Genomic DNA, 72,089 nt, shown 5'->3' on the forward strand with positions numbered 1-72,089 from the left:
AAACACTTTGCCTTGAGCCTTAAGTATAGCAGTTTTTTTTTATAGATATATCTAGTGGGACTGGCACCACAATTCTGGATTTTCATCTACCATATTTTTCTGCAAATATTTCTGCATACTGAAAAGATATTTCCTTTAAAAGGATCAAGTATAATGATCTGTGAGTGTAAGGACAAATATTTAGAAGTCTGAACAACATGACTACCTAAACATAACCTGAATAAGGAAAACACCACTAGACATGCTAATATTGAAATAAGAAAATTCATGTTGCCTCACCACAAACAAAATCTACAGCAATTAAGGAGTACTGAGATGTGGAGAAATCGTCTTCTCTGATGAAAAGCATATTAATTGGTTAGCCAATACCAAACTTTCATTCTTGAAAAAATATGTATGTGTATGTACGTACAACTAAGCAGGTTGTATTTTATGCCATTAGGAATATATGTAGATGATGTATTTATATATGTATATGTATATGACGTATATATCTATATGACATACATGTAAAGAAATAGAGACTGTAACTGTGAAAGCATGTAAAGGATCTATATGGGAATGTATGGGAGTAGAAAATGGAAGGCATAATTGATACGATTATATTATAGTTTCAAATATATAAAAGAAAGAATACTAACAAGGTATTTACAAGTTTTACACATTTTAAACAAAACAGGATTATAATACTCACCCATTTATCTTTTTTCCTCATTTGTTTTCTCATTCTACTTTTAGTATACTATTATTACATATGCATATATGTGCACAAGTAGATGACTACAACTGCTGAAATTGCTTATCTCTTCTACATAACACACCTGTATGTAATGTATATTTACAGAATGGCACATATAAAAACATCTTTGTATGTTGATATAAATTCCACTAATGAAACCAAGGCATTTAAAAAATAAATCTTTTCACAAGATTTTTTGTTTGGTTTTAATTTTATTTAGATTTGTTTATATATTATATATGAGTTCACTGTAGGTGTCTTCTGACCCACCAGAAAAAGGCATCAGATCTCATTACAGATGGTTGTGAGCCACAATATGGTTGCTGGGATTAGAACTCATGACCTCTGGAAGAGCAGTCAGTACTCTTAACCACTGAGCCATATCTCCGGGCCTTTAATTTTGTTTAATCTTTATTTTCTTTACACTTTAGATTTTACACACACACTTGGTCCACCCTCTAACTGTTGTCCATCCCATACCTCCTCCCAACCTCCTGTCTTCACAAGGATGTCCCCACCCCTCAGCTTCCACCCCATCAGACCTCAAAACACCCTGGGGCCTCCAGTCTCTTGAGGGTTAGGTGCATCTTCTCTGACTAAACCCAGACCCAGCGCTTCTCTTCTGTATGTGTTGTGAGGTCTCATAGCAACTCGTGTCTGCTGCTTGGTTGGTAGTCCAGTGTCTGAGAGATCTCAGAGGTCTAGGTTAATTGAGACTATTGGTCTTCCTACAGGTTCACCCTCCTCCTCAGCTTCTCCCAGCTTTTCTGTAATTCATCCACAGGGGTCAGTAGCTTCTGTCCATTGCTTGGGTACAAATATTTACACTTGACTTTTTCAGCTTCTCTTTGGATCTTTTGAAGGGCAGTCATGATAGGTCCCTTTTTGTGAGGACTTCATAGCCTTAGTAACAGTGTCAGGCCTTGGGTCTTCCCCTTGAGCTGAATGCCAATTTGAGCCTGTCAGTGGACCTCCTTTTCCTCAGGCTCCTCTCCATTTCAGTCCCTGCAGTTCATGCATGTCCCTTTGGGTCTGAGTTACCTCACTTAGGATGCTATTTCCTAGATCCATTTTTTTGTTTTTGTTATAGGTCAAATTCTATTGTAGACTCAAAATTAAAGTTCTGCATCTTAATGAGAATCTTTAAAAGTTAAGGATAATAAACACTATTTTTACAGATATTTTATTTACCAACTTTTTTATAAATATGTTGTGCTTCTCAATGTTGTATTTTTAATTTGTCAATATTTTAGTGATGTAAAACATTTTAAATTTCAGAATGTGTGAAAATGATTTCTTGCCATTAGAAAGATGGGACCTTTAATGCAAACCTAGCTCCACAGGAAAAAAAAACCCAGATATTTATGATTAATATTTAGAGGGTATTTAGATAAACAGTTAGAAAATCAATCCCACTTCAGGCTTATCTTGGATTCCTCAAATGTTTTATATCAAGGAACTAACTTTCATAGGGTCTCAAGGGTCTACTGGATATTTCTCCTTAGCAGCTTTATTTTTCTAATATATATCACATGATCATAATAGATAAGTTTGTAGATTAAAGTGAACAAATGAAAAAACAGGCTATGACTTTTAAAAAGGCAAGGATAGGATATATAAGTTTGAATGGAGAAAGGGAATTAGAGACGATTTAATTATATAATAATTTTTAAACACAAAGAAACCATTCTTTTAAAGACTTCAAAATCTAACCCAATTTTTTTGTTGATACTAATAGATAAACATGCAAGCAGTGGTGCTGCTCAAAGAGATGGAGAGAACAAACACTAGATTCAGCTGTTTGGATGACAGCTGGGAGAAAAGAAAAACACAGGTCAGTGTTACTAGAATACGCATAGATGTTAAGTTTCTACCAACTAAACAAATGCCTGGGTCCCTGGCCGATTGACATCTTGTCACTCCTGCAACTGATTTCTATGGACCAGACTGTTTGGGACTTAGTTCCTAGTACTTAAGTCTTTAGGGTGCTGATGTGTTCATCCCATGTTATCAAAACGAGTCTGCACAAGCTTCCCAAGACTTGGGTATAAACATGTTCATGTGTGTGTGTGTGTGTGTGTGTGTGTGTGTGTGTGTGTGTGTGTAGTGTAAATATCTGGTTTCTTTGGAGATTCAGCTGTGTCATGTGATATATTTCTGAAGACTGCCAAAAATGGATGTTTTGCTGAAGCAGACAATGGGTAGATCTTTTATTGACAATATACACATGATTTTTTTTTTCTGACAAAAGGGCATGTGGTGTTTTCCAAGAGAAGATGCTTGAGAGGACATGTGATATTTAGAAAGGGTGTAAGTGTTACCAAACAGACAGCAGACAATGTGATAACATTGGTTTGCCTTGCCACTCTTTACTGGTCTTTTTGGGTTTTCCTGATGCTGGTCTTCATAGACAATGCTGTGGCATTGTTTCATCTTGTCTTCTTTGCTAATCATAGCTTGTAGTGACCTATTAGAGAAAAGTACCCCAAAGAACTTCTTGTGATATTTTGGTGGTTTCTGGTTACTTTCATAAACTCCGGCCTATTGGAAGAGCCTCACGATTTCTTTTGGATGAAATGCTTTTGCTAATTAGTGAATGGTATTTGAGACTGGATGAAGTAACTGCTGCTGATTCACATGATCTTACCTGCCGAAATCTTGACAATAAATATTGGATTCGATCCCAAGAACTATTTCTAAATAGGTCCAGAACCTCCTTTGCCATATTAACCTTTCTTTTCCACTACCTCTGATGGGTGGTGGCCTGGAAGGGAGGTTAAACCATTTAACAACTCTTATTAAAGCAAGATCCAAAAAACTAAAGCCCAAATATGCGTGTGTTCTTAACGGTGTTCAACAATGAATAGCACAGGACAATCTGTGGTAGTTGGTTTTGTCCTTCCACTTACAAGGTTCTCAATCAAATTCTGGTTGTCAGAATTGGCTGAAAGTGCCATTTGTATTTGTGACTGTTACTTCTCTCTTTCTAGGTCTTTCAAAACACTGGTTGGCTAGTTCAACTGAGCTCTTTTGGCTCAAAACTCTTATGCAATCTGACAGATTCACAGTGACTTCTGCAGGTTTCACACGGAATTGCTCTGCTCAGAGAAACTGCCTCTAAACTTCAGAAACTGAACTGAACTGAACTGAGTTCAACCAATTGTACCAACTGAACTTAACTCTCCTTTCTCTCTCTTTCTCTCTCTCTCTCTCTCTCTCTCTCTCTCTCTCTCTCTCTGCTATTAAATAGTCTCTCTTTCCTGTCTGTTCTCATGAGAGTTGGGCCTGTCTTGTCTCTGACTTATTCTGTCAAGTTTTTCTCTGATTTGTCACTTTGTTTGCCTCTCAATTAAACTTCATTGTTTGGGATTAAAGATGTGTACTAAAAACAGGACTGCATTCTTGTTTCTCTATATTTTCAAAATTCAAAAAATTCTACTAATTTTCCTAGCAGGATAATGATAAAAATTAAAAAAAACACCAAAGCAGTGATAAGTATCTGACAGACATTATAATAATTATTAATACTGAGTAATGTTTGCATTTAGATGTTCATAGATCATTGAAGTAATTATCCCAAATTGAAGGTGGCGAGATGGCTTGGTAAATAAGTATTTCATATTCTGAAAAAGAATTTATTCCTATGTGTTGTATTCTGGTCTTACAGGCATACTGTGTTGCCACACACACACACACACACACACACACACACACACACACACACGCACACTAACTAACTAACTAACTCAATATTCATTTCAAAATCACAATTTGTGTAGAGTTTAATTTAACTCGATATATAACACTGTAGCTTTTGAGAAAACAAATAAGAGGAATGTTTCAATTACATACTCAGATATTGTTGCCTTGGTGATAGACTCACACACTGGGAATACAAGCATAGATCCTTAAAGCAATTATTCCTCAGAAGGGATTAATTTGTCATTATCTCCAAAGTAACGATTATCATAGGATTCAGTATCATTTCACACTTGCTACAGTGTTTCTACAGTGGTCCTGAAAGTATGTTTTTTTTTATTAATTTCAGTATGTATGGAGAGTAGTGATACAAGTTCATGCTTGCATCCACCCATATAGGCATGTATAGAAGTCAGAGGCTAACATCAAGATGTCTTTCCCTGGTGACCTGACCTAAATTTTGAGATATGAAATCTTATTGAACATGAAGCACCTTGTTTTTGCTTGGCTGGTTGGCTAGAAAGTTAGAGTCCAGGAACAGCATCCCTAGATTACAGGCACACTGTATCCAGCTGTTATATGGATTTTGGTGATCCAAACTCATGTTCTGATGCTTACATAGTCAGGCCACTTACCTAGTCCCCACTGTACAACTCCCAAGTCCCTAAAGTGATTATTATTAATATAGTACTTTATATCCTTATACTTGTAAAAATTAACATTTTGGAAATGATATCATGGTCCTTGATGGGCTGGTAATCACCATATAATCTAGTTTTAACTGAGTTGTAACAATCCTCCTGCCTCAACTTCTTAGGTCGGGCATTTACTTTTAAGATTAGGTCTAACTGTACAAATAATCTGAATTGAACTTGCCATCTTCATAACTCTGATTCCTATTACATCACAATCTCCAGCTGGTAACATTTTAATTCAGTGATAAATATGAAAAGCGTATTGGTATTTTAAATTTGCTCTGTATATTTTTAAATCATTCTTTCTTTTCCTTAGGGATACTGTCTCTTTAGGTTTCTTATAAAGAGGCTATTTTACTCTTTAAGTAACAGGGACCTGGTATTATTAGCTAATTTCCAGGAGATGATTTTAGCTTTAATAATTGCTATGAAAGTGTGAGATTAAATTAGTTTTGCATACATGTCTTATCTCATGATTTCTTTGGTATTTTAAAAATGGTTAAATGAATTCCTTGTTATCTAAGGCATGAGCTGAGGTGCTTAGAGATGTGGTTGAAAGTAAATATCTCTTTGAGTTTTAAACTTCACATCTTAATTGTGTGCTATTATTTAATCTGAAAATTCTTTTAATTTTCCTGTCCAAAAGATTAAATATTGTTTCAATGAGTATAATTGCTTTTTATATAATTGTTCACATACTCAAGAAAAAGTGATGATAATATGTTCGATTAATGGTAAGTGAAATAATGACATTAATTTTCTTTAAAACATTTAAGAATAATTTATTTATAACAAAAATAACATAAAAGGACAACATCAAGTTCAGGAGGGAGAAGTTGAGGGACACTAAGGTGACATAGAAGGAGGCAGTGGTGAATAAATGTGATCAATGTAGATTGCATAAATGCATGCGATTTCCATAGAATACAACATACTATTTAAAAAATTAAAAAAATATATAATGAAACTTAATATAAATGACTAAATCATAAACTTTGCTTTTCTTCATTGTATAAAATATAACTTCTAATCAACGATATATTTATAAAATAAAAGTTATAAAGTCTGATTCAGGTACTTATATTTGAATTTCTAGGTTTTGAACCTGAAACCACACTGGAAAATTGTAGAGAAAATTGTAATCCTCCTGTTGGCTAATTAGTGAAAAACTAGTCATGTTAGAAGTCATTCAAACATGAAAAGTTAGAAGTTACTTTTCCCAAGAGCATCAAATATACATGTTTTAGTACATTATTTTAAAAAAGGTCCTTTGAAAATATTGATTGTGATCAATGTATTTTGAGCAAGCATAACTTTTTGAAAATTTCTAATTGCCAAATTCAGTTGTTGAAAAACAAATATCTTTTTCTTATGTTTGAAAATAGTGGGATACCCACATTTGACTACAGACAGGCTAAGTTTTTTGACTGAGAAAGAAAATGGATATATTAGGAAAAAGAAAAGTACCAAATGAAAACAAGATCCAGGAATGAGGTAATGAATTAAATCTTTGAAACTCTATTTTGGATGTAGATTCCCTGTAATTTCTTCAAGACACAAGTAAGATTCCTGGTCTCTGGATCTTGTGATTTTTTCCCCTATTTTGGGAAATCCCCTGAGCCTTACCTATAAGGGTTGTCTTGTCTGTGTAGTCATTGGGGGCTGGACATTGCTAGGTCAGTTGTACTCAATTGTGACCAGTTGTGGTTTTCTGTGATGGCCTCAATCCACTGCAAATAGAAGCTTCTGTGATGAAAGCTCTACTCATCTGTGTATATAATGATAACATTTACATGCAGTTAATAATTATGAAAGTTAGCTGTACTAGATTCTCCTCTAAGATCCAGGACATCCTGGGTAACTGACTAGGTTTCCAGTACCAGGCATACTTTCCTTCTTGTTGAGTAGACTGTAGGCCCAATTACAGAACTGTTGGTTGCTGCTAAGACATGAAACCCACTATTTCCTTTTTAGGAGTTTATTTCGGGTCTGGTCATTATTGATAGGTCAGATTCATAAGCCTCAATGTTTATAGGATACAGATTGCATCTCCACTACTTGGCAGTTTTCAAAACTAATAAAAGAAATGGCTACCATGACTTTTAAAGTAAATTAGAGAGGAATAAAAAAGTTGGAAATAATATTAAAAAATTTAAATCCTAAGAAAAACTTCTGTAGTCACAAAGCAATAATAGAACTTCCTAAAACAGAAAATGATTTTGAATGATAAAATATAATAAAAGAGCTGTAATATAATTTAACTAAACATTTTAATTTCAAAAAGTCAATGTAGAATATTTTGAATTCCCCTAATTTTTATTATCCTCAAATTTACTTGAAAAAATTTAGTAATTTTAGAAAATAATAATGAAAATTTAATCAAGATATTTTTATCTGAAACCATGACTAGATATATCAGTCAGTTATCTTACAGATATTTCTTTCTAGTATAAAAATATGTGAGCTAACAACACAAGATTTGATCTTTTTCTTTGATATATATAATGTTGACAAGACTTATACTAATTATGTAATCAAACTATAGATTAAATCTACTGGGAGAATGTTTTACTTTTAAGTGTTATCAATTTTGTAGGATATCAGATTTGTGGATGACTTAAGCACATGAAAGTTTTAGACATTAACAAAACATACAGTTTCTAAAAAGTCCCCTGGAATTCCACTTGTGAGAATTGCACATTTATTCATGTTTTTACACTATATTACCTAATTAAGATCATTTCTAAAAGTATTTAAAGAATAATTTAGCTTTAAATAATGCGATTGTATTTTAGCGTTTACTAAAGGTTATATTATATAACCGATATCTGATGCTGACATTCATTTTATTTTTGTAAATATTTAATAATCTCTCTCAATTGTTTTATATTTACTTATTATTTATTTTGCATTTAAACTTAATTTCTGATTTTATTACTCTACAAAGTTGTCTGTACGTCACAGAAAAGCTATAAGAGGTAACAAGACATATACTTCAGCATGAAAATTAAATGTTACTAATAAAACTAAAGATTTCAATTTATTATACTGACATAATTACCCTTAGGTTAAAAGACTACTATAATATTAATGGAATTTTTATTCCAAATGCAAAGATATTTAATAATTTACAGTTTATACTTGGTTTCAATTAAGTCAAATTTTAAATTGAAAGTTCTCAAGTTAATTAAAAAAAAGAAAAAAAAAAGAAAGTAAAAATTCCTTAGCTCTTACAAGTTGCTCACATCAGTTTCCAATGGTGATTTGAATTCTCTATTACCTTTGAATTCAGACCGGAGAACTATATTATTGTTATATAGTCACAACCATATCTCTAATATCCATGGATAATGTATTTGAAAGGGCTATGCTAAAGAATATGGATCTTGTAAGTTTTTTGTTTACTGGATATACATATACTAATGTGGAGGTATATATATATATATATATATATATATATATATATATATATATATATATATATATATATATATAATCTTTTTGTTCTTAGAACTTGACAAGGAGAAATGAAGAACCATACAAGACAGATAGAATTTATTCTTCTTGGACTGACAGACAATCCTCAGTTACAGATTGTGATTTTTGTATCTCTTTTGCTAAATTACTTTCTGAGTATGATAGGGAACTTAACTATCATTGCCCTCACTCTGCTAGATCCCCTTCTCAAGACACCAATGTATTTTTTCCTCCGTAATTTCTCTTTCTTGGAAATTTTATTTACAACAACCTGCATCCCCAGATTTTTAATCACCACTGTAACCCAGGAAAAGACAATTTCCTATAATGGCTGTATTTGTCAATTATTCTTTTACATATTCTTGGGAGGCACAGAGTTTTTTCTTTTGGCTACCATGTCCTATGACCACTATATTGCCATTTGCAAACCCTTGCACTATGCATCTATAATGAGCAGTAAAGTTTGTCATCAGCTTGTCCTAGGTTCTTGGGTAACTGGATTCCTGGTTATTTTCACCCCACTGATTATTGGCCTTGATTTAGATTTCTGTGCTTCAAATGTCATTGACCACTTCCTTTGTGATGTTTCTCCTGTCCTACAACTGTCTTGCTCAGACACAAATTTACTAGAAGTGACTGCTTTCATCTTAGCTCTCATGACACTCATTGTCACATTAGTAATAGTCATCCTTTCTTATCCTCACATTGTCAAGACAATTACAAAATTCCCTTCTGTTCAGCAAAAGAAAAAGGGCTTTCCCACTTGTTCTTCTCACATGATTGTTGTTTCCCTCACTTATGGGAGTTGCATATTTATCTATATAAAACCTTCAGCAAATGAAAGAGTGACTTTGAGCAAAGGAATAGCTGTGTTCAACATTTCAGTTGCCCCTTTGTTGAACCCATTCATTTATACACTGAGGAATAAACAAGTAAAACAAGCCTTTGGAGCCATGTTTAGAAAAATATTTTCTGCTTCACAAAGGTAATAAAACTTACATGATTTGCCTAAAGCAGAAAAGAAATTTTAATAATGAATATCTACAATTAGTTATTTGTGTAATTTCAACTTGCCCAGTATTAGAAACTAATCTGTAGGGTTGGGGATTTAGCTCAGTGGTAGAGCGCTTGCCTATCCAATGCAAGGCCCTGGGTTTGGTCCTCAGCTCCAAAAGAAAGCCTAGAAATAGAAACTAATCCATCATGTGCATTTTTATTTTAATTTTCTTTTACACAAGATCAAAATGTCTTTCTATTGTTGAAATACATAATCTAAAGTAGCTTTGATATACAAACATATAGACATAAATATAATAGGCACAAATAATTAAAGAACTGTTGCTTAAAGAAACATACAGTTATATTCTTTAAAGGCCTTTGATAATTATAATTTTGTAATTATACAGGCTTAACTCTTAAAAATACTTTCATGGATTAATTCATAAAGTGATATTTTGAACAAGTTAAGAAAGCACAATTTCTGTTAATCAAAACACATAGTTCATTTATGTAATAGTTTCTCCTTGCATTGATAAAGTTTAAATTATATAGATAATAAAATATTATTTAGTACATAGAAAGTTGACTGTATATTGGAGTTTTTAGATTTGACACTAATGCTGATTGCATTTCTTTGATCACCAACTGCTAACCTGGATTGCAAGTGAATCTCATGAATCTCACAACCAGAAAGGCCTACAATTTCAGGGCATATGCAGGCTTGTGGCATAGCGGCTAATGTTTCAGACTAGTAAAGGTTCTTGCCTTACCTTGTCTCAGTGTTATATGGGATAGCTCTAGAAACAGTTTTCCATACTGATATGAAAATAGCTGTGATGTCCAAGACAAGGGGAGAGACTACAGATTGCCCTGGCTGCCTAGGCTAATGCTAAGTTGGATTAAACCAATGTTTAATAGCTGTAACAAGAACATTTATGATTCAATAATATAATAAAATCTAAAGAACCCAAATCAGAATATTTGGATAGTATAAAAAATACAAAAATATTATTTTGAGAAGTATAATGAGAGTTAAAGATTTGAATAAATAATCCATGCAAAACAGTGATATTAGAAAGATAAGTTTCAAGTTTGTTATTTGAGAAAATGATTCAAATGATTGTGATCAAGTGATATACTTGAGGGAGACAGTAAGCAGGAGAGTAGAAAGTCTCAGGCTAGTGCCTTGATTTTGGTAGACAGATATATTTGCATATGTATCAAAATGATGAATTCACTTGTATTTTAAGTCATATTACATAGGAGAAGAGATTTGTTTGAAGAATATTTATTGCCTTGTTATGATGTGACTAAATTTCCCTGTTTCTAAATTTTATCTGTCTTCCTGATGAAGATTAGAATGTCAGATGTTTATGCATTGACACATGATAAAAGTTTGTTACTTATTTATCTGAAAGTCATTGCTACAGACTATAACATGGCATTATGAGTTATTAGCAGTGGATAAATTAAATAAATATAGAAAATTGCAATACTTTGGTTTTAGATGAGAAATATTAAATCTATAAGCTAGGAAGAAATACAGAAACAATAATAGTATATGTACGTATTTGTGTATGTTTGTGCATGTGTTTGTAGTATTGCTCATGTATGTGTCATGTGCATTGTGTGTGTTTGGGTTTGTGTGTGTTTGTGCATGTATATATCTCTGGGTCTGTTGTTGTGCATTATATGTGTATGTTTGTCTGTGTATTCATGTGTATGCCTCTGTGTGTGTAGTTTGTGTATATGCCTGTCTATATGTGTTTTCGTCTGTGTGCTGATACTTGCATATATGTCTATGTATGTGAGTGTCTGTGTGGCTATTTGTGACTGTGTCTCTCATGTGTGTGGCTGTCTGTATGTATCTGTGTGGGTCTGTGTATCAGTATCTATATGTACATGTCTATGTGTGTGTCTATATGTGTCTTCTACATGTATGTGTGTGCTTTTCTGTATGTGTCAGTGTGTGTTCATATATATATATATATATATATATATATATGCACTTTAAAATAGAGGCAAGACTACTTCATCAGAAAAGAAGATATCACATAATAATAGAGCAAACAATTCACTGGACCTTATCAACATCATAAATGATTAATTCAATCTGTAAAACAAATAACCTTTTATTTTTAAAACATGCTATATGCTATTACACTGAGAGCTTAGACAGATACTACAACCTTTTAAAACATGGTTAACTTTTGCCATGGTTTAATAAAAACATTTGGTAAACCATGTAGACTCTTCCAAATATTTGGTTCTGAAGGAATGGGTAATCATCTGTCCTCAATCTAATGTAAAGTGAACTAATCATGAACATAAATAAGGAATAAAAGAAAGAATAGACAACTAAAAGAATAGGGGAAGAAGTAAGAAGTCTAATAATTACAAAAGTCAAAAGAAAAGTGACTTTTGCAGTGCCGTGTTTCTGGACAAGTATAGAACAGTGAAGCCCTGGGTAGATCTTTGTATTAAGTTTTCCCCGTGATGTATGAAAATGTGATCACAGGATCCATATTACCCTTATTAAAGTCATGTCAGAGCTTAAAGATGTTTGTTTGCTTAATCTCCAGATGAGGGATCAAACCTTTGCTTTCCCTATGGTTTGATTTACCTTTGTAACTACCACAGTGAACACTGGTGTGTGTGTGTATGTGTGTAGGGTTGAGGTCAGTTATTTTATTATTTTTATTTGAGATGCTTCCTATCACAGAGACAGATTTTGAGATATGCTTGGATATTTAAAAAAAATTGTCTTTTCCCCATAAGGTGATGCTACACACTGTGGGAGATATTTTGATATATTGTTTAGAAAAGACTGCAATGAATTCATCTATTAATAAATGATTTGAATATAGCAATCTGAACAAGACTAAGAAAAACAATAGCATTCAGTTTTTATATGAAGCCATTCAGCTTCTTGTTGCAGTTGTGCTGAAAATGTGTCTTCAAACAAGTGAAAACCATAGCTACTTAAATATTTTATGTGACTTATTTCATTATGTTTTATATATTTGTTATTGTTAGAGTATGATGGCTAGTGATGAAATATTATTAAACATGGCTCTTGAGACAAGCAAAAGGCTATTCTTTACCAACACAACTTTGTTAGAATTTGGGCTAGTTAGATGGCTCACTAGGCAAAAATGCTTTGTTTTGAAACATGATTATCTGCGTTTGGTATCAGAATCACATTTAAAGCTGGAAGGAAAGAATGGACTCCACAAATCCATCTGCAGCCTTCCCTTGCATTCCACACTGTTGCAACCAACATTCTGTACTAACAATAATAAGTAAAATTCTAAATAATTATATGTATTTGATGTCTTTTTGCAATGGAAGTGATTTTATCTTCATAATATTTTATTCTTTTAGGTATGTGTACAGGAATTTTAATCCAGCAGCATGGCTACTCTGGCAAGGGATCCCATTCAAAGAACTTGTTAGTCTGTGTGATCTGGCTTAAATTTCATACCATTAGCCTCCGTGGCCAGAATACAGACATGCCATTAGAACACAAATTTAATCTAAACCAATATAGATAAACTTAGTAGAACAAAACAGCCATGTTTGAAAGTCATGTCTAATTGAGGGACAAACATGTCAAAGATTTGACAGAATGAGTCAGAGACAAGAAATGTCCAACTCGCATGAGAACAGACAGGAAAGAGAAGCTACTTAAAAGCACAACTGAGGAAAGAGTTGAGGGTTGATAAAGATCTTTTCCCAATAGGATGGTTGCTGTTTTATCCTATCGACAGTGTCCTTTACCTTACAGAAGCTTTGCAATTTTATGAGGTCCCCTTTGTCTATTGTTGGTTTTAGAGAATAAGCCACTGTTGGTCTTTTCAGGAAAATTTCCCCTGTGCCCACATGTTTCTGGCACGTCCTCACTTTCTCTTCTATTACTTTTAGTATATCTGGCTTTATGTGGAAGACCTTGATCCATTTGGACTTGAACTTTGTACAAGGAGATAAGAATGGATCTATCCATCCATCTATCTATCTATCTATCTATCTATCTATCTATCTATCTATCTATCTATCTACCAAAACTAGACAAGATTGCATACTGACAGGAGCCAGATATAGATATTTTCTGAGAGGCACAGCCAGAGCATGTCAAATACAGAGGTGAATCCTAGCAGCAACCCATTGAATTGAGAACGGGATTCCCATTGGAGGAATTAGAGAAGGGATTGAAAGAGCTGAAGGGGCTTGCAAATTCATAAGAACAACAATGCCAACCAACAAGAGCTCCCAGGGACTGAACCACTACCCAAAGACATGGACTGATCCAGGGCTCCAGCTGCATATGTAGCAAAGGATGGCCTTGTTAGGCACCAACGGAAGGAGAAGCCCTTGGTCATGCCAAGGCTGAAACCACCTAGTGTAGGGGAATTTTGAGGGGAGGTGAAGGAAGTGGATGGAAGAAGAAGGGGAGGGGAATGGGAGAGGGAGCTTATGTCCTGGAAACCAGGAAAAGAAATAGCTTTGAAATGTAAATAAAAATATCCAATAAAAGAAAAAAAATGAAGGTTTAAGCTTAAAAAGAAAAAGAAACCAGAAAATAAATGGATCGATTTGCATTCTTCTACATGCTGACTGTCAGTTGAACCAGCACTCTTTGTTGAAAATGCTGTCTTTTTTTCACTAGATGGTTTAAGCTCCTTTGTCAAAAGTGACCATAGGTGTGTGGGTTCATTTCTGGATCTTCAACTGTATTCCAATGATCTACCTGCCTGTCTCAGTACCAATACAATACAGTTTTTTTATCACTATTGCTCTGTAATATAGCTTGAAGTAATGGATGGTAATTTTCCCAGTCGAGGATATATTTTGCTATCCCATGATTATTGTTATTCCAAATAAATTTGAGAATTGCTCTTTCTGCACCAGTGGAAGGGGAAGCCCTGGGTCCTGCTAAGACTGAACCCCCAGTGAACTAGACTATGGGGGGAGGGCGGCAATGGGGGGAGGGTTGGGAGGGGGACACCCATAAGGAAGGGGAGGGGGGAGGGGGATGTTTGCCCGGAAACCGGGAAAGGGAATAACACTTGAAATGTATATAAGAAATATACTAATGGTATGATGAAATGAGTAGGAATTTTGATGGGGATTCCATACATCCAATATATACAAAGAACTCAGGAGGTTGTACTCGGAGACTCAAATAACCCTATTAAAAATGGGGGACACAAAGATGATACATGGACTGACCGAGGGCTACAACTGCATATGTAGCAGAGAATTGCCTTGTTGGGCACTAGTGGAAGGGGAAGCCCTTGGTTCTGCCGATGTTGTATCCCCAGTGTAGGGGAATGTCAGGCGGGGTGGTAAGGGAGTGGATGGGGGAACACCCTTATGAAGAAGGGGAGGGAATAGGAGGCTTATTCACAGGAATCTAGGAAAGGAGGCTTATGCACAGGAATCTATTTGAAATGTAAATAAAGAAACATCCAATTAAAAAAATGGAGGACAGAGCTCAAAAATGAATTGTTGACTAAAGAATATCGAATGGCTGTGAAGCACCTAAAGAAATACTAAACATCCTTAGTCATCTGGGAAATGCAAAGCAAAACGACCCTGAGATTCCACTTCATATCAGTCAGAATGGCTAAGACCAAAAACTCAGGTGACAGCAGGTGCTGGCAATGATATGGAGAAGGAGGAACACTCCTCCATTTTTCGTGGGATTGAAACCTAATACAACCACTCTAGAAATCAGTTTGGAGGTTCCCCAAAATTGGACATAGTATTGCCTGAGGATTCAGCTATACTACTCCTGGGCATATACCCAAAAGATGCTCCAACATACAACAAAGACACATGCTCCACTGTGTTCATAGTAGACTTATTTATAATAGCCAGAAGCTGGAAAGAACCGAGATGTCCTTCAACAGAGGAATGGATACAGAAAATGTGGTACAGTTATACAATGGAGTACTACACAGCTTTAGAAAAAATGACTTCTTGAAATTCTTAGGCAAATGCATGGAACTAAAGAATAACCAGTTTGAGGTAACCCAATCACAAAATTACGAAAGAATACACATGATATGCACTCACTGATAAGTGGATATTAGCCCAAGAGCTCAGAATGGACAAGATACAATTCACAGACAACATGAAGCTCAAAAGAAGGAAGAACAAAGTTTGGATGCTTCAATCCATCTTAGAATGGGGAACACAATACTCACTAGAGGAAGTACAGAGACAAAGTGTGCTACAGAAACTGATGGAAAGGCCATCCAGAGATGGCCCCACCTGGGGATCCATCACAAATACAATCACCAAACCCTGACACTATTGCAGATACCAAGAAGTACATGCTGACCGGAGCCTGGTGTAGCTGTCTATTGAGAAGTTCTGCCAAGCCTGACAAATACAGAGGCTGATGTTTGCAGCCAACAATTAGACTGAGAACAGGGTCTCCAGTGGAGGTTTGCAACCCCATAGGAAGAAAAACAACATCAACTTACCAGACCCTCCAGAGCTTCCAGGGACTAAACCACCAGCCAAATAGTATACGTGGAGTGACCCATGGCTCCAGCTGCATATGTAGCAGAGGATGGCCTTATTGGGGCATTTCTGGGAGGAGAAGCCCTTGGTCTTCTGAAGGCTTGATGCCCCAATACAGGGGAATGCCAGGGCAGGGAGGCGGGAGGGAGTAGATGGGTGTGTGGGTGGGGGAGCACCCTTATAGAAGCAGGGGGAGGGGGCAAGGAGAGAAATGGATGGCTCAAGCTCTGTATGTCCAATTGCTAGGAGTCTTAGGTCAGGTCATCCTCACAAATTTTTAGTAGTTTCCATTGCCCTAAGTTCTTATATCATTCCAGAGACACCCTTATTACAGTTGAATCTCTCAGTACTCACTACCTTCCTTCCCACCCATCAAATTCCTCCTATTCCTATTCCTACTCTTCCCCCATCCAATCTCCTTCCACCACCCTCCAAAAGTATATTCTATCTCTCTTACTCAGTGAGATTCAACTATAATTCATTGGTGCTCCTTTTAAGTTACCTTTTGGGCCATTTCCTATAATAATTAAAGATTTCCAGTGGAGGCATTTGGACACCAACCCAGCCACAAACCCTTCACCCTACAATTTGTTCTGCCCAGATGCACATGAGTAAAGTTGGAACAGAAATTGAGGAAATGACAACAAATGACTAGTCTAGCTTGAGACTCATGCCATGAGAGGGAGCCTATGTCTGACACTTCAATGATATTCTGCTACACTTGCAGGCGGGAGCCTTGCATAACCATTATCAGAGAGGTGTTGCCCAGTGACAGATGAAAACAAATGGTAGAGACCCACAGATAAATATTAGGCAGAGCTTAAGAGGTCCGTGGAAGAAGAGAAGGAAGAATTATAAGAACCAGATGGGTAAAGTATACCACAGAAAGCCAAAAGATTCAGCTGCATAGAGGCCCAAAGAGACTGAACCAACAACCAGGGAGCAAGCATGGGACTAATCTATGTCCTTTGACTATAAGTAACAGTTGTACAGTTTCGCCTTCACATGAGACTCCTAACAGTAGGAAGAGGTGTTGTCTCTGACTCAAGAAAAAGCAGAAAGCTGTGAGTCTTATTTCCCACATAGAAAGGTGTTGAGTATCAGAAAATTGTGTATGCACCATTGGGAATTTTAAAATGATACACATCTTACAAAAAATATTCTGACTGTTCCTCAGAAAACATAAAATCAGAGCTAACTAAGGTAGTCAGGGTCGATCAAGCAGGTAAGGGTATTTGACACCAAGCCTGACAACCGGATCCTACAGTATGGAAGGACAGAATTGACTCTAGTTGTTTGCAGACCCAGTACCAGTGTCCTGTGGAGTATGACACATACTCTTTCAAATATACATATGAATTAGTAAATAACTCTGAAAATCATTTAAAAGATAGAGGTATCAATGATGCACTAATCACATCACCACACAATAATGTTATGTATTCAAAATTCACATGAGTCAAGACATACCTGTATGCACATTACATCATCTTTCACAAGAATCAAAATGGTCAAACAAATTTAATGTTCATTGAGAAGTTAGTGGATAAAAATGTGTCACTTATATAGGCTTGGATATTATTCAGCATAAAACAATAAGGAAATATTCCCATACAACATGCCATAGATGAACTTGGAAGACACTATACAAACTCAATGATACTCTGCATTTCCACCACCATACAATAATGAAAATATTCAAACTTGGAGAATGGAATGATGTCATTGGATATGGATGAAGACTTGGAATGTGGAGCTGATTTTGAAAATTTATATTTTCTTTTATGACAGGTACATAACTTATAGGGAGATACTGTATAAACCTTTGTTTATAGTTGACACCACTATGTTGTGCTTTTATTTGTGTGAGGAGAGTGGATTTATTGCAGTTTACTAACTAAACATTTTTAAAAAACACATAAAAAACTAAATGGAGAGAAGACACTTTTTAATGGTAGTTGTTCATTACCTTAACTATGCTAATGGTTGAATGTATGGTACATGCAAAAGATAATATGGCTTTATGTTTTTTTTTTGTTTTGCCTTTAATTTTTTTTTATTTTATTTATTTTTTTTTATTAACTTGAGTATTTCTTATATACATTTCAAGTGTTATTCCCTTTCCCGGTTTCCGGGCAAAATCCCCCTCCCCCCTCCCCTTCCTTATGGGTGTTCCCCTCCCAACCCTCCCCCCATTGCCGCCCTCCCCCCATAGTCTAGTTCACTGGGGGTTCAGTCTTAGCAGGACCCAGGGCTTCCCCTTCCACTGGTGCTCTTACTAGGATATTCATTGCTACCTATGGGGTCAGAGTCCAGGGTCAGTCCATATATAGTCTTTAGGTAGTGGCTTAGTCCCTGGAAGCTCTGGATGCTTGACATTGTTGTACTTTTGGGGTCTCGAGCCCCTTCAAGCTCTTCCAGTTCTTTCTCTGATTCCTTCAACGGGGGACCTATTCTCAGCTCAGTGGTTTGCTGCTGGCATTCGCCTCTGTATTTGCTGTATTCTGGCTGTGTCTCTCAGGAGCGATCTACATCCGGCTCCTGTCGGTCTGCACTTCTTTGCTTCATCCATCTTGTCCAATTGGGTGGCTGTATATGTATGGGCCACCTGTGGGGCAGGCTCTGAATGGGTGTTCCTTCAGTCTCTGTTTTAATCTTTGCCTCTCCCTTCCCAGCCAAGGTTATTCTTTTTCCTCATTTAAAGAAGGAGTGAAGCATTCACATTTTGATCATCCGTCTTGAGTTTCGTTTGTTCTAGGGATCTAGGGTAATTCAAGCATTTGGGCTAATAGCCACTTATCAATGAGTGCATACCATGTATGTCTTTCTGTGATTGGGTTAGCTCACTCAGGATGATATTTTCCAGTTCCAACCATTTGCCTACGAATTTCATAGACTCGTTGTTTTTGATAGCTGAGTAATATTCCATTGTGTAGATGTACCACATTTTCTGTATCCATTCCTCTGTGGAAGGGCATCTCGGTTCTTTCCATTTTCTGGCTATTATAAATAAGGCTGCGATGAACATAGTGGAGCACGTGTCTCTTTTATATGTTGAGGCATCTTTTGGGTATATGCCCAAGAGAGGTATAGCTGGATCCTCAGGCAGTTCAATGTCCAATTTTCTGAGGAACCTCCAGACTGATTTCCAGAGTGGTTTTACCAGTCTGCAATCCCACCAACAATGGAGGAGTGTTCCTCTTTCTCCACATCCTCGCCAGCATCTGCTGTCACCTGAGTTTTTGATCTTAGCCATTCTCACTGGTGTGAGGTGAAATCTCAGGGTTGTTTTGATTTGCATTTCCCTTATGACTAAAGATGTTGAACATTTCTTTAGGTGTTTCTCAGCCATTCGGCATTCCTCAGCTGTGAATTCTTTGTTTAGCTCTGAACCCCATTTTTTAATAGGGTTATTTGTTTCCCTGCAGTCTAACTTCTTGAGTTCTTTGTATATTTTGGATATAAGTCCTCTATCTGTTGTAGGATTGGTAAAGATCTTTTCCCAATCTGTTGGTTGCCGTTTTGTTCTAACCACCGTGTCCTTTGCCTTACAGAAGCTTTGCAGTTTTATGAGATCCCATTTGTCGATTCTTGATCTTAGAGCATAAGCCATTGGTGTTTTGTTCAGAAAAATTTTTCCAGTGCCCATGTGTTCCAGATGCTTCCCTAGTTTTTCTTCTATTAGTTTGAGTGTGTCTGGTTTGATGTGGAGGTCCTTGATCCACTTGGATTTAAGCTTTGTACAGGGTGATAAGCATGGATCGATCTGCATTCTTCTACATGTTGCCCTCCAGTTGAACCAGCACCATTTGCTGAAAATGCTATCTTTTTTCCATTGGATGGTTTTGGCTCCTTTGTCAAAAATCAAGTGACCATAGGTGTGTGGGTTCATTTCTGGGTCTTCAATTCTATTCCGTTGGTCTATCTGTCTGTCTCTGTACCAATACCATGCAGTTTTTATCACTATTGCTCTGTAATACTGCTTGAGTTCAGGGATAGTGATTCCCCCTGAAGTCCTTTTATTGTTGAGGATAGCTTTAGCTATCCTGGGTTTTTTGTTATTCCAGATGTATTTGCAAATTGTTCTGTCTAACTCTTTGAAGAATTGGATTGGTATTTTGATGGGGATTGCATTGAATCTGTAGATTGCTTTTGGTAAAATGGCCATTTTTACTATATTAATCCTGCCAATCCATGAGCATGGGAGATCTTTCCATCTTCTGAGGTCTTCTTCAATTTCTTTCCTCAGTGTCTTGAAGTTCTTATTGTACAGATCTTTTACTTGCTTGGTTAAAGTCACACCGAGGTACTTTATATTATTTGGGTCTATTATGAAGGGTGTCGTTTCCCTAATTTCTTTCTCGGCTTGTTTCTCTTTTGTATAGAGGAAGGCAACTGATTTATTTGAGTCAATTTTATACCCAGCCACTTTGCTGAAGTTGTTTATCAGCTTTAGTAGTTCTCTGGTGGAACTTTTGGGATCACTTAAATATACTATCATGTCATCTGCAAATAGTGATATTTTGACTTCTTCTTTTCCGATCTGTATCCCCTTGATCTCCTTTTGTTGTCTGATTGCTCTGGCTAGAACTTCAAGAACTATATTGAATAAGTAGGGAGAGAGTGGGCAGCCTTGTCTAGTCCCTGATTTTAGTGGGATTGTTTCGAGTTTCTCTCCATTTAGTTTAATGTTAGCAACTGGTTTGCTGTATATGGCTTTTACTATGTTTAGGTATGGGCCTTGAATTCCTATTCTTTCCAGGACTTTTATCATGAAGGGGTGTTGAATTTTGTCAAATGCTTTCTCAGCATCTAATGAAATGATCATGTGGTTTTGTTCTTTCAGTTTGTTTATATGATGGATCACGTTGATGGTTTTCCGTATATTAAATCATCCCTGCATGCCTGGGATGAAGCCTACTTGATCATGGTGGATGATTGTTTTGATGTGCTCTTGAATTCGGTTTGCCAGAATTTTATTGAGTATTTTTGCGTCGATATTCATAAGGGAAATTGGTCTGAAGTTCTCTTTCTTTGTTGTTTCTTTGTGTGGTTTAGGTATAAGAGTAATTGTGGCTTCGTAGAAGGAATTCGGTAGTGCTCCATCTGTTTCAATTTTGTGGAATAGTTTGGGTAATATTGGTATGAGGTCTTCTATGAAGGTTTGATAGAATTCTGCACTAAACCCGTCTGGACCTGGGCTCTTTTTGGTTGGAAGACCTTTAATGACTGCTTCTATTTCCTTAGGAGTTATGGGGTTGTTTAACTGGTTTATCTGTTCCTGATTTAACTTCGATACCTGGTATCTGTCTAGGAAATTGTCCATTTCCTGAAGATTTTCAAATTTTGTTGAATATAGGTTTTTATAGTAAGATCTGATGATTTTTTGAATTTCCTCTGAATCTGTAGTTATGTCTCCCTTTTCATTTCTAATTTTGTTAATTTGGACGCACTCTCTGTGTCCTCTCGTTAGTCTGGCTAAGGGTTTATCTATCTTGTTGATTTTCTCAAAGAACCAACTTTTGGTTCTGTTGATTCTTTCTATGGTCCTTTTTGTTTCTACTTGGTTGATTTCAGCTCTGAGTTTGATTATTTCCTGCCTTCTACTCCTCCTTGGTGTATTTGCTTCTTTTTGTTCTAGAGCTTTTAGGTGTGCTGTCAAGCTGCTGACATATGCTCTTTCCTGTTTCTTTCTGCAGGCACTCAGCGCTATGAGTTTTCCTCTTAGCACAGCTTTCATTGTGTCCCATAAGTTTGGGTATGTTGTATCTTCATTTTCATTAAATTCTAAAAAGTTTTTAATTTCTTTCTTTATTTCTTCCTTGACCAGGTTATCATTGAGTAGAGCATTGTTCAATTTCCACGTATATGTGGGCATTCTTCCCTTATTGTTATTGAAGACCAGTTTTAGGCCGTGGTGGTCCGATAGCATGCATGGGATTATCTCTATCTTTCTGTACCTGTTGAGGCCCGTTTTTTGACCAATTATATGGTCAATTTTGGAGAAAGTACCATGAGGAGCTGAGAAGAAGGTATATCCTTTTGCTTTAGGATAGAATGTTCTATAAATATCCGTTAAGTCCATTTGGCTCATGACTTCTCTTAGTCTGTCGACATCACTGTTTAATTTCTGTTTCCATGATCTGTCCATTGATGAGAGTGTGGTGTTGAAGTCTCCCACTATTATTGTGTGAGGTGCAATGTGTGTTTTGAGCTTTAGTAAGGTTTCTTTTACGTATGTAGGTGCCTTTGTATTTGGGGCATAGATATTTAGGATTGAGAGTTCATCTTGGTGGATTTTTCCTTTGATGAATATGAAGTGTCCTTCCTTATCTTTTTTGATGACTTTTAGGTGGAAATTGATTTTATTTGATATTAGAATGGCTACTCCAGCTTGCTTCTTCTGACCATTTGCTTGGAAAGTTGTTTTCCAGCCCTTCACTCTGAGGTAGTGTCTGTCTTTGTCTCTGAGGTGTGTTTCCTGTAGGCAGCAGAATGCAGGGTCCTCATTGTGTATCCAGTTTGTTAATCTATGTCTTTTTATTGGGGAGTTGAGGCCATTGATATTGAGAGATATTAAGGAATAGTGATTATTGCTTCCCTTTATATTCATATTTGGATGTGAGGTTATGTTTGTGTGCTTTCATTCTCTTTGTTTTGTTGCCAAGATGATTAGTTTCTTGCTTCTTCTAGGGTATAGCTTGCCTCCTTATGTTGGGCTTTACCATTTATTATCCTTTGTAGTGCTGGATTTGTAGAAAGATATTGTGTAAATTTGGTTTTGTCATGGAATATCTTGGTTTCTCCATCAATGTTAATTGAGAGTTTTGCTGGATACAGTAACCTGGGCTGGCATTTGTGTTCTCTTAGGGTCTGTATGACATCAGTCCAGGATCTTCTGGCCTTCATAGTTTCTGGCGAGAAGTCTGGTGTGATTCTGATAGGTCTCCCTTTATATGTTACTTGACCTTTTTCCCTTACTGCTTTTAATATTCTTTCTTTATTTTGTGCGTTTGGTGTTTTGACAATTATGTGACGGGAGGTGTTTCTTTTCTGGTCCAATCTATTTGGAGTTCTGTAGGCTTCTTGTATGTCTATGGGTATCTCTTTTTTTAGGTTAGGGAAGTTTTCTTCTATGATTTTGTTGAAGATATTTACTGGTCCTTTGAGCTGGGAGTCTTCACTCTCTTCTATACCTATTATCCTTAGGTTTGATCTTCTCATTGAGTCCTGGATTTCCTGTATGTGTTGGACCAGTAGCTTTTTCCGCTTTACATTATCTTTGACAGTTGAGTCAATGATTTCTATGGAATCTTCTGCTCCTGAGATTCTCTCTTCCATCTCTTGAATTCTGTTGGTGAGGCTTGTATGTACAGCTCCTTGTCTCTTCTTTTGGTTTTCTATATCCAGGGTTGTTTCCATGTGTTCTTTCTTGATTGCTTCTATTTCCATTTTTAATTCCTTCAACTGTTTGATTGTGTTTTCCTGGAATTCTTTCAGGGATTTTTGCGATTCCTCTCTGTAGGCTTTTACTTGTTTATTAATGTTTTCCTGTGCTTCCCTAAGTGTGTTCATGTCTTTCTTGAAGTCCTCCAGCATCATGATCAAATATGATTTTGTAACTAGATCTTGCTTTTCTGGTGTGTTTGGATATTCCATGTTTGTTTTGGTGGGAGAATTGGGCTCCGATGATGGCATGTAGTCTTGGTTTCTGTTGCTTGGGTTCCTGCGCTTGCCTCTCGCCATCAGATTATCTCTAGTGTTACTTTGTTCTGCTATTTCTGACAGTGGCTAGACTGTCCTATAAGCCTGTGTGACAGGAGTGCTGTAGACCTGTTTTCCTCTCTTTCAGTCAGTTATGGGGACAGAGTGTTCTGCTTTCTGGCGTGTAGTTTTTCCTCTCTACAGGTCTTCAGCTTTTCCTGTGGGCCTGTGTCTTGAGTTCACCAGGCAGCTTTCTTGCAGCAGAAAATTTGGTCTTACCTGTGGTCCCGAGGCTCAGGTTCGCTCGTGGGGTGCTGCCCACAGGCTCTCTGCAGCGGCAGCAACCAGGAAGACCTGTGCCGCCCCTTCCGGGAGCTTCAGTGCACCAGGGTTCCAGATGGTCTTTGGCTTTTTCCTCTGGCGTCCGAGATGTGTGTGCAGGGAGCAGTCACTTCTGGTTTCCCAGGCTTGTCTGCCTCTCTGAAGGTTTAGCTCTTCCTCCCACGGGATTTGGGTGCAGAGAACTGTTTATCCGGTTTGTTTCTTTCAGGTTCCGGCGGTGTCTCAGGCACAGGGGTCCTGCCGCTCCTGGGCCCTTCCCCACGGGAGCCCAGAGGCCTTATACAGTTTCCTCTTGGGCCAGGGATGTGGGCAGGGGTGAGCAGAGTTGGTGGTCTCTTCCGCTCTGCAGCCTCAGGAGTGCCCACCTGACCAGGTGGTTGGGTCTCTCTCTCACCGGGTCTGGGAGCAGAGAGCTGCTGCGGGCCGGGATCCGCGGGTGTGTGACTTCCGGTGGCTTTATGTTTTAACTATGTGCAATTTTTAATATATCAATTATGTTTCAATGCAGATGATAAAGGTAGAGAACTTTAAAAGTGAAAACACTGCAGTCCTTATAGAAGATATTATTGTACAAAACCCAGGACGGAGCCCCCAGTGAAGACATGGTCAATACTCTTCCACACCTAAGGCTCAGAGTCCTTTGTAAAAGAGTGGATAGAAAGACAGTAGGAGCCAAAGGATAAGGTACTTTGCTGTGAGATTAACAAAGATGATACCTGTAGAGAGAATTTTTTATGCATTGTGTGGAGGCATCGCCTGTCAATAAAAAACCTAATGCCAATGGAGGGAAGCTGGAATAGAATGTAGGAGACTGAGCAGATAGCCAGAATGAGAAAGAGCAAGAGTGAGGGTGAGAGAGAGAGACAGACAGAGAGACAGAGACAGAGAGACAGAGACAGAGAGAGACAGAGACAGAGAGACAGAGACAGAGAACAAGAGAGAGGGGAGTGGTAATTGATTCTGAGACAGAGTCATGCATGGGAGATTTGCCCAGACTCTGAGGAAATTAGATACATGGAGGTAACAAACCAAAGCTTATGGTTCAGTCATTTATTAATAAATGATTAGTCTCAGAGTCATTATTCTAGGAGTATAATCATATAATAACCTTAAGGTAAAATTAAAACAATGGAAAACAAAAAGCAAGAGAAGCTGCAAGAACAATGACTAACATAACATGTCCTGGGCACAGAAGAATCCCCTCTCACCTACTAAGCTAGGCAAGATTTCTTAGAACTTCTGTGCCTTTCCTATGTTTTCAATTGGTCAGATTGTATTTTTCTTCTGTGTGACAATGTTTATTTACAAACTCTCTCTCTCTCTCTCTCTCTCTCTCTCTCTCTCTCTCTCTCTCTTTCTCTCTCTCTCATGGCTACGGAGGACAGGGTTTCTCTTTTTGTAGCCCTGGTGTCCTGGAACTCACTTTATAGATCAGGCTGATTCACTTGCCTCTGCCTCCCAACTTATGGCAGTAAAGGTGTGGTCCACTGTCAAATTCTAATATTTTATGTACTACTGAGCACCTGTATTCACACCTCTCCTCTGGGGTGTCAGCATGTTGCCTATATGCCCCTCAGCATAGGTAAAATGCAAGGGCAATATAATATAGGTGTCCAGGTAGGTGTTTCTCCAGGTAAGAAACAGCAGGGGCTGGGAAAGAAGCTGTGTTTCTCAAACCCCTGTACACCTAGATACGGCTAGAAACTGTGAAGAGTTGAGAACAGTGCTTCCCATCCTCCTGTATGCCTAGTCACTGCTGGGGGATCAGAGGAGTTTGGAACAGGAGTCCTGGACACTATGAGCCTGGGATAGGGGGAATCCAGCTGGAGTGACAGGAATTTATAGGGGCTTCTATGGGAGGCTGAGGTGTGGCTCTAAATTATAAATGCCATCCCCTTTCTCCTGTGGCAATCCTTGGTGGACACAGTCCTTGCTTGTCCAAACTGCTCTATTCATGGTGGATGGGAATGTATACATCTTACTCAGGCTGAATAAGAGATTAAATACCTTTTTCATGAAGCGATGCCTATGAAGGGATCACATTGACTAAGCCCATGTGGCCTATTTAGATACCTCATTAACATGGAGAACTTTAAGTTCTGTGTAACATGACTGGTTGTCATGTTCTTAGTGGAGTGTTGTGGTTACATGTTCCAGAAGAGGGTCCTGGTTCAAAGCTAGTTTGAATTCCTGTTGTTCTCAATTATGAGATTTACCATTATGAACTTGCTACTACTACCTTACCAGTTCTGTTTGGTGACATGGTCCACTCCGCCAGCCCCACTACCATATACAAACCTTTAAAAAGTAGACTAGGACACCTGAAATGAAGACAATAGATTTAGGAGGCACACAGTACAGATATTAAAATTAATAAATCACTCCCTTTGGTAAGGGAGATTTCTAGAGAGGTTTTCTTCAGAGACGTTGGGTTCTCCCAAAATTTAAGATTTTTTAAATAAATATATGTTATTGCCCATTTATTTCAGTAATAACTGTAATTAGAACATTTTGACAAGCATAAAATCATTCTTTTTCCAATATATTTTAACTGAAGCAGAATCACATCCCTTTCACTTCTCTTTCTTTCCCGAGGAAATAACGACTAAAGAGTTATTCTTAATACTGTATTATATTTTTGTTGTTTAAGCTACTATAAAAATAAAATCACAATAAATATGAAAATATTCTAAAGACAATAACTTGCAAAGTAAACATTTTCTGTTAATTTGCTATCATCAACATAAACAATCTATTTTGAATCTTTAAGTGGGTTTTAATAAGTTTTATGTTGTTTTTTGTTCAGTAAAAAAGTTTGTATCTCCCTTTTCCTTTTAATAATTTGTTTTGTATTTCTTTATTGAGAACACCATATTTTAATGTACTGTTCATATGTATTGGTATTTCTCATATTGTACTCCTTAATTGGCACAGCTATGTCCATTGGAAGCAGCAAGAGTCATGAAGCCAGCACAGCTACTTGACACAGTTTCAGTAAACCTGAGCAGATTGCTCCAATCCCTGTTCTTCATTCTCTAATTTTTGGATTTTGGTGTTCACATGTTGTATTTTGGGGGTGGGGATTTCTGCAAAATGACTTTTTAAAGTCTTTTCCTTAGAAAGTCTTGATTTTTTTTTAGGAAAATCTTAAAATTGACTTAATATGACCAATATGTGGAGTCTTCCTTTTTCTCTGGAAATCATTAAACAGAGAAAAGTACATAGGTAGATGAGGGCATAACTCCAGTTATCGTCCCCTGTGCAAACTCAAACAGTGTAATTGGTACAGGGCAAGCAGGGACAACTGAGAAATGCTGACAAGCCAGGTAACTGATTCAAGGTCCTATATTTTTATAGGTTTAGAATTCTCTGAAAATGTAGTTCAAAGATAAGGGATTTTACTGGGTACACCCAAGGAGGAATAAATCTTAGTAAATAAGATTGACTAAAATAAAACTTTTGTACTTTATTGTACAGATGGTGAAACATATTAATAAAGCTAGGTATTAGTTTTCTATTGGTAAAAAACTGGTTCAGATAATTTTGTTTCTCTAAAGTGCTTTGAATACACAAACATTGCCAGCCTAAAATCAGAGTGCCATATAATAAATGTATTTCCTTGTTTCATTTGTAGGCTAAATCAGATCAGCATTTTGAGGCAAGCTTTCTTCTCACGAGATCCTTAAATGCTTGTTTCACCTGTTGGTTCCTTAAAGTGTAGATAAAAGGATTGAGCATGGGGGCAACAGAGGTGTTGAGCATAGCCACCCCCTTTGTCAAAGCGACTCCAGCCTTGGCAGATGTTTTCACATACATGAAGATGCAGCTTCCATAGGATATGGAGACAACAATCATGTGTGAGGAGCAGGTTGCAAAGGCCTTTTCCCTTTGTTTGGCTGAGGGAAATTTCAGAATAGTTCTGAGAATACAGGTGTAAGAGAGAATTATCAGCATCAGTGTGGTCATAAGTGTGATCAAAGCTAATATAAAGCTCATGAGCTCCAAAGTACTTGTGTCTGTGCAGGATATTTGCAGCAAAGGGGCAGAGTCACATGTGAAGTGGTCAATAATGTTGGAGTCACAGAAATCTAACTCTAAGCCCATGGCCAGTGGAGGAAAAATTACCAAGAAACCAGCCAGCCAAGAGCTGATGATGAGCTGGTGGCAGATCTTGTTACTGATGATGGTTGTATAGTGCAGGGGCTTGCAAATTGCCACATAGCGATCATAGGACATGGATGCCAGAAGGAAAAACTCTGTTGAGCCAAGGAAGATAAAGAAAAATAGTTGGGCAACACATGCATTATAGGAGATTGATTTGTCTTTAGTTAGGATGCTGACCAAAAACCTAGGGTTACAGACAGAAGTAAATGAAATTTCTAGGAAGGAGAAATTCCTGAGGAAGAAATACATGGGAGTCTTCAGGTGGGAATCGAGCAGAGTGAGTGTAATGATGGTTAAATTTCCAGTAATGCTCAGCATATATGTGAGAAACAGAAAAAAGAAAATCACAACCTGAAGCTCAGGATCGTCTGTCAGACCCAGAAGGATGAAGTATGTCACTGAAGTTCTGTTCCTCATCTCTGACGGTTTGTCTATAGCAAATCTAATTGATAAATTCAACACAGAAAACATGGAAACACAAACATGAGTCACAACAAGTGAAGCATCTCTCTCTCTCTCTCTCTCTCTCTCTCTCTCTCTCTCTCTGTGTGTGTGTGTGTGTGTGTGTGTGTCTGTGTGTCTCTGCCACCTTATCTCTCTGTCCCCCCTCTTTCTGCATCTTATATTGTCTGCATCTGATCATATCTCTGAAGATACATTTTCCATATTTAAAGGAAGAATACTGTATGTTGTTGTTCTGCAACTATTACTTTGATATTCTATTAAATTTACAAATTGAATATACATTCTTTTAATACTTCATTATCGACATTATACTTTTCTTATGTCATCTTTTCTATAAAACAAAATGCTTGTTTTACTTTGTGAAAATCAGTGGTCAAGTTAATTATATAAAGGAATAGTCTACACATCAAAGTAAAAAAGTAAACAATGTACTTTCTATTAGTATTTTTTAAACAAAATAATAAATGTCATTATATCTTTCTATTTTAAACAATTAAATAATATTCCTCTTTTTAAAAAGACTCCGCTACAAATTTTGCCTTTTTGCCTTATAGAGACCTTGATTCTTGATCTCAGAAATAAAACTCCCAGTACTTTTAGCCAATATGTATATAATTGCTGAACAAAGTTTTGAAGTTAAGTTAATCATCAAAGAGCAAGAACATAATTTATTTTACATCATGTATGCATAATTCATAATGACAACTGAAATATACTGATATTTTCATTTTCCCTTCATACAGATATTAAAAAGGTATATCAGTAACTCAATCATGATCAGTCTAAACAATAGATGCTCAGATGGTAAGGAAATGTGCCACATTCTCCACATTGAATAGCTAATAACTTTCACTACAGAAGCTACATATAGAATTGCATAAGATAATTGTAAATAAAGCTGCAATATTGTTTATGAAAAACTTGAAAATATTTACCAATTTAAAGTATCAAGAATGCAATAATAGGCTAAGATCTCTTAAAGCAAATTCATGCCATGTCCATGTAGCACAAAGTGAATGGTGTGTTCATTTCTCTCTTACCACAAACCTGTGCATTTCTTCAGAGGACCCCAGATATTTCATCTCTAATAATGCAGTTAAACATCTTCTTTATATGTTTCTGCATCTAACATCTAGGAATCTGACACATTCCTTACGATATCTTGACAAGACATCTCTAGATGAGGGATTCATTCCTATAAAATTATTCAAACAATTCTAATATTTCCCAAAAGAATGTTTGTATTAAGATTCCCTGGGGACAGCAATTATACTGTTTGCAACACACAACTTCAAAAATGTTCTACAAAACATGAAAATACATAATGACCTCTGGGATAAATGATAATAGGGCACTAGTATATACAAGTAGAATATTGTTTCTAGCAATCATATTTAATTGGTTGATTATGTGACCTACATGCCAAGAGATGGCACAAATTATCTGTAAGTAATTAGCTAGACAATTTTGAAGGGATGAGATCTAACAAAAAATATAGTTTTCTTCTCACATTGTTTTTCATAGGAGAATGTTGAGATAGACTATGCACCACTTTGAGTTACTCCATAGTCTCTAAAAGAGTAGTGCGTTTCTAGGCTGTGCCTACTGAAAGATTTCAAAAGCAGCCTGTGCCTCCGTTTTAAGGGTGTAAGAATATTGAATCATAGGGAAACAGAATATGTGTTATCCCCAACACAAGGAAAATCAGTTAAAACATGGAAGTAAAGTTACAGTAGAGGTCTAAGGGGAAAATGGAGCTGACCTTGAACCTGCTATACAGCCAATGATTGGCTTGGCTTAATATATATATATATATATATATATATATATATATATATATATATATATATATATATTAGAGCTGGGGACCAAACCCAGGGCCTTGAGCTTCCTAGGCAAGTGCTCTACCACTGAGCTAAATCCCCAACCCCTGGCTTAAAATTCTAATCCTCTTACCTACTCCATCCAAAACCTACAATTATAGGCATCACTACTGTGTCATGTTCAATATATTTTCCCACAATTTTGACATAGTTATTTTTTACATATGTATTAACTGAAGGTGTGGTTCTATTTTTAATTGAGAATTTCTGGTGGATAATGTGTTTTAAGATATTTTCGATCTTTTTTATCTGATATTTTAAAACAGAATATGATATATCATGTTAATAAGTTCCCTCAAAATCAGATATCTTTGTGTTTTTTTTTCTTTTCTTTTCTTGGATAATTTCTTTTCTGATATGTCAAATGCTATCCCTTTTCCTGGTTTTCCCTATGGAAGCCCCTATCACATTTCCCCTCTCCCTCTATGGAGTGCTCCCCCACCTATCTACTTCCTTTCTCCAATGTCCTTGTCTTAGCATTCTACTACAATGGGAAATAGAGCCTTCACAGGACAAAGGGCCTCTCATCCCATTAATGTCCAACAATGCCATTCTATATTACATATGTGGCTGGAGCCCTTGGTGCTCCTTGGTTGGTGGTTTTATCCCTAGGAACTTTGAGGTGTTTGGTTGATTGATATTGTTGTTCTTCCTATGGGGTTGCAAACCTCTTCAGCTCCTTCTCTCCCTTCTCTAACTCTTCCATTGGGGACCCCGTTTTCAGTCTAGTGGTTGGCTGCAAACATTGGCCTCTGTATTTGTGAGGTTCTGGCCGAGCCTCTCAGGTGATAGCTTGTATTAGGCTCCTGTGATCATGCACTTTTTCTTCCTTTTTTTTCTCCATCTTGGGTATTTCTTATTTACATTTCAATTGTTATTCCCATTCCCGGTTTCCAGGCCAACATCCCCCTAACCTCTCCCCCTCCCCTTCTAAGTGTCTGGGTTCAGTGACTGAATATGAGATGGATTTCAAGGTGCAACAGTCTCTAAATCAACTTTCTTTCTGTCTCTGCTCCACACTTTGTCTTGGTAATTCCTTCTGAGAGTATTGTGTTCCCCATTTTAAGAAGGACTGAAACATTTGCACTTTGGCCTTCCTTCTTCTTGAACTTCATGTGGTCTGTGAATTGTATCTTGGCTATTCTGAGCTTTTGGGCTAATATCCACTTATCAGTGAGTGCATACCATGTGTGTTCTTTTATGCTTTTGTGATTGGCTCAATTTATCCAGGATATTTTCTAATTTCATCCATTTGCCTATGTATTCCATGAAGTCATTGTTTTTGATAGCTGAGTAGTACTCCATCGTGTAAATGTGCCACATTTTCTATATCCATTCCTCTGTTGAAAGACATATGGGTTCTTCCAGCTTTGGGCTATTATAGATAAGGTTTCTATGAACCTTATTTATAATAAGGCAGAGGTACCTGGAAGAGAATGGGGGCAGGAGACACAAAGAAGGACACCAAGACAAGAGTCTGATTAAGGCGACAATTTTATTTTTTCTCAAGGTTGAATTTATACCATAACATGGGTAACAGAGAGAGGGGGGGAATGGGAAACATTTACATAGGTCAAGGACACAGTATTCGTGTGGTCAGCTGATGTCAACAGGATGTTGGTTTTTCAGAAAGGTTACAGATCATCACATTGTGTATCTTGACATCAGATGTATTTCTCAGCAAGGTCAGCATTATTCTTCCTATCCACCTCATTTGTATTAGTCTTCTGCATCTGACTGGCATTTTCCATGAACCCAGTCATACTTAATTTTCACCATAATAATAACATCAATAATGGACGACTTCAAGGGCATCGCTGCCAACATCTCCCCCTTCCTTTTAGACAAATGAAAAGGTGACCAAATGACCATGCTGTCCTGGAATGAGCCCCTTGAGCGTCTGTCTTAGGTTAGAGTGATATTTTCACATGGCCAAGAGAATCTTGTGGTCAGGGTCTGTCATGGGATAAAGCAGCAGCTAATGGCGGCCCTTCTGTCTTATGCCCTTTATTTTCATGAATATATCACTCTCTTACCAGTCATTGACTGTCCAGCTCAGTATGCAGGGGTGATGATTTGTTCTTGTTTCAGCAAAGACATCAGGACAGCAGCCAGAAAAGAATGTTGGCCTCATTTGGCTGAAGGACAAAATTGTCCTTGCCTGGGCTGGGAGGAGATGTGTAGGTGAGCTTGGCCCTCACCAAAGGCATCCTCCACAGTTAGCCTATGATAATATACCTACATAGGTTTTATTTTTGGCCATATTATCTACCTGTTGTTTAATAAAGCTGGTTAAACAATTAAATGTACAAGTGCCAAAAGTATAAGCAAAAGAAGGTCTATTAGGGGGCCCAACAGAGACCAATTTTGATACCAGTTCTCAGCCTTTTCTCTTTCTCATTTTCTCTTTTTTAAGCCTTCTTTGACTTTTTTATGCTGTCTTTAACCATATTCTAAGGCACAGGGAGTATTCAAGCAGGGCCTTTCTCTTACAAATCAGAATTCACTGTGATTGCTCAAAGTTGGAAAACTAAAGGTAAAAACCAATCAGAAATAAGTACACTTGTTAGCATGTATGGTTTACATAAAGGGGGGGGGCAGACAATTGTTCTTTTCGATTATCCTCTGACTCTTAAAGACAGTGTGAGACAAAATTAAAATAGTCAGATGACACTGCTGCAAATGTTTAACCGTGAATTGTAAATATTTACAATTTTTAACTCATATTAAACATCTTAAACAATTTGAAGAAACCTCACCATTAAATTATAACCATCAGGAAAAAAAATAAAGACATTAGTAGGTATCCCATGCTTGTTATGTCAGAAATAAGCAAACCCCAACTCAGTACAGTATAGGATCAATAACTGAAAGTTAAATGATATGTTAATACATAGAAGGAAAAATAATATGTTGACTGCCAATGTTGACATTCACAAAATAATTCCAATAGACAATTCTATTTGCAGCAATCATAATTGCATTATCCAAAAAGCCAAACCCTACAAAAGGTATGGCCTTGTGGAAGAACACATATCTCAGCTGTCCTGGAGTGGATGGTAGAGCTTCTAATTTTTCTTGTGCGATGGCAATGGACTTGAAGTGGTGCAGTTCTTTGAGCAAGCAGTTCCTCTCGGTGGAGTGCAAGCTGTACTGTACCCTGTACTGTGTTTAGCGCCTCCATGGGCTCTTTCTTGGGGTGAGTGTCCAGAAACTGGACAGTAGAAATGTACAGCCTATTTTAACAATTTTATGGTAAATATAATCCCTGAATCAGCACCTGATTGAAACATTCTAAGACCCTAAGTTTATCCACATGTCCAATCCTTGTTTCATCTCACAGAGGTAAATTTAATATTTAGGGGGATACATCATTCCATTGGTTTTGAATTAGAACCTTCACAACAGGAATCTGGGACATGCATATTAGTAGGGTGGGAGATATTATAAGTCAAACAATGCAGTGTATTAGGTGATAACATTCTCAAGAACAGAGGAAAAGGGCCAGGCAAGAAAGCTAAGGGGTGGCTGTGTGAGAGCTGGTGGAACAACCAGATCAGGTGACAAATAGCATTCAGTCACACAGCTAAATGAGGAAGCTTTCTTATGACAAAAAGGTCACTGCAAAAACGAATGAAAGCTTTGTGCCTATGAAACTGAAAGGCGAGCAGAAGGACAGCTGGAGTCTGTTACCAGCTATCTCTCTGATCTTTAGAGTTTGCTAACACTGGAGTACTGATCTTTAATAGAAATATAGCCCTCCCCTGGAATTAGAACCCTCTGAATTCCAGGACTTCAGTATCAGTTCTTCACCAACCTATCTCACTGGCTTAGAGGACCATGGAAAAGAAAACATTGATCCTTACCTTGGCCACAGCTTCCAGTTGCAGTAGGCTGAAGAGCCCGTGCCAAGAGTTTCTCCTCTCATCATCCTAGAGTAAAGCCTGTTCTGTCTGGCAAAACAATCCCTCACAGCCTGCTGCAGACTCTTTCTGAAACTACTTTAGGGGCTCCCCACCCCCCAACCTGGGGCATTTTGACCACAGGGGCAGGAACTGACCACTGCAGGGATAGGATAAGAGGCACTTTCTATATCAATGATGACTAATGGGAAAGGTGACTTAATGTTGCAGATGAATTCCTCTCTTGGAATAGGACCAGCAGATAAGGCAGGCTCCCTTAAAGAACTTCTCTTAATGAATGTTCTCCTTTTGTGAGCAAGTGTTGAAGGACTGGCCCCTGAAGGCAGCAACAGGGTTTTTTTTTTTTTCAGGGCCAAAAGTCTCATAATAGTCTTTAAAATAATCACTAACTCTTAACTCTCCACTAACTTTTTGCTGTTAAAGCTTCAGCCCCAGCCGGGGCTCATCACCTTGAAACTTCTCTTGTGATGGCTCAGCCTGAGCTGCGCTGCTGCCTGCGCACAGCCTGCAGCTTGCTTGCTAGCAGCCCTGCTTGCCTGCCACCCTTAGCCCCATACTTCCTAACTCTGTGCTGTTCCTTCCTTAGAAGCTGTGAATGTCTATGCAACAGGGAGATCCTTTCTTCAAGATCCAATCAAAGCTTTCAGGTTCCTGTTTATGCCTAGTTCAGACAGGGTCACTCGCTAACCTGGAGTCCTTCATACACAAGTGTGTTGAACTGTTCTCAGCAGCTAGACTGGACAAGGGAAGCAAAGGGAGGGGCATCTCTCCTTAGGGAGGAGGCTCAAAAGAGAAAGAAAAAACTCCCTGGCAGAAAACAATTTCTCTCAAGCAAACCACTTCCAACTTAAGCACCAAGAGAACCAAGTAAACCTGACAAACAAAACAAACAGTTCCATGATTTCAAATACAGTCACCAATCCATGATTTCAAACACAGTCATCAGTCCAAGTCCAAAATAAAACAAGAGTCAAAAAGACACTCAACAATACCACAAAAAAAAAACAAACTAAACAAAAAGACCAAGACAAGGCATCCTATAAGCGATTTCTACAGATGCCTGATACCTTCAGTACCTGGCCCAAGCTGCAGCTTAATCTTAGCTGCCTCTGGGATGAGGAGGACCATCTGATCCTACCTCCCAGTGGGATTCTAGAGTGTCCTCTAGATTCCTTTCTCTCCTAGAGCATCCTTTAGGGCCTGTGGCCTGTGACAACTAGTACGTCCATCTTTCACATCCGTAAGCCCCTCACAGGACCCATAGTGACCTCTGAGGGGACTCTAACCCCTCTCCAGGGGGGGAACTCAAATCCCCTTCTGAAGGGACTTGAACCTCTCAGACAGCAGACACAGACAACACAAGGCAACATGAAACAAAGACGAGACAACATGACACAGAGACAAAATAGAAAGTAACACAGAACACAAAACACAGATTTGCTCGAGCTTACCTTTGATCTCTTTGCCAATTGTGGTCTGGGGGAACATAGTTCCCACCTCATGCACCAAAATGTTGTAAGACCCCATAGTAGCCTTAACTCAGGAGCACAACCCACGGAGTACAGATTGACAAAGTGACTGCTGCAATAGCATGAGGGTATAAGATTTTTAATCCATGTATGTGGGGTTGCTCATCCATGCAGGGAGAGGCAACCTCAAACCCAAAAAGCACACAACTTTTATTCATTACAGAGGGCAGACTTCAGCAACAAGGTTAGCCGATCCATTAAACAATCACTAACTTTGCACTATCTTTTGTATCAATTGTACTCTCCTGGGGGAACTATGGACAAATATTTCCTACAAAGTATAAGAATTTCTTTAAATCTTTTTTCTTAACCCTATTCTTCGCATCCTGAGTGACTCCCTGAGTCTTGTCATAAAAGGTGACTGTAGAATGCTTGTTCCATCACTCACCACTGAGATCTGCGTCGTCCGGGGAGAAACACACACTAAGACTCTGAACCAAGGTCGGGCAGTCCATGGTTGCCAGAAGCGGGGGAGCAAAGGCTCCGAGGGGGGAGCAAAGGCTCTGACAAACAAGGAAGACAGGCCTGCCTATTCACGGGGAATGATGTTCTCCTCCAGGAGACCTCCAAACAGCCACACGCTAGGCGCCATTTGTCAACGACAGGGGCTGAGGGTACTTGGAAGAGAAGGGGGACAAAAGACACGAAGAAGGACGCCAAGACAAGAGTCTGATTAAGGCAACAATTTTATTTTATCCCAAGGCTGAAATTATACCATAACATGGATAACAGAGACGGGGGGGAAGTGGGAAACATTTACACAGGCCAAGGATACAGTATTTGTGTGGTCAGCTGATGTCAACAGGATGTTGGTTTTCCAGAAAGGTTACGGGTCATCACATTGGGTATCTTGACATCAGATGTATTTCTCAGCAAGGTCAGCATTATTCATCCTTATTCACCACCAGATTTGTATTAGTCTTCTGCAGCTGGCTGGGGATTTTCCATGAACTTAGTCATACTTAATTTTCACCATAATAATAACATAAATAATGGAGGGCTTCAATGTCATCACTCCCAACACATAGTGGAGCATGTATCCTTGTTATATCTGGGAGCATCTTTTGGGTATATGTCTAGGAGTGGTATAGCTGGGTCCTTTGGTAGTACTAGGTCCAATTTTCTGAAAAACTAACAGACTGATTTCCAGAGTGGTTGTATCAGGTTGCAATCTGACCAAGAATGAAGGAGTGTTCCTCTTCCTCTATACCATCGCCAGCATCTGCTGCCACCTGAGTTTTTGATCTTAGTCATTACGACTGGTGTGAAGGGGAATCTCACGGTTGTTTTGCTTTTCATTTCCTAGATGGCTAACAATGTTGAACATTTTTTTAGGTGCTTCACAGCCATTTGATATTACTCAGTTGAGAAATCTTTGTTTAGAACTGTACCCCATTTTAATAGGGTTATTTGAGTGTCCGGATTCTAACTTCCTGAGTTCTTTGTTTATATTGGATATTAACCCTCTATTGGATGAAAGATTGGTAAAGATCTTTTTCAAATCTATTTGTTTCCATTTTGTCTTATGGATAGTGTTCTTTTTCTTATGGAAGCTTTGCAATTTTATGAGGTTCCATTTGTCTATTGTTGATCTTGGAAATTAGGTTGTTGGTGTTTTGTTCAGGAAAATTTCCCCTGTGCCCATGTGTTGAAGACTCTTTTTCATGTTTTCTTGTATTAATTTCAGTGTAAGTGGTTTTGATTCACTTTGACTTGAGCTTTGTATAAGGAGATAAGAATGGTTAGACTTTCATTCTTCTACATCCATACCTTCAGTTGAAAAAGAATAATTTGTTTTAAATACTATCATTTTTTTTCCATTGGATGGTTTTAGTTCCTTTGTAAAAGATCAAATGACCATAGGTGTGTGAGTTCATTTCTGGGTCTTCAATTCTATTCCATTGAACTATAATACTCTCTGTACCAATACCAATATCATACAATTTTTAATCATGATTGCTATGTAATACAACTTGAATTAGGGTGATTCCACCAGAGGTTCTTTTATTGTTGAGAATAGTTTTCGTTACCTTTGGCTTTTTGCTATTTTGAATGAAACTGCAAATGCTCCTTCTAATTCTATGAAGAATTGAGTTGGAATTTTGATGGGGATTGCATTAAATAGGTAGATTGCTTTTCGAAAGTTGGCCGTTTTTCCTATATTGTCCCTGCCAATTCATAACCATGGGAGATATTTCTATCTTTGGAGATCTTTGATTAATTTTTTCAGAGACTTGATTTCTTGTCATATATATCTTTCACTTCCTTGCTAGAGTCACACCAAGGTAATTTATATTATTTGTGACTAATTGTGAAAGGTGTTGTTTCCCTAATTCTTTCTCAACATGTTTATCCTCTGAGTAGAGTAATGATTTCTTTGAGTTTATTTTATATCTATCCACTTGGCTGAAGGTATTTATTAGGTTTAGAAATTCTCCATTGGAACTTTTGGTGTCACTTAAGTATAGTATCATATCATCTACAAATGGTGACATTTTGACATCTTCCTTTCTAATTTGTATCCCTTTCATCTGCCTTTGTTTTCTGATTACTCTGGCTAGGACTTAGAATACTATATTGAATAAGTAAGGAGAGAGTATTCAGCCTTGTCTAGTCCCTGATTTTAGTCAAATTTCTTTAAGTTTCTCTGCATGTGTTTTGATGTTTGCTACTGGTTTGCTGTATATTGCTTTCCCTATGTTTCTGAATGGGCTTTAAATTTCTGATCTTTCCAAGACTTTTATCATGAAGGGGTGTTGAATTTTGACAAATGCATCTAATTAAATGCTCATGTGGTTTATTTCTTTGAATTTGCTTATGCAGCAGATTACATTGATGCATTTCCATATATTGAACAATCACTGCATTCCTGGGATGATGCCTACTTGATCATGGTGAATGATTATTTTGATGTATTTTTAGATTCTGTTTGTGTGATTTTTATTGAGTATTTTTGCATCTATATTTAAAAGGGAAATTTGTGTGAAATTCTCTTTTCTCATTGCATCTTTGTGTGGTTTAGTATGAATGTAATTGTGACTTTATAAAATGAATTGGATAGTTTGCCTTCTGTTTCTATTTTGTGGAATAGTTTGAAGAGTATTGGTATTAGGTCTTCTACGAATGTCTGGCAGAATTCTTCACTAAATCTATCTGGTCCTGTGCTTTGTTAATTGGCTGCTATTTCTTTAGTGCTTATGGGACTGTTTAGATGGACTGTTTAAATATACCAATTTAACTTTGATACCTTGTATCTGTCTAGAAAATTGTTCATTTCATCCAGAGTTTTCCAGTTCTGTTGACTATAGATTTTTGTAGTAGGATCTGATGATTTTTTTTAAAATTTCCTCAATTTCTGTTGTAATGTCTCCATGTTCATTTCTGAATGTGTTAATTTGGGTACTGTCTCTGTGCCCTTCTTTTTTATCTTGACATAACCTACTTTCCTTTTTATACTATTAAGACATGTTTTAGATTTTTTTAAACAGGGACCCTGTGTATGTGTTATGTAGGCTGTAAAATATTGCTAAGTGAACCATTTTTCACAATCATTTACTCACGAGTTAAAGAATATGTATCTAAATTTTAAAATCAGACAGTAAAACCCTGTGAATAACCTGCCTGCTTAGCGCACAGAAGCACCTGTGAAAACTTTGAATGTTTCATTTTATAGTTAATATACATACTCATGTTATTATTTTTTATTATAATTATCCGTAAAAGTTAATTTTATTCATCTAATGTTAAATAAGCTCACCTCTTCTATTTCTTTCTAAACTCTGGCTGGCTGATTTAATTCAGCTCTTCTGGTTCAAAACTCCTCTCCAAGGTGACCGATTCAAATGGGCTTCTCTCTTGACTTTTGACTGAATTGCTCTGCATGGCCTCAAACTAACTCTTTTCATCTGATCTAATCTTCTGTTCTGTCTCTTTCTCTGCTTTGTTATGTCTTTTTTTTAATACTTTTTTTCTTTTCTTTTTTTTTTATTAACTTGAGTATTTCTTATATACATTTTGAGTGTTATTCCCTTTCCCGGTATCCGGGCAAACATCCCCCTCCCCCCTCCCCTTCCTTATGGGTGTTCCCCTCCCAACCCTCCCCCCATTGCCGCCCTCCCCCCACCAGTCTAGTTCACTGGGGGTTCAGTCTTAGTAGGACGCAGGGCTTCTCCTTCCACTGGTGCTCTTAATAGTACATTCATTGCTACCTATGAGGTCAGAGTCCAGGGTCAGTCCATGTATAGTCTTCAGGTAGTGGCTTAGTCCCTGGAAGCTCTGGTTGCTTGGCATTGTTGTACATATGGGGTCTCGAGCCCCTTCAAGCTCTTCCAGTTCTTTCTCTGATTCCTTCAACGGGGGTCCTATTCTCAGTTCAGTGGTTTGCTGCTGGCATTCGCCTCTGTATTTGCTGTATTCTGGCTGTGTCTCTCAGGAGCGATCTACATCTGGCTCCTGTCGGTCTGCACTTCTTTGCTTCATCTATCTTGTCTAATTGGGTGGCTGTATATGTATGGGCCACATGTGGGGCAGGCTCTGAATGGGTGTTCCTTCAGTCTCTGTTTTAATCTTTGCCTCTCTCTTCCCTGCCAAGGGTATTCTTGTTCCCCTTTTAAAGAAGGAGTGAAGCATTCACATTTTGATCATCCGTCTTGAGTTTCATTTGTTCTAGGCATCTAGGGTAATTCAAGAATTTGGGCTAATAGCCACTTATCAATGAGTGCATACCATGTATGTCTTTCTGTGATTGGGTTAGCTCACTCAGAATGATATTTTCCAGTTCCAACCATTTGCCTACAAATTTCATAAAGTCGTTGTTTTTGATAGCTGAGTAATACTCCATTGTGTAGATGTACCACATTTTCTGTATCCATTCCTCCGTTGAAGGGCATCTGGGTTCTTTCCATCTTCTGGCTATTATAAATAAGGCTGCAATGAACATAGTGGAGAACGTGTCTTTTTTATATGTTGGAGCATCTTTTGGGAATATGCCCAAGAGAGGTATAGCTGGATCCTCAGATAGTTCAATGTCCAATTTTCTGAGAATCCTCCAGACTGATTTCCAGAATGGTTGTACCAGTATGCAATCCCACCAACAATGGAGGAGTGTTCCTCTTTCTCCACATCCTCGCCAGCATCTGTTGTCCCCTGAGTTTTTGATCTTAGCCATTCTCACTGGTGTGAGGTGAAATCTCAGGGTTGTTTTGATTTGCATTTCCCTTATGACTAAAGATGTTGAACATTTCTTTAGGTGTTTCTCAGCCATTTGGCAATCCTCAGCTGTGAATTCTTTGTTTAGCTCTGAACCCCATTTTTTAATAGGGTTATTTGTTTCCCTGCGGTCTAACTTCTTGAGTTCTTTGTATATTTTGGATATAAGGCCTCTATCTGTTGTAGGATTGGTAAAGATCTTTTCCCAATCTGTTGGTTGCCGTTTTGTCCTAACCACAGTGTCCTTTGCCTTACAGAAGCTTTGCAGTTTTATGAGATCCCATTTGTCGATTCTTGATCTTAGAGCATAAGCCATTGGTGTTTTGTTCAGGAAATTTTTTCCAGTGCCCATGTGTTCCAGATGCTTCCCTAGTTTTTCTTCTATAATTTTGAGTGTATCTGGTTTGATGTGGAGGTCCTTGATCCACTTGGACTTAAGCTTTGTACAGGGTGATAAGCATGGATCGATCTGCATTCTTCTACATGTTGACCTCCAGTTGAACCAGCACCATTTGCTGAAAATGCTATCTTTTTTCCATTGCATGGTTTTGGCTCCTTTGTCAAAAATCAAGTGACCATAGGTGTGTGGATTCATTTCTGGGTCTTCAATTCTATTCCATTGGTCTATCTGTCTGTCTCTGTACCAATACCAGGCAGTTTTTATCACTATTGCTCTGTAAGACTGCTTGAGTGCAGGGATAGTGATTCCCCCTGAATTCCTTTTATTGTTGAGGATAGTTTTAGCTATCCTGGGTTTTTTGTTATTCCAGATGAATTTGCAAATTGTTCTGTTTAACTCTTTGAAGAATTGGATGGGTATTTTGATGGGGATTGCATGGAATCTGTAGATCGCTTTTGGTAAAATGGCCATTTTTACTATATTAATCCTGCCAATCCATGAGCATGGGAGATCTTTCCATTTTCTGAGGTCTTCTTCAATTTCTTTCTTCAGTGTCTTGAAGTTCTTATTGTACAGATATTTTACTTGCTTGGTTAAATTTACCCCGAGGTACTTTATATTATTTGGGTCCATTATGAAGGGTGTCGTTTCCCTAATTTCCTTCTCAGTTTGTTTCTCTTTTGTGTAGAGGAAGGCTACTGATTTATTTGAGTTAATTTTACACCCAGCCACTTTGCTGAAGTTGTCTATCAGCTTTAGTAGTTCTCTGGTGGAACTTTTGGGATCACTTAAATATACTATCCTATCATCTGCAAATAGTGAGATTTTGACTTCTTCTTTTCCGATCTGTATCCCCTTGACCTCCTTTTGTTGTCTGATTGCTCTGGCTAGAACTTCAAGAACTATATTGACTAAGTAGAGAGAGAGAGTGGGCAGCCTTGTCTAGTCCCTGATTTTAGTGGGATTGCTTCAAGTTTCTCTCCATTTAGTTTAATGTTAGCAACTGGTTTGCTGTATATGGCTTTTACTATGTTTAGGTACGGGCCTTGAATTCGTATTCTTTCCAGGACTTTTATCATGAAGGGGTGTTGAATTTTGTCAAATGGTTTCTCAGCATCTAATGAAATGATCATGTGGTTTTGTTCTTTCAGTTTGTTTATATAATGGATCACGTTGATGGTTTTCCGTATATTAAACCATCCCTGCATGCCTGGGATGAAGCCTACTTGATCATGGTGTATGATTGTTTTGATGTGCTCTTGGATTCCGTTTGCCAGAATTTTATTGACTATTTTTGCGTCGATATTCTTAAGGAAAATTGGTCTGATGTTCTCTTTCTTTGTTGTGTCTTTGTGTGGTTTAGGTATAAGAGTAATTGTGGCTTCATAGAAGGAATTTGGTAGTGGTCGATCTGTTTCAATTTTGTGGAATACTTTGGATAATATTGGTATGAGGTCTTCTATGAAGGTCTGATAGAATTCTGCACTAAACCTGTCTGGACCATGGCTCTTTTTGGTTGGGAGACCTTTAATGACTGCTTCTATTTCCTTAGGAGTTATGGGGTTGTTTAACTGGTTTATCTGTTCCTTATTTAACTTCGGTACCTGGTATCTGTCTAGGAAATTGTCCATTTTCTGCAGGTTTTCAAGTTTTGTTGAATATAGGCTTTTTTAGTAAGATCTGATGATTTTTTGAATTTCCTCCGAATCTGTAGTTATGTCTCCCTTTTCATTTCTGATTTTGTTAATTTGGACACACTCTCTGTGTCCTCTCGTTAGTCTGGCTAAGGTTTTATCTATCTTGTTGATTTTCTCAAAGAACCAACTTTTGGTTCTGTTGATTCTTTCTATGGTCCTTTTTGTTTCTACTTGGTTGATTTCAGCTCTGAGTTTGATTATTTCCTGCCTTCTACTCCTCCTGGATGTATTTGCTTCTTTTTTTTTCTAGAGCTTTGAGGTGTGCTGTCAACCTGCTCACACATGCTCTCTCCTGTTTCTTTCTGCAGGCACTCACAACTATGAGTTTTCCTCTTAGCACAGCTTTCATTGTGTCCCATAAGTTTGGGTATGTTTACCTTCATTTTCATTAAATTCTAAAAAGTCTTTAATTTCTTTCTTTCTTTCTTCCTTGAACAGGTTATCATTGAGTAGAGCATTGTTCAATTTCCATGTACATGTGGGCATTTTCCCTTATTGTTATTGAAGACCAGCTTTAGTCCATGGTGGTCTGATAGCATGCATGGGATTATTTCTATGTTTCTGTACCTGTTGAGGCCCGTTTTTTGACAAATTATATGGTCAATTTTGGAGAAAGTACCATGAGGAGCTGAGAAGAAGGTATAACCTTTTGCTTTAGGATAGAATGTTCTATAAATATCCGTTAAGTCCATTTGGCTCATGACTTCTCTTAGTCTGTCGACATCTCTGTTTAATTTCTGTTTTCATGACCTGTCCATTGATTAGAGTGGGGTGTTGAAATCTCCTACTATTATTGTGTGAGGTGCAATGTGTGTTTTGAGCTTTAGTAAGGTTTCTTTTACGTATGAAGGTGCCCTTGTATTTGGGGCATAGATATTTAGGATTGAGAGTTCATCTTGGTGGATTTTTCCTTTGATGAATATGAAGCATACTTCCTTATCTTTTTTGATGACTTTTAGTTGAAAATTGATTTTATCTGATATAAGAATGGCTACTCCAGCTTGCTTCTTCCGACCATTTGCTTGGAAAATTGTTTTCCAGCCTTTCTCTCTGAGGTAGTGTCTGTCTTTGTCTCTGAGGTGTGTTTCCTGTAGGCAGCAGAATGCAGGGTCCTCGTTGTGTATCCACTTTGTTAATCTATGCCTTTTTATTGGTGAGTTGAGGCCATTGATGTTGAGAGATATTAAGGAATAGTGATTATTGCTTCCTGTTATATTCATATTTGGATGTGAGGTTATGTTTGTCTTCTTTTCTTCTCTTTGTTTTGTTGCCAAGATGATTAGTTTCTTGCTTCTTCTAGGGTATAGCTTGCCTCCTTATGTTGGGCTTTACCATTTATTATCCTTTGTAGTGCTGGATTTGTAGAAAGATATTGTGTAAATTTGGTTTTGTCGTGGAATATCTTGGTTTCTCCATCTATGTTAATTGAGAGTTTTGCAGGATATAGTAACCTGGGCTGGCATTTGTGTTCTCTTAGGGTCTGTATGACATCAGTCCAGGATCTTCTGGCCTTCATAGTTTCTGGTGAAAAGTCTGGTGTGATTCTGATAGGTTTGCCTTTATATGTTATTTGACCTTTTTCCCTTACTGCTTTTAATATTCTTATTTAATTTTGTTCGTTTGGTGTTTTGACTATTATGTGACAGGAAGTGTTTCTTCTCTGGTCCAATCTATTTGGAGTTCTGTAGGCTTCTTTTATGCCTATGGGTATCTCTCTTTTTAGGTTAGGGAAGTTTTCTTCTGTGATTTTGTTGAAGATATTTACTGGTCCTTTGAGCTGGGTGTCTTCACTCTCTTGTATACTTATTATCCTTAGATTTGATCTTCTCATTGAGTCCTCGATTTCCTCTATGTTTTGGACCAGTAGCTTTTTCTGCTTTACATTATCTTTGACAGTTGAGTCAATGATTTCTATGGAATCTTCTGCCCTGAGATTCTCTCTTCCATCTCTTGTATTCTGTTGGTGAAGCTTGTATCTACAGCTCCTTGTCTCTTCTTTTGGTTTTCTATATCCAAGGTTGTTTCCACGTGTTATTTCTTGATTGCTTCTATTTCCATTTTTAATTCCTTCAACTCTTTGATTGTGTTTTCCTGGAATTCTTTCAGGGATTTTTGTGTCTCCTCTCTATGGGCTTCTAATTGTTTATTTATGTTTTCCTGGAATTCTTTCAGGCATTTTTGCGATTCTTCTCTGTAGGCTTCTACTTGTTTATTGATGTTTTCCTGTTTTTCCCTAAGGGAGTTCTTCACGTCTTTCTTGAAGTCCTCCAGCATCATGATCAAATATGATTTTGAAACTAGATCTTGCTTTTCTCGTGTGTTTGGATATTCCATGTTTGTTTTGATGGGAGAATTGGGCTCCGATGGTGTCTTGTAGTCTTGGTTTCTGTTGCTTGGGTTCCTGCGCTTGCCTCTCACCATCAGATTATCTCTAGTGTTACTTTGTTCTGCTATTTCTGACAGTGACTAGACTGCCCTATAAGCCTGTGTGTCAGGAGTGCTGTAGACCTCTTTTCCTGTTTTCTTTCACCCTGTTATGGCGACAGAGTGTTCTGCTTTCGGGCGTGTAGTTTTTCCACTCTACAGGTCTTCAGCTGTTCCTGTGGGCCTGTGTCTTGAGTTCACCAGGCAGGTCTCTTGCAGCAGAAAAGGTCTTACCTGTGGTCCCGAGGCTCAAGTTCGCTCGTGGTGTGCTGCCCACTAGCTCTCTGTGGCGGCAGCAACCAGGAAGATCTGTGCTGTCGTTTCCGGGAGCTTCAGTGCACCAGGGTTCCAGATGGCATTTGGTGTTTTCCTTTGGCGTCCAAGATGTGTGTGCAGAGTGCAGTCTCTTCTGGTTTCCCAGGCGTGTCTGCCTCTCTGAAGATGGGCTCTCCCTCCCACGGGATTTGGGTGCAGAGAACTGTTTATCTGGTCTGTTTCCTTCAGGTTCCGGTGGTGTCTCAGATGCAGCGGTCCTGCCGCTCCTGGGCCCTCCCCCACGGTAACCCAGAGGCCTTATTCAGTTTCCTCTTGGGCCAGGGATGTTGGCAGGTGTGGGCAGTGTTGGTGGTCTCTTCCTCTCTGTAGCCTCAGGAGTGCCAACCTGACCAGGCGGTGAGGTCTCTCTCCCACGGGGTCTGGCCATCAGAGAGCTGCTGTGGGATGGGATCCGCGGGTGTGGGATTCCCAGTAAACACAGGAGGTGCCCAGTCCTAGAGGAATTCTGCCTCTGTGTGTCCCGAGATCACCAGGCAGGTCTCTTGCAGCAGAAAAGTTGGTCTTACCTGTGGTCCCGAGGCTCAAGTTTGCTCATGGAGTGCTGCCTACGAGCTCTCTGTGGCGGCAGCAACCAGGAATATCTGTGCCGTCGTTTCCGGGAGCTTCAGTGCACCAGGGTTCCAGATGGCGTTCGGTGTTTTCCTTTGGCGTCCGAGATGAGTGTGCAGAGTGCAGTCTCTTCTGGTTTCCCAGGCGTGTCTACAGATTCTATCTTTAGTTAATAATGTTTGGACTATTACTGTTCTTTGATTTGCCTGTTTATAATATTGTTTACTTATTCATTTTATTTTATATGTATCAATCGGGTAAGTCCTTCTAAAACCTTGTGTTACTAACAGTGGGCAGACTCTTCGGTTTGTTTGGCTCTTTGAATTTTCACCTTTTCCTTCTAACTGATATTACTTTCATTGGATGTTGAAGTCATTAGAATATTTTTTACTAACCTTAGAGTAAAGACAGGATCTTACATTAGCATTTAATTAAATTTCAGTTTTGATTATTTTGAAAAGTAAAAGTAAACCAGAAAGAGAATTTTTTTAAGATGGTTTCCTAAAAGTTATTAGAAGAAATGTTTGTAATTTGACTTTTGATAAGACTTCTTTTACAAACCCTGTCTTAAGTCTTGATACCACTGAGATTTCAAGCCATGACTTTTGAAAACAGTCTATCTTAAATCACCTCCTGTCTCAAATACAATCCATATATAGTTTTTATCTTTAAAGTCTCCTACCCCATAAAACAGATGACAATTATTGACAATAGTACTTTTTGTATTTATAGTACAATAAAAAACATATTTCTATTTATTTAATTGCAAGGTCACCTGCTATTTAAACTTTATTATTATGTTAGGTTGTCTATATATTCAAAATTTATTTCACCATCAGTTACATAATCGATTGGGAATTGACATTTATGGCAAACTCTTCTGTTACTCTAGACCTAAAAGATGTTAATGGTCTTACTTGTAATTAAAGAAATGAATCTTTGTAATGCGGGCATATACTATATTAATGTTTTATCATTATATTTTAAATCATCTATGTACAGTGACAGTTTTGATCATTTATTTTTTTTCTAGTATGAATTTTCCTAATGTAGAAAGATACCATCATTTACCTTTGGTCTTCCTTGATGTTTAGTTCCCTTTACTTTAAATTCCTTTGCCATAACACAGCCTAAAGGCATTTTATATATCTCTGCCACCTCTCTACTTAATAAATCACTTCACTAGATACTACATGATTTTAGTTCATAACAAGGCAATCAGGTATTTCTAGTTGTCTACATAATCAATAAAATTCACAATAAAATATGATGTGAGAGAAGGTTACTTTGGGGAAATGCCATCAGCATTAGAAGACTTCAAAGGGGCAGAAAAGAGAAATTATTCCCTGTGAACTATCCAAAACTCAGAATCACTAACCACAAAAGAAATTATATGCTGGGAGTGAAGCTTAGTAGCTCCAATTTTTAGCCTGTTCAAGGCCTGGGTTCTGTACTCACAACCAAGAAATAAAAACGAGGCATTCAGTTGTTTTAGTTCTTACTCCTTAAATGGGATAGGCAAAGTCATTCAGAAAAGCTAGGTTCATTTCAATAAATGTCAGTTTGAAAAGCCATGTGGATGTTGCCCTAAATATGTAGTTTGGGTTTTATTTTACACTATTTAAAATTAATCAGAAAAGGATAGTTTACCTTAACTCATACATATTAGAAAGGAATAAAGTGCATTTCTTTTGGTTTTATGGACTTTCCATTTCATCACAAAAAATAAGAAATAGTGGTTAGACTCATAGGGTTAAAACATTATTACTATGTTTTTAAAAAACCCAAATTATCCAGAAATACAAAGAATATATAGTTAAAACATTATTATTCTTAAAAATGAACGTTTAATTATTCAGAGATACAAACAATATATACAAAAATAGCTTTAAGACAGAAAGTATTTTCATGTGTGTATCTTGAGCATCAATCACTTTTCTAACTGCAGCACATATTAGAATTGTTATCTTTCTTCCACAGAGTCTTGTTTGATACAAAAGGTAGTAGTGGAGAACTGTATCTCAAAAACACTGTTTCTTATAGAAATTGGCATTCGTGATACACAATTGAGATTTGAGGTATCTTGTTTTGTTTCAATTACTTTCAAGGTACTTACAATGTGTGGACATCATTTTCCTCATCATAGATCTTTACCTGACCACTATTTTGGAAATTCCTCCTTTTCCATAAATTATGTCTGAGGAAATTTCTCTTCTGTTGTATGTAAAATCCTGTTCAGTTGGACAGAACTGTTATCTATGGAAGCCACTGTGCATCAAAGCATTTCATAAAATAATTTTATCACTTGTGCAAAACAACTTGAGATGTTAATGAGATTACACAATGCTAAATATTGAATAAGTCCTAGAAAAATATTTGAAAAAAAGGCAGATAAACACTCATAAAACTGAAAAGGGTTTCAAATGACTAACATGCCTTCACTAATTGGAACAGGTGTTGACTCACATCTGCACATGAGAAGAATACGAGTACTCATCAGTCAAGTAATGAGGTTGAGCAAATGTTTGTGGGAAGAATTGGAATTCACTGTTTAAAATATCCATGCATTTATTAAAGTTGTTAGCACTAATTTTCTATGGCAAAGAAAGAAGAAATTTGTTTTTCTAGATGTAATTTTGGTTTAATAGCTTCTATAAATTTGTTAGAACAAAAGAGAAATGAAGAACCAATCAGTGAAGATAGAGTTCATTGTGCTTGGTCTGACAGATGACCCTCAGCTACAAGTTCTGATTTTCTTGTTTCTGTTTTTCAATTAGGTCTTAAGTGTGATGGGAAACTTAGTGATCATCTTCCTCTCCCTGCTGGATCCCCACCTCAAGACTCCAATGTATTTCTTCCTCCGGAATTTTTCTTTTTTAGAAATTGCATTCACTACAGTGTGCATTCCCAGGCTCCTGATAAGCATTCTCTCAGGAGACAGAAAAATTTCCTACAATGCTTGTGCAGCACAATTATTCTTTTTCTTACTAGGAAGCACCGAGTTTTATCTTCTTGCTGCCATGTCTTATGATTGCTATGTAGCCATCTGCAGACCACTGCATTACCCCATCATCATGAACAACAAAGTGTGCCACCTATTGGTCCTTAGCTCCTGGGTGATTGGGTTCTTTGTTGTCTTCCCTGCTTTGCTCTTGGGACTCAAACTGGATTTCTGTGCCTCAAAAACAATAGACAACTTCCTGTGTGATACCTGTCCTCTCCTGTAGCTCTCTTGCACAGATACCCATTTTATTGACTTATTGGATTTTGCTTTAGCTGTCATGACACTTGTCATCACCTTGATCTTAGTGATTCTCTCCTACACACTCATTATCAAAACCATCCTAAAGTTCCCTTCAGCTCAACAGAGGAAAAAAGCCTTTTCTACCTGCTCCTCACACATGGTTGTTGTCTCCATTACTTTTGGGAGTTGTATCTTTATGTACATGAAAACATCAGCCAAGGAGAGGGTGACTTTAAATAAAGTTGGAGCTGTGCTCAACACTTCTGTGACCCCTTTGCTAAACCCTTTCATTTACACCCTAAGGAACCAGCAGGTAAAGGATGCTTTCAAACACGTATTTCACAGATTTTGTTTTCTACAAAACAGTGAGACAAGGTTTAGACACAAATAACATGCTGTTGGAACACCAATGGGAAAATGGACAGCAATTCTCAATTGCATTGGTTGTGATGTGACCCATTTGTCTCATTGAGGATTTAAGTCAAATTAAGTTTTTTTTTCCTCTATTTGCTTGCATCATCTATAACTTTGGTACATATCCTTAACTATAGAATGTGACTACCTTCTCAAAACCAGAATCTTAAGCTCCATATGTATGGATAAATTACCTTCATATAGCTTTTTATATTTCATTCAACTGAAACTTGCTAGATTTGAAATATTCATTGGGCTACTTTGAACAATGAAGGGCAGAGCAAAGCTAATTATCCACCATCTCTAGTGTACCCAGGGATGGACTAATGGCTCCAGTCGCACATGTAGCAGAGGACGCCTTGCCAGGCATCAAGGGAAAGAGAGACACTTAGTCCTGTCAAGGCTCAATTCCCCAGTATAGGGAAATATCAGGGCAGGAAGAGGAAGGGAGGTGATATGTGGGTGGCGGAGCATCCTCATAGAACAGAAAGAGGGGGAATGGGATATTGGGTTTCTGGAAGGGAAACCAGGAAAGGGGGATAACAATTAAGCTTTAAACCAAAAATATCCAATAAAAAAGAACAAAAAGTTATGACCAAGGGAAAAATAATTGAAGTTGTCATAACAAATTAAAATTTTAGTATTTTGAAAAATGGAATTAATAGCCTAAGATCAAAGATCATTCATGATGAATGCTGAAGCATTAACCAGGATACAAGGGTCTATGATGAGTGTCATAGAATGTGCTAAGTAGTTGGATTGTTGCTAAAATCATTCTCTTGTCAAGCATGTTCATGGAGGAAACATAATTTTGTTAGCTTAATTAAATCATATATTGCTTTAAGATAATTCAACATAATTTGTTGATAATTGCTATTAGAGTATAATTTCTAAATTTTAAAGCAGAAGTTAACACAAAGGAGATATTCTTCTATTTATTATTAATTTGTATCTGGATTTGGAGAAATTTCGATCTATTAAACACAATTTAGTAATTAAAATGCTATTATCAATTCTTCCTGTGGCAGTGTTTATAAATAATATATATATATATATATATATATATATATATTAAAGCACTACTATACAATCTTTTTAATTCAATGCATAGTCACATGTTCATAGACATGTAACTAGAGGGTAATATAATAAATTTTTCCTTCTGGCTATTATAGTGACTGTGTGCTACTATCCATATCAATCTGTAAATCTTGGGTGTCTGTACATTAGACTCACCTTTATGAATCATAAATTTAAATAGCTCAGTTTTCTGTATTCTTCAGTTTACTTGTTTCAGTTCCCTATATTTCTCCATGCATCTGGTCTGATTTTGTAGGATTGTTGCTACTGTGCTCTTCTCATGGACAACTTACCCATCTTTATCTGAATAACTTAATTTCATTTCTTGAACAATCAATCTATCAGAATAAATCATCACATCAATGTGTACAAGTGAGAACAAGAGAGTACACTTCCTGTAAGTCTCTATTTTCTATGATGCCTTTATAGAAAAATTAAATAGAACACCTCCTTTATAATCAGTAATTAGTCACGAGCAACTGGATTATCATATCTTGGAAATTAAAATGGCCAGGCCAATTCTTTAGGCAAAAAAGTCCCCAAAATTATCATAACGAATAAGAATGAAACTATGTAGGTATTCAGTCAACATTCTGCTGTTCATCTTAGTACATATTTCAGGTGGAAATTTGGACTCAATTCACATACTTTTCTTCTGATTCCAACAATCAAACTCTTGTAAAGAATAATAAAGAGAGCTAACTCCTCAGAGCTGCTGGGAGAATATTTATGGAACTAATATGAAGTTGAAACCCTGCCAGTACAGAAAAATGTTAAAGGAAATTGATAAGTTTTAATCTTGGCTTGAATGAATCTAGTAAACTTTGCTCTCATATTTACTGTTCTGAAACTCTTAGGAAAATCAACTACAGCCCTCCGGTTGTGCCATTATTTTATCTTCCAATGACCTTTCCTAACAGCAGCCTCGATTTATCACTCTACTTTCACATTTTGTATAAATCATTTCATTGACTTTTAATTAACAACATAAAGAGAAAAAGACTCTGAAAGGCAGTGTCCCAGTTTTTCCTCTGTTTTACAACACAGCTAGGAAAGGCAACTTAATGTTGACCTGGTAATTACTTGCTCAGAAATGGGTCTTTGACAATAAGCAAAGTAGTATTTAGGCAGAGCAGTTTGAATGTGCCCATTCTCTTTGGAAAAACAGAAAAAGAAACAAAAACAAAAACAAAAAAAACTTTTTCAGACATGGCAAGTCTTGGCTTCTCTCACTTCTCTACTCAGAGTTGGATACAGGCTGTAACAAACAAGATATGTTTGGCATTTTTTTGTTTAACAATCCTATATTATAAAGGTCTTTTTAAAATTCATTGTCATTTGAATGTTAAGGCTCTAATACCTATCACGTTTTTTAATATGTTGCAGATGCTCTGGTGAGAAATGTTGTCTAACAGGGTAGACTCAGTCTTTCTTTGTAAAAGTTTTAGGAAAAAGTACATCTAGCTTAGAACAAGTCCAAGAGAAACACATCTAGAAATTAGACCCATTTATTTTCCATGTGAAATAAGGCCTATACTCTAGGATTATCTGGAATAAACTAGTTTTCCTTAGCAAATCAAAGACCTTTGAAATAGAACCCCCAATGTTCTCATGTGTTCACTTATCCACCGTGACTTTTGCAAATAGAGCTCTATATTTTGCTTTGTATAGAAGTCAAAAATTTAAAACTGCGTCTTGACAAACAAATTTATGTTTATTGATTACATAATTAAATGTATATAATTCAATATCCAGTAAAAGAAATATGCTAACTTCAGTACTTCAATACTGTATGATATAGACAATTTTCAGTATTTGGATCGTCAGAAATTTTTTCTTCCATTCCTTCCTCATCACTGCATATATTAGCCAAATTTTCTCATCATAGAAATTTAACATTCAAGTATTAACAAATTAAATTAGTCTCTCTGTACTAGGACCAAGGTTACATGACACTCTGGAGAAATGTTTTGCAGTTTCATAAATGACTATGAATTTGTTTACTGAGGTACTTTGTAGTTAAGCTCTTCATATTGGTGCATAATTATAAATGATAAAAAATCATAATGATCTAAGTAGTACTCTAATTGTCTAGAATATTTAAATTCCCAAAGATGAAGTTCTCAGGAGAAATCAAAATAGAACTCCAGATAATAGGGCTAAAATTTTAATAGTCCGAAATTTACTTAATAACAACGATTTAAATAATGATTATTATACTAAATAAACAAAGATATTCTTCTTTGTCTCAAGAGAATTACCTAAAATTCAGTCAATTAAAATGCAATGCAAATCCAGTCTCATCTAAATAATATACATGTTTGAAAGTATATAAATCTGAACAAATATTTTTAAGTGAAAGTCAACTACCATCTAAGAACTACATGTACTGTGAGATTACTCTTCAAAAGTAATTAAAAATATAACTACAAAAACAAAATTAGGAAATTCATAACTAGCATATAAGCCTCATGACAAACATGCTTTTTCATGCTTCCAGAAGTATAGTGACATGGCTCAGAAATTCAAATTGACAACTGTAAAGAATAGACCTTGAAAATGAAATGGATGAAAATCTGTAGTCTCTTATTCACTGTAGTTTGCCCAGTATCAGTTTTTGTGTTTATCATCATCTACTTTGAGCAAAAGCTTCTGAGAGGTGGGTTACAACATAGACTATGTGCATAAAAAGCTATTATGGTCATAAAACAACCATAAAATAATTAGAGTCATTATAATTTAGCAGCAGAAGAGGGATAGATTCTCCTGTATGAACTATGTCCTATCTAAGCATAAGGCTGATACTGACATGACAAATATTTTAACTCATACTTCTTAAAGGGGTTATTCCATAGGCACTTTGTCAAAGAGAACACTAGCAGAATTGTGGGACAGAGGGACAAACACTGTGTGAAGTCAAGAGAGAAGAATCAGTGGGGTTTGCTACCATTACATGCAGTTCAGGATGACATTTCAGGGAAACAAATCATATAGTGATAGAGCAGAAAACCAAACATTCTCTTCTGGATTATATACACTCACACAGGCACTCATACCTGTACATTCATGTTCACATATAACACACACACACACACATACTACACCATACACACACATACTACACATGCACACACATATAGCATGTACCACACACAAACAGATATACATACCACAAGATATACCTAATGACATCCCTACAGTGACCTATTACCTGCATCAGACACCTATCTTCTAATGTTTGGAGAACCTTCACCAATGGGCCACAATCTGGGTACCCTAGTCTTAACACATGAATCTATGGGAAATATTTTATATTCAAACCATGACAGTTTAAAAACTGAATATAATGTAGTCACTTCTTACCACAATTAAACAATTTCTTACAGAGGTAAATGTTCTTTGTATGCAACATAAATACCCCATTCCTCATTATTTGCCAAATGTTTAAATGTATACATAAATGTCTTCGTAGCAATTAGAAGATGTTTGATTGATCAGTGTCAAAATACATAATGAATGCATATTTTGTTCAATAAATGAAATGATAGGCATATGTGGTGTATCCATATATTAATATTACCCCCAAAAATGAGGTTAGTGAGTGATAGAGAAAGACGCATAGAGTTGAACAATGGCACTCATACTTATGGTTGTCTTCAAATGTACCCAGACAACCCCCCTCACCCCACCCCTCACCCACAGGCACGCACATGCACATGCACACACATGTGCATGTGCAAGCACACACACACAGACAGGGAGTCAGAGAGACAGAGACATACAGAAACAGAGACAGAGATAGAGACCGTTAACATGAAATTCTTGAAAGATGAGTTCTCGATGATACCTATAGTGACATGATATATTTTAGATGAATTATATAATTAAATCCTCAACATATATAGTAGAAAGTATTTAGCTATTTCCTTTTGAAGACAAACAGTAAGAAAGAAATAAAAAGGTAAGTAATATGCACTAGGTCATACAGATCACTAAGTGGCAAAAATCAAAGCATAAGTCAAGGAGCAATACAAAACATAGAATCTTTAATCTTATTTTGGTTTAAATGCAATTTGCAATGAATTACATTTCCATGTAGAGATGTGTATTTTATATACTTGGGTGACAGTTAATATAGGAACATAAGACACTTAACATAAAAATGTTTCTGAGTAGGATTGTGAACTATTCTTATACTTGCTAATATATATTGATAGCTTACAACTATAATAGCTTTCTATTGTATTGTAATAAATCAACGGTGCTATTTTAAGATTCAAAATATTAATAATTAAGTTGATCTATTTACTAACAAAATGAAAAATAATGCAGAATCATGCACAGATTATAACTATGTTATTTGTTTAAAATAGGGAGGGTTAAAATAAGACACACCTCATGGTCCCATCCCTATGAAGTTTCAGAATAGAGAAATATTACATACAAAAATCAACAGTTCTGTCACTGTTAGTGTTTTCCTAGAGGATTTTATATAGTTGTGGAACTGGAAATTAATGTGAATGATATGTCCAGCTCTGTATAATATCAGCAGGTTGACAATTCTTGCCAGAAATATAAAGCACAAGTAAGAGAGGCCAGTGAATCTAGTTGTAAGTTGTTCCTCAAATTGACTTCCTTGGTACTAGTGAAGAGAAAATGAACTGAGAGGATCAACACAAATATATTGAAAATATAAAATTCCATTCCAGAAGATGTATGTATCCTTTGACCTAAGCGAAAACTGAAACCAGTCTGGTATACATTTGGGTGGAAAGTTGAACATAAACAATCTTTTCCTACTTGAGCTGGTCCTCTGACACTCCTGTGACAGAAACTTCATTCCTCAATGCATAAATATTAGGAGATGGGACTGAAAAATGGGCTTGGATCATTGAAGTAAATCAACCCATTTTTCACAGGAGTGGGTAAATTATCACAACTCTATCCCTCTACTTGAGTTCTTTTCCTCTTTCCCTCTGTCACCAGTTAAAGAACAATTAGACACTTGTTATGGGACCACTAGATTTGGGGTGGGGCTACCAGCCTTTAGAAATATCAGCTTAAAGAAAATCAGTTGCTTTATAAATTACTTGATCTTGAGTAAAGGTAACTAAAGGAGCTAAACTTTACTTAATTATCAGAAAATTAATAGTTTTCATTTGATTTGTTTTTTTTCTAATGCATGAGCATTTACTAGGATAATATGCATTGGGGAGGCTGGAGAATTTGTTTAAAGTAATCTTTGAAGGAGCATCCTTTTAAACACATATTTGAGTGTGGGGAAGACATTTGGATCACACAAAACTCATATTTTCTTGAGAAATGTTGATGTGGATCTCAAAATATTATGAAAATGTCTATTCCTTCTTGACTCTTTCACTTAGGCAACAGGATGAGTAAAACTCTCAAATACCATGGATAATTCATTTTGTGGCTATGTCAGAAATGAGTAGGAAATGAATTAAAATATATGATTAAGTAACTATAATTCTGAAATAAATTAGGCAATGAAGATTACCCTCACAGTGAGAAAAACAAACCATAGTCTCTGGTTTAGAGTTACATGGATTCAGCAAGGAGAAGAGGAACCGTGCTCAGGTAAGCATTATGGTAGGACACTTAAATATGAAGAATCAGATCATCTTGTTCAAGTGTGAATTGACATATATTCCTTTAAGGAAATTTTCTAATGTTTCAAGTAAATATCTGTATTTTAAAAATTTTCGATGAATTTGTTTTAAATTTAAACAGATGAAAATAGGTAATGTTGGCCAAATTAAAATAAAACAATTCCTGCTATGTCTACTGTAATTTTATTTTTTTAAGCATCATATTTTTATTCAACAATTTGAATTTTACTTAAGAGGAAAAGCAGATGAAAGTAGACCATGGATTAATGATAATTTACAATGGAAGTATTTTTATATTAACTTGATACTCATGATTGCTAATACAGTTTTAAAAAGTTTCATTCATGGATTCAATTTTTAGTGCAAACTTTATTTTGACATTGTATGTCCAGAAATAGTTGATCAATATAACTGTTGAAGTTCAACTAAAGTATGCTTTTACGAGTTTTATTTCTAATTTTGTATTTTAGCTGTTGTTGGTGTCATGTGGCTATTTGTGTAAGTCTGGAAACTCTGTAAGTGATATCTTCACAATCATCTGAATGTGAAAGGAATGTCCTACAGAAACAACTTCTCCTTTGTCTTGTTATTGTGAATGCATCAACTCTAATCCTTGTTCCAAAGGACATGATTGAATCACATTTCTTCTGTTCAGGCAACTTGCACTTCCTGGAGTATCTTTTCTAAATCTTACACCAATAATAAAGTCTAGAATATTTTCCTTGAAACATCACTGATATTATTGTAAAGTAGTTTTAATTTCTTCTTGAATATCTATTTTTATTGATTATATTAGTATTAAAATATTTCATTTGTTAGTATTAATGCATATTTTAGAGATGGTACGTGATCATCTTGATAGTCTTAGAAGAAAGTATTGTCAGATATTGTCGTCATGATCCATTAAAATATTAACTTATTTATATGATTGACAATGAAGATTTCTCAGGAAAAATTTTCCGTACAACTACATTACTTTTAATTCTTAACTTCACTATGTTTCCTGTGAATAAACAAAGCAATTATATTTTTTCAGGGAATGAAATAAAATAAAATATAGAAAGTTGTAGTAACATATTAGGATTGAACCAAACAAACAGAAAGAAATAAGACCAAGAGATTGTACAAGGAACAAAAACCTCATTGTTCCTATACTCATGGAGTTCTATAAAAAACAGTGCAGTTAAAGTTATAATATAAATATATGATGATGTCCTGGTACATACCCATGCAGGCCCTAAGCATGCTCCTTGAGTCTCTGTGAGTAACTGTACTTATTGTTTTAAAGAATCTTCTTCCAGTTTCCTCAATTTCCCCTGGCTCTTACACTCTATCACTACCTCCTTGAGGTTACCTGAGCACTGCTAAGATCAACTTGATGCAGACATCTCATTTTTACAGCTGAGTGTTCCAACGTCTCTCAATCTGTCCATAAAGTCTGGCTCTGAGTCTCTATGTTTGTTCCCATCTGTTGCAGGAGGAAGTTTTTCTGATGATGGCTGAGGAAGGCACTAACCTGTTTCCCTGGTCCAAGTCACAATTTTGTCTCTTAATATCGCTTTGAAGATATACTGCATAGTTATCTACTTGTCAGTAAGCCCACTGGGGGTTTGTGCACACTCTATTCATGAGTGGCATCAAACTTGGGACATGTACAAGCTACAGAAGGACTGCAATACTGTTCTATGCTCTTGGTTCCTTAACATCTTTTTACTTAAAGGGTGGCCAGAGATTTTACATATTTTTAAAAACTTATGTTATCTTACTCAGTGATTCATTTTGATTTTGAAACTCAGCTCCTGCTTTTCAGACCACACATATATCAAAATCATTGATGTTTGAGTCATTTAGTTTAAAAAGGAAAATGTATATGAACTAGCAAATGGTGAAGAAAATTGATATATTTGTTTCTCTTACTTAATAATTCAGATTCACTTACATTTTCACTCAAGCTCATGATTCATATCTAAATATATTTATCTCAATACATTTCCATATGGCTTTGTTTTGATATCCTTTGCCTCTAAAATCCAAAAAAATCCCATATTTTATGTTTACATTTTGGGTGTTTTTTTCACCCCAATATTAATTTATAACATCTGTTGTGTTATCAATCCTGCCACAACAGAAGAAAACCACAATGGTTTATTTTTTTTATCTTTTTAAACTTGAGTATTTCTTATTTACATTTAGATTATTATCCCCTTCCCGGTTTCCGGGCCAACATCCCCATCACACCTCCCTATCCCCTTTTATATGAGCTTCCCCTCCCCAACCTCCCCACATTACCACCCTCCCAACAACAAACACATTCACTGGGAGTTCAGTCTTGGGAGGACAAAGGGCTTCCCCTTCCACTGGTGTTCTTACTAGGCTATTCATTGCTACCTATGAGGTTGGAGCCCAGGGTCTGTCCATGTATAGTCTTTGGGTAGTGGCTTAGTCCCTGGAAGCTCTGGTGGGTTGGCATTGTTTTTCATATGAGGTATTGAGCCCCATCAAGCTCTTCCAGACCTTTCTCTGATTCCATTAACGGGGGTCCCAATTTCCATTCAGTGGTTTGCTGTTGACATTCGCTTATGTATTTGCTGTATGCTGGGTGTGTCCCTCAGGAAAGATCTACATCTGGTTCCTGTCAGCCTGCATTTCTTTGCTTCATCCATCTTATCTAATTGGGTGGCTGTATATGTATGGGCCACATGTGGGGCAGGCTCTGAATGGGTGTTCCTTCTGCTTCTGTTCTAAACTTTGCCTCCCTATTCCCTGCCAAGGGTTTTCTTGTTCCCCATTTAAAGAAGGAGTGAAGCATTCACATTTTGGTCATCCTTCTTGAGTTTCATGTGTTCAATGCATCTAGGGTAATTCAAGCATTTGGGGTAATAGCCACTTATCAATGAATGCATGCCATGTGTGTTTTTATGCAGGTGGGTTACCTCACTCAGGATGATATTTTCCAGTTACATCCATTTGCCTATGAATTTCATAAAGGCATTGTTTTTGATATCTGAGTAATATTCCATTGTGTAGATGTACCACATTTTCTGTATCCATTACTCTGTGGAATGGCATCTGGGTTCTCTCCAGGTTCTGGCTATTATAAATAAAGCTGCTATGAACATAGTGGAGCACATGTCTCTTGTATATGTTGGGTCATCTTTTGGGCATATGCCCAAGAGAGGTACAGCTGGGTCCTCAGCTAGTTCAATGTCCAATTTTCTGAGGAACCTCCAGACTTATTTCCAGAATGGTTGTACCAGTTTGCAGTCCCACCAGAAATGGAGGAATGTTCATCTTTCTCCACATCCTCGCCAGAACTTGCTGTCATCTGAATTTCTGAACTTAGCCATTCTCACTGGTGTGAGGTGAAATCTCAGGGTTGTTTTGATTTGCATTGCCCTTATGACTAAAGATGTTGAACATTTCTTTAGGTGTTTCTCAGCCGTTTGGCATTCCTCAGCTGTGAATTCTTTGTTTAGTTATGAACCCCATTTTTAATAGGGTTATTTGTCTGCCTGTCGTCTAACTTCTTGTGTTCTTTGTATATTTTGGATATAAACCCTCTATCTGTTGTAGGATTGGTAAAGATATTTTCCAATATGTTGGTTGCCGTTTTGTCCTAACAACAGTGTCCTTTGCCTTACAGAAGTTTTGCAGTTATATGAGATCCCATTTGTCAATTATTGATCTTAGAGCATAAGCCATTGGTGTTTTGTTCAGGAAATTTTCTCCAGTGCCCATGTGTTCAAGATGCTTACCCAAGTTTTCTTCTATAAGTTTGAGTGTATCTGGTTTGATGTTGAGGTCCTTGATCTACTTGGACTTAAACTTTGTACAGGGTGATAAGCATGGATTGATCTGCGTTCTTCTACATGCTGACCTCCAGTTGAACCAGCACCATTTGCTGAAAATGCTATCCTTTTTCCTTTCGACGGTTTTGGCTCCTTTGTCAAAAATAAAGTGACCATCAGTGTGGGTTCATTTCTGGGTCTTCAATTCTATTCCAGTTGTCTATTTATCTGTCTCTGTATGAATACCATGCAGTTTTTATCACTATTGCTCTGTAATACTGCTTGAGTTCAGGGATAGTGATTTCCCCAGAAGTCCTTTTATTGTTGAGGATAGTTTTAGTTTTCCTGGGTTTTTTGTTATTCCACATGAGTGTACAAATTGTTCTGTCTAACTCTCTGAAGAATTGGATTGGTATTTTGATGGGGATTGCACTGAATCTGTAGATTGCTTTTGGTAAAATGGCCATTTTTACTATATTAATCCTGCCAATTCATGAGCATGGGAGATCTTTCCATCTTCTGAGGTCTTCTTCAATTTCTTTATTCAGGGGCATTAAGTTGTTATCATACAGATCATTTACTTGCTTGGTTAAAGTCACACCGAGGTATTTTATATTATTTGGGACTCTAATGAAGGGTGTTGTTTCCCTATTTTCTTTCTCAGCTTGTTTCTCTTTTGTGTAGAGGAAGGCTACTGATTTATTTGACTTAATTTTATACCCAGCCACTTTGCTGAAGTTGTTTATCAGGTTTAGTAGATCTCTGGTGGCACTTTTGGGATTGCTTAAATATACTATATCTTCTACAAATAGTGATATTTTTTGACATCTTCTTTTCCAATCTGAATCTCCTTGATATCCTTTTGTTGTCTGATTTTTCTTGCTAGAACTTCAAGAACTATATTGGGTAATAAGTGGGAGAGTGTGCAGCTTGACTAGTCCCTGATTTAGTGGGATTGCTTCAAGTTTCTCTCCCTTTAGTTTAATGTTATCTACTGGTTTGCTGTATATAGCTTTTACTATGTTTAAATACGGGCTTTAATTCCTATTCTTTCCAGGGCTTTTATCATGAAGGGGTGTTGAATTTTGTCAAATGCTTCTCAGCATCTAATGAAATGGTCATGTGGTTTTGTTCTTTCAGTTTGTTTATATAATGGATTACATTGATGATTTTCTGTATATTAAACCATCCCTGCATGCCTGGGATGAAGCCTACTTGATAATGGTGAATGATTGTTTTGATGTGCTCTTAGATTCGGTGTGCCAGAATTTTATTGAGTATTTTTGCGTCAATATTCGTAAGGGAAATTGGTCTGAAGTTTTCTTTCTTTATTGGGTCTTTGTGTGGTTTAGGTATAAGAGTAATTGTGGCTACATAGAAGGAATTTGGTAGTGGTCGATCTGTTTCAATTTTGTGGAATAGTTTGGATAGTATTGGTATGAGGTCTTCTATGAAGGTCTGATTGAATTCTGCACTGAACAAATCTGGACCTGGGTTCTTTTTGGTTGGAGACCTGTAATGACTGCTTCTATTTTGGTAGGCGTTATGGGGTTGTTTAAATGGTTTATCTGTTCCTGATTTAACTTCCGTATTTGGTATCTCTCTAGAAAATTGTCCATTTCCTGCAGATTTTCAAGTTTTGTTGATTATATGCTTTTGTAGTAGAATCTGATGATTATTTGAATTTCCTCTGATTCTGTAGTTATGTCTCCCTTTTCACTTCTGATTTTGTTAATTTGGACACACTCTCTGTTTCCTCTCGTTAGTCTGGCTAAGGGTTTATCTATCTTGTTGACTTTCTCAAAGGACCAACTTTCGATTCTATTGATTCTTTCTTTGGTCCTTTTTGTTTTTCCTTGGTTCATTTCAGCCCTGCGTTTTATTATTTTCTGCATTCTACTTTTCCTTGGTGTATTTGCTTCTTTTTGTTCTAGATCTTTTAGGTGTGCTGTCAAGGTGCTGATATATGCTCTCTCCTATTTCTTTCTGCAGGCATTCAGAGCTATGAGTTTTTCTCTTAGCACAACTTTCATTGTGTCCCATAAGTTTGGGTATGTTGTACCTTCATTTTCATTATCTCTAAGAAGTCTTTAATTTCTTTGTTGACCAGGTTATCATTGAGTAGTGCATTGTTCAACTTCCACGTATATGTGGGTGTTCTTCCCTAATTGTTATTGAAGACCAACTTTAGCCCGTGGTGGTCTGATAGGACGCATGGGATTATTTCTATCTTTCTGTATCTGTTGAGGCCTGTTGTATGACCAATTTTATGGTCAATTTTGGAGAAAGTACCATGAGGTGGTGAGAAGAATGTATATCCTTTTGCTTCAGGATAGAACGTTCTAAAAATATCTGTTAAGTCCATTTGGTTCATGACTTCTCTTAGTCTGTCTATGTATCTGTTTAATTTCTGCTTCCATGATCTGTTCATTGATGAGAGTGGGGTGTTGAAATCTCCTGCTATTATTGTTTAAGGTGCAATGTGTGTTTTGAAGTTTAGTAAGGTTTCTTTTATGTATGTAGATGCCTTTGTATTTGGAGAACAGATATTTAGGATTGAGAGTTCATCTTGGTGGATTTTTCCTTTGAAGACTATGAAGTGTCCTTCCTTATCTTTTTTGATGACTTTTAGCTGAAAATTGATTTTATTTGATATTAGAATGGCTATTCCAGCTTGCTTCTTCTGACCATTTGCTTGGAAAATTGTTTCCAGCCTTTCACTGTGAGGTAGTGTCTCTCTTTGTCTCTGAGGTGTGTTTCCTGTAGGCAACAGAATGTAGGGCCCTTATTGTGTATCTAGTTTGTTAATCTGCGTCTTTTTATTGGGGAGTTGAGACCATTGATGTTGAGAGATATTAAGGAATAGTGATTATTGCTTCCTGTTATATTCATATTTGGATGTGAGATTATGTTTGTGTGCTTTTCTTCTCTTTGTTTTCTTGCCAAGATGATTAGTTTCTTGCTTTTTCTAGGTTGTCGCTTCCCTCCATATGTTGTGCTTAACCATTTATTATCCTTTGTAGTGCTGGACTTCTAGAAAGATATTATGTAAATTTGGTTTTGTCATGGAATATCTTGGTTTGTCCATCTATGTCAATTGATAGTTTTGCAGGATACAGTAACCGGGGCTGGCATTACGGTCTCTTTGACATATGTTCAGCATCTTCTGGATAATCTCTGGTGAGAAGTCTGGTGTGATTCTGATAGGTCTGCCTTTACATGTTACTTGACCTTTTCCCCTTACTGCTTTTAATATTCTTTCTTTATTTTGTGCATTTGGTGTTTTGACTGTTATCTGACAGGGGGATTTTCTATTCTCGTCCAATCTATTTGGAGTTCTGTAGTCTTCTTGTATGTTTATGGGCATCTCTTTCTTTAGGTTAGGGAAGTTTTCTACATTTTTGTTGAAGATATTTACTGGTCCTTTGAGCTGGGAGTCTTCATTCTCTTCTATACCTATTATCCTTATGTTTTATCTTCTCATTGAGTCCTGGATTTCCTATATGTGTGGGACCAGTAACTTCTTCTGTTTTACCTTTTCTTTGACCGTTGTGTCAATGATTTCTATGCAATCTTCTGTTCCTGATATTCTGTCCTCTATCTCTTGTATTCTGTTTGTGATGATTGTATCTACGGCTTCCTGTCTCTTCCTTTGGTTTTTTATGCCCAGGGTTGTTTCCCTGTGTCCTTTCTTTATTGATTCTATTTCCATTTTTAACTCCTTCAACTGTTTGATTATGTTTTCCTGGAATTCTTTCAGGGATTTTTGTGATTCCTCTCTATAGGCTTCTGCTTCTTTTTATATTTTCCTGCGTTTCTCTAAGGGAGTTCTTCATGTCTTTCTTGTAGTCCTTCAGCATCATGATCAAATGTGATTTTAAATCTAGATCATGCTTTTCTTGTGTGTTTAGATATTCAGTGTTTGCTTTGGTGGGAGGATTGGGCTCCGATGATGCCATGTAATCTTGGGTTCTGTTGCTTGGGTTCGTGCGCTTGCCTCTTGCCATCAGGTTTTCTCTGGTGTTACCTTGTTCTGCTATTTCTGAAAGTGGCTAGACTGTCCTATAGGCCTGTGTGTCAGGGGTGCTGTAGACCTGATTTCCTGTTTTCTTTCAGCCAGTTATGGGAACAGAGTGTTCTGCTTTCCGGTGTGTAGTCTTTCCTGTCTACTGATCTTCAGCTGTTTCTGTGGGCCTGTGTCCTGAGTCCACCAGGCAGGTCGCTTGGAGCAGTAAAGTTGGTTTTACCTGTGGTCCTGCGGCTCAAGTTGCTCATGGGGGCCTACTTTTGAGCTCTCGATGAGGGCAGCAACCTTGAAGGTCTGAGCTGCCTTTTCCCGGAGCCCTGGTGCACCGGGGCCCCAGATGGCATTAGGTGTTTTCCTCTGGTGTCAGAAATGTGGGCAGAGTATAGTCTCTTCTGGCTTCCCAGGCGTGTCTGCCCCTCTGAAGGTTTAACTGTCCTTCCCATGGGATTTGGGTGCAGAGAACTATTTAAGGATTCCCTTCAGACCAGGGTGGTATCTGGACTGTGAGAGGTCAGCAAGTAGAGTGCCCACAATTGTTTATTTTTAACATTGGATTTACCAGACTATTTCTAATGGCTTTGTATTGGAATAGAAGATACTTAAGAATATAGGATAACAATAGAAATTAAAGCCTTTGAAATGTATTAAAAGTGTAAGGAAAGCAATTCATAGACTTCATTTAGCCTTTGGATACAAGACCACAGTCATGAAAGTATTGACATGAAAAATATGCTTCTACAAAATTACAGTAATTACAGATTTTTTTGTCATCTTTCCATCACTCCTGTTAGGTTTGAATCTTGACTTCGGTGCTTCCAACATTGTTGATCATTTCTACTGTGACAAAACTCCACTCCTGCAGCTTTCCTGCATGGACACAAAGCTCCTGGATTCCATGGGATTTGTCTCAGCTCTGGTGACACTCTTATTCACATTGGTAATTGCTATGACAATTATATAAATCCCTTCAACCACACAGAGGAAGAAGGTTTTCTCTACATGCTTTTCTCACATGATTGTGATATCCCTTTCTTATGGCAGCTGCATATTCATGTACCTTAAACCATCAGTCAAGCAGAGAGTATCTATTTCCAAGGGAATTTCTGTGCTCAATAAATCAGTAGCTCCACTTCTGAATCCGTTTTTCTATATCTTGACGAATCAACACATGAATAATGCATTCATTAATATGGTGCACAGGATTGCATCTTTCTCAAAGAAATGACTGTTTTATTTAATTATATGAAGGAAGTGAAGAAAGGAGATTAATATCATATTAGTAGAGTTTGAAGAGAATTTTTCCATTTTGATTTTGTTCTTCTTTTCACAAAATGTCATTTCAAACTAACTTTTTGGTGAAAAACTTTAATGAGTGGGATTTTTTTCTATTTTCTAAGAGATATTTAATTTACCTATGCTTTTAGTTACATAGAGGAAGTTAAATATACATTTTAAATGTCCTTTCAGTCTTTTAGAATCCATGTTTTAGACACAAGGATATAGGAAAAGACAGCCACAGGTACCCGTGGTTCAGGACTGCACCCAGGACCGAAGTGAACCGGCCAAAGAGCTCCCTACACCCAAATTCTGTGGGGGAGAGCTGTACCCTCAGAAGTGTGGTTTCTCCTGAGAAATCAGGGGACACAACTGTGCACACTGGATGAAAGATTCTAGGAGCAATCAGGGGCAGGAACCTTTGATTCCTGCCCACACCTAGAACTGGAAGACAGTCTGCAGAAGGGCTGACACATGTGAAATCAGAGCACCTGCTCTCAGGAAAGGCTGAAAGAAAAAGGGAAACAGTTCTATGGAAGTGCTTACACAGGCCGACAGCAGGGTCAAGTCACTCTCAGAAAAACAAGACAAACAAACACCAGGTACAACCCAATGGCTAGAGGGAAGCACAGGAACCTAAGTAACAGAAACCAAGACTAGTTGGCAACAGTAGAACCCAGTTCTTGCACCGAAGAAAATACTGGATCCAAACACAGCATAAAACCAAGATTTAGATTTAAAACCACATTTTTTGTAATGATGGAGGACTTTAAGAAAGACATACAGAACCCCCTTAAAGAAATGAAGGAAAAGACAAGTAGAAGCTCTTAGAGAGGAAAAACAAAAATCCCTAAAAGAATTACAGGAAAAGACAACCAAACGGGTGAACAAATTGAAAATAGAAATAGAAACAATAAAGAAACCATAAACGGAGAGAACCCTGGATATAGAAAACCTAAAGAAGAGACAAGGAGCCTTAGATACAAGCATCAGCAACAGAATACAAGAAATAGAAGAATGAATGTCAGGGGCAGAGGTGCCGTAGAAGAAAACATCAACACAACTGTCAAAGATAATGTAAAAGGCAAAAGCTCCTAGCCCAATACATACAGGAAATCCAAAACACAACGAGAAGATAAAACCTAAGGATAATAGGTGTAGAAGACAATAAAGACTCCTAACTTAAAGGGTCAGTAAATATATTCAACAAAATTATCGAATAAAACTTCACTAACCTAAAAAAAAGATGCCCATAAGTATACTAGAAGCCTTTAGAAATCTATATAAATTGGAACAGAAGATAAATTCCTCCCATCACATAAAAGTTATTACACTAAATGCACAAAACAAAGAAAGAATATTAAAAGCAGTAAGAGGAAAAGGTCAAGTGACATATGAAAGCAGACCTGTAAAGAATTACACCAGACATCTCACCAGAGACTATGAAAGCCAAAAGATCCTGGATAGATGTCATACAGACCCTAAGTGAGCAAAAATGCCAGCCCAGTTACTGTATCCAGCAAAACTCTAAACATAGATGGAGAAACCAAGACATTCCATGACAAAACCAAATTTACACAATGTCTTTCTACAAGTTCAGCCCCACAAAAGATAATAAATGGAAAACTCCAACAAAGGGAGAGATACTACACCGTACAGAAAGCAAGAATATAATTTCCTTGCAATGAAACTGACAGTGGGACAAAAAAAAAAAAAAAAACAATTCATAATTCCACCTCTAACAACGAAAATAACAGGAAGTACATTCACTGTTCCTTAATAGATCTCAACATCAACAGACTCACTTCCCCACTAAAAAGACACAGACTAACAGACTGGATATGTAAAGAGGACCCAGCATTTTGCTGCATGCAGGAAACCCACTTCAGAGACAAAGACAGATACTACTTCAGATTAAATGGATGGAAAACAAGTTTCCAAGAAAATGGCCCAAACAAGTTGGAGTTGCCATTCTAATATCAAATAAAATTGACTTTCAACAAAAAGACATTAAAAAAAGATAAGGAAGGACACGTCATATTCGTCAAAGGAAAAATCCACCAAGATGAACTCACAATCCTAAATATCTATGCTCCAAATGCAAGGGCACCTACACTTAGAAAAGAAACCTTATTAAAGATCAAAACACACAATGTACCTCACATGATAATAGTAGGAGATTTCAACACCCCACTCTCATCTATGGACAGATCATAGAAACAGAAATTAAACAGAGACATAGAGAAACTAACAGAATTTATGAACCAAATGGACTTAACAGATATTCAAAGAACATTCCATCCTAAATCAAAAGGATATACCTTCTTCTCAGTACCTCATGGAACTTTCTCCAACATTGACCATATAATTGGTCACAAAACAGGCCTTAACAGATACAGGAAGATAGAAATAATTCCATGCATCCTATCAGATCACCACGGGCTAAGGCTGATCTTCAATAACAATAAGAAAAGAACTCCCCATATACATGGAAGTTGAGTAATGCTCTACTCAATGACAACTTGCTCAAGGAAAAATAAAGAAAGAAATTAAAGACTTGTAAGTATTTAATGAAAATGAAGATACAACATTCCTAAACTTATAGGACACAATGAAAGTGGTACTAAGAGGAAAACTCATTGCTCTGAGTGCCTGCAAAAAGACACAGGAAAGAGCATATGTCAGCAGCTTGACAGCACACCTAAAAGCTCTAGAACAAAAAGAAAAAAAAATAATCCCAAGTGGAATGTACGGCAGGAAATAATCAAACTCAGGGCTGAAATCAACCAAGTAAAAATGAAAAGGGCTACACAAAGAATCAACAATACCAGGAGCTGATTCTTTGAGAAAATCAACAAGATAGATAAACACTTAGCCAGACTAACCAGAGGTCACAGAGAGTGTATCCAAATTAACAAAATCAGAAATGAAAAGGGATACATAACAAGAGAATCTGAAGAAATAAAAAAAATCATCAGATCAAACTACAAAAGCATATATTCAACAAAACTGGGAAATCTGGAGGAAATGGACAATTTTCTAGACCGATACCAGGTACCAAAGTAAAATCAGGAAGTAATAAACCATCCAAACAATCCCATAACTCCTAAAGTAATAGAAGCAGTCATTAAAAGTCTCCCAACCAAAAAGAGCCCAGGTCCAGATGGGTTCAGTGCAGAATTCTATCAGACATTCATAGAAGACCTCATACCAATTCTGTCCAAACAATTCCACAACATAGAAACAAATGGAGCACTACCAAATTCCTTCTATAAAGCCACAACTACTCTTAAACGGAAACCACACAAAGAACCAACAAAGAAAGAGAACTTCAGACCAATTTCCCTTATGAATATTGACACAAAAATACTCAATAAAATTCTTGCAAATCTAGTCCATGAACATATCAAAACAATCATCTATCATGACCAAGTAGGCTTCATCCCACGGATGCAGGGATGGTTTAATATACGAAAATCCATCAATGTAATCCATAATATAAACAAACTCAACTATTAGAACCACATAATCATTTCACTAGATATTGAGAAAGCATTTGATAAAATTCAACACCCCTTCATGATAAAAGTCCGGAAAGATCGGGAATTCAAGGCCCATATCTACACATCGTAAAAGCAATATACAGTAAACCAGTAGCTATCATTAAGCTATATGGAGAGAAACTTGAAGCAATCCAACTAAAATCAGGTACTAGACAAGGCTGTCCACTCTCTCCCTAGTTATTCAATATAGTATTCAAAGTCCTAGCCAGAGCAATCAGACAGCAAAAGGAGGTCAAAGGAGTAGAAATTGGAAGGAAGAAATTAAAATACCACTATTTGCAGATGATATTATACTATAGTTAAGTGATCCCAAAACTTCCACCAAAGAACTACTTTACCCGATGAACACCTTCAGCAAAGTGGCTGGATAAAAAATTAATGCAAACCCATCAGTACCCTTCCTCTAGTCAAAGGATAAAGAAACTGAGAAAGAAATTAGGGAAATGACATCCATCACAATATTCCCAAATAATATAAAATAACTTGATTTGACTTTAAACAAACAAGTGAAAGATCTGTATGACAAAAACTGTAAGTCTCTGAAGAATGAAATTGAGGAAGATCTCAGAAGATGGAAAGACCTCCCATGCTCATGGATTAGCAGGATTAATACAGTAAAGATTGCCATTTTGCTAAAAGCAATCTACAGATTCACTGCAATTCCCATCAAAATTCATAATTCTTTATAGAGATAGAAAAATCAATTTGCAAATTCATTTGGAATAGCAAAAAACCCTGCATAGCAAAAACTATACTTCACCGTCCTTGACCTCAAGCAGTATTACAGAGTAATAGTCATAAAAACTGTATGGTACTGGTACAGAGACAGTCAGATACATAAGTGGAATAGAATTGAAGACCCAGAAATGAACCCACACAGCTATGGTCACGTGATCTTTGATAAAGGAGCTAAAACCATGCAATGGAATAAATAAATCATTTTTCAACAAATGGTGATGGTTCAACTGGAGGTCAGCATGTAGAAGATTGTGAATCGATCCATTCTTATCACCATGTATAAAGCTTAAGTCCAAGTGGATCAAGGACCTTGGCTTCAAACCAGATACACTCAAACTATTAGAAGAAAAAGTGGGGAAGAGTCTCAAACACATGGGCACTGAGAAAAAATTTCCTGAACAAAACACCAATAGCTTATGCTCTAAGATCAAGAATTGACAAAGTGGACTTCATAAAACTTCAAAGCTTCTGTAAAGCAAAAGACACTTTCATTAGGACAAAATGGCAACCAACAGATTAGGTAAAGATCTTTACCAATCCTACTAAATGATTTATAGACTAAATAGAACTAAAATGATTTATAAAGACAAATATTCACAGACACATAAACATTCATAAACACATATTTTCTTTCACATTCTCCTTTATTCATTAACACGTTCACGTTTTTGTTTGGCCCAACCACCCCTTTTTTACACTTCACATGTATTCATGTATGCTGACATACATATACCAACATATGAACATATAGACAAATGGAAAATATGTATAGGTGTATATATGTATGTATGTATGTATGTATGTATGTATGTATGTATGTATGCATGCATGTATAAGTGAATGGGTGGTGTGGAGCTCACCAAGAAAAAACATCCTACTAATAGCTTTATTCTTTTTTTCTGTCCTTATTGTGCATTCTTAAAGAAAAAGTTCTTTAGAACATTACCTCAGGGCTAAAATGTTACATAATATTGGAGTTCCAGAAGGATGGTGATATTAAGTTTGAGGGATTGTTCCATTCAGATATGCTTATTATAACTTCAAACAAATAGTTTTGTATGGTCTTGCTCTAACATAATGCATACCTGTGGGTATACCTTGGATCTAAATATTTTTCCTTGAGCACAAATTTGATCCAAGCCTATTTCTCTTTTTAGTGTGATTATAAAAACTCTTTGTATTTATTATTTTGCAGCCTTTGCTTACTGTTATGGAGTAGTATACTTTTTTTTTCTTTTCTCCATCTTTATTAAATTGGTTATTTCTTCTTTATATTTCAATCGTTATTACCTTTCCAGGTTTCCAAGCAAACATCCCCCTAACCCTTCCCCTCTCCTTCTATATGGGTGTTCCCCCTCAGTATCCTCCTCCCCTTATCGCCTGCCTCCCAATAATCCTGTTCAATGGGTGTCCAGCTTTTGCAGGACCAAGAGCTTCCCCTTCCACTGGTGCACTTAGTAGGCTATGTATTGCTACCTATGCAGTTGGAGACCAGGGTCAGTCCATGCATAGTCTTTGGTTAGTGTCTTAGTACCTGGAAGCTCTGGTTGGTCTCAAGCCCCTTCA

The 72,089-nt window shown here is 37.0% G+C and overlaps 2 protein-coding genes and 2 pseudogenes across 3 annotated transcripts; 3 read left to right on the forward strand and 1 right to left on the reverse strand.

Annotated features, from left to right (window-relative positions):
- The first annotated feature begins 8,660 nt into the window (after positions 1-8,660).
- Positions 8,661-9,599, forward strand: Or6c70 (olfactory receptor family 6 subfamily C member 70). Its single transcript, NM_001000704.1, has one exon. It carries the CDS (start codon positions 8,661-8,663, stop codon positions 9,597-9,599), a length of 939 nt encoding a protein of 312 aa, NP_001000704.1.
- Positions 9,600-22,334: 12,735 nt separating this feature from the next.
- On the reverse strand, positions 22,335-28,767 carry Or6c76b (olfactory receptor family 6 subfamily C member 76B). 2 transcript variants are annotated; one of them, XM_063264022.1, is made up of 2 exons: positions 27,862-28,767; positions 22,335-22,473 (listed from the first exon to the last, which is right to left on the reverse strand). In XM_063264022.1, the coding sequence occupies exons 1-2, from the start codon at positions 28,765-28,767 to the stop codon at positions 22,411-22,413; spliced, it is 969 nt and encodes a 322-aa protein (XP_063120092.1). In that variant the 3' UTR covers positions 22,335-22,410. The 2 variants fall into 2 exon arrangements, with proteins under 2 accessions (XP_063120092.1, NP_001001386.1); NM_001001386.1 differs by lacking the exon at positions 22,335-22,473 and having other exon boundaries at positions 27,832-28,767.
- Positions 49,443-50,399, forward strand: Or6c215b-ps1 (olfactory receptor family 6 subfamily C member 215B, pseudogene 1; annotated as a pseudogene).
- Or6c246-ps1 (olfactory receptor family 6 subfamily C member 246, pseudogene 1) lies at positions 65,672-66,172 on the forward strand (annotated as a pseudogene).

Source organism: Rattus norvegicus, chromosome 7 (assembly GCF_036323735.1).
Source record: "Rattus norvegicus strain BN/NHsdMcwi chromosome 7, GRCr8, whole genome shotgun sequence".
NCBI lineage: Eukaryota > Metazoa > Chordata > Mammalia > Rodentia > Muridae > Rattus > Rattus norvegicus.

Bases quoted from the DNA above. Each gene is read 5' to 3' on its own strand.
- Or6c70 (NM_001000704.1), top strand. From the start codon at position 8,661: ATGAAGAACCATACAAGACAGATAGAATTTATTCTTCTTGGACTGACA.
- Or6c76b (XM_063264022.1), bottom strand. From the start codon at position 28,767: ATGAGGAACAGAACTTCAGTGACATACTTCATCCTTCTGGGTCTGACA. The intron at 22,474-27,861 runs GTGAGAAGAAAG...TCATCAAAAAAG, and splicing joins AACAAGCATTTAAGGATCTC to ATAAGGAAGGACACTTCATA.